The sequence below is a fragment of the Cinclus cinclus genome, chromosome 1 (assembly GCF_963662255.1).
Source record: "Cinclus cinclus chromosome 1, bCinCin1.1, whole genome shotgun sequence".
Classification (NCBI taxonomy): domain Eukaryota; kingdom Metazoa; phylum Chordata; class Aves; order Passeriformes; family Cinclidae; genus Cinclus; species Cinclus cinclus.
In genome coordinates, this window is record NC_085046.1 from 49,418,674 (window position 1) to 49,490,762 (window position 72,089).

A 72,089-nucleotide genomic window follows, 5' to 3' on the forward strand; every position below is an offset into this window, starting at 1 on the left:
TGCCGGCAGGATAATGTGACTTTTCACACCGGTTCTCTGTGTGCGCTGCCCTGCAGACTGGGCTGGATAAAGCCTCTCCCCAACCCCAGCCGGCTGGACATCTCCCCCACCCAACTTCCCCTCCCCTTCACATTAGCCAAGCCAAGGATTCCTCTCTCCCTCCCTCTTTCTTTTTCCACCCCTCCCGCCTTCAGTGCAAACCCAAGACGAAGGATCCTGCCGAAGGAGACTGCTCCTTGAAATTATCACTGCAGACCTCGCTACGAAAGTGCACAGGAGGAGAAAGAAAAAGCCTCTGCAGCCAACCTCCTGCAGCTGAGGGCTTTGCAAGCAGGGCAATGGCTCCAGGCTCTCAGAGATTCTATCTCACCTTTCTTCAGGGCGTAGGATTTGTCTTCTTCATACTTCAGATCATCTCTGTTCAGGCTGATGGTGAGTCTCCCATTCAGTTTTGGCTGGGTTGCTATGGCTGGAATGAGAGCTGTATGTTGAAATGTGTTGTTGCAAAGAAACCTAAAAAAAAATCCCAAACCCAACTTTTTTTTTTTTTTTTTAATAAGAAGCTGAAATACATGCCCCAGTTTGCATTAGGAAACTTCTGATTCAGAGCTTTTTGAGACTTTACTAATATCCTGGGGTTAAGCAGAGAAAGAAAATAAGGTCCCAGAAGGCTAAGATTATTTTATTACAACTAAATGACAGGATAGTGAACTTTTCCAGAGGAAATAAGAATAATGAAACAGAGCCAGAACATGATTAAGGAGACTCAGCTATATTTTAGGAGACCTCTCTTTATAATTAAAAGTACCTTTTCTCCAAAGAACTTTCCCATCTCCCCACTTCAGATGTGTCACTTCATACAGGTACATGAGGAAGGGAATCCAAGAAGTGAAAGACTGATAATCTCTTCTGTTCAGTGCCACACATGCTGAAAATGACTGCTCACCTTTCTGCACATGAACTTCATCTGCACTTCATTGCTGAAGGATGTGATCAGGACATGGATTTGGCTGAAGCACCAGCTACCAGTTGCTCTGAAATGGGACTTTTTATTTGCTGGTGGTGATACTGAAACACTGCATCCCTTGAAAGTTTCCAGTAGCCTAATGCCCTTTTAATGATTCAGCTTGTGATAATGACAATTCAACTTGTCTGAACCAAAACATTACTTACTTTTGAAATCATTCTGCCTTTTCCTGGGACAGTAATGCTGAATGGCCACATTTTTCTGCTTTCACAGCTGCGATAGATTTATGCCCAATCTCAGGATTTCTTTTATTTCAATACCCTAATCCTTTACCATTGATGTTTGCTGCATTATTCCAGAGTACAAAACTTAAACATTATAGGGCAATAAAAATCTCTTCTTGTTTGTTCTCAGAGTATTTTTCCTGTTTAACTTGTATTTCTTTCAGTTGATGAAAAAGTATGGCAAAGGAAAGGGAGAAAATTAATCTTGCCTGGATGTTTCTACTGCTTTGAGTAGAATGTATAAATGTATACTATTTATACAACAGAACCCTGTCTTGTAAAGTTTAAGAGAGCTACATTTCATTAAGCATAAAGGAAAAGAAATGTGTCGGACAACTACACTATGTTGCAGCAGGCAAAACTGTGATTCTGTTTTTAGGATGTACATCTTCCCTAGCAAAACGCCTTTGAAATGAGAAGAGGGGGGGAAAGAATATCTATGAAAAAGGATTCTTCACAGAACTTAAGGACACAGGGCAGGAATAATAATTTCCCTTCTTAAGAATGCTTCACCTAAAGATCCCCTTGTTTTTTCAGGGGCGCATTCCAATTTTTATTATTTCCATAAAATTAACTAAACTAACTTACTGATTCCTAAACAAGCATCTTCTAGAACAGAAAGGAAAAAAAATGTCAGAGATCATTTTAAGGCAAAGGTTATGACAGCTTTTAATTGCCATTCAACAGTTTGTAAAATTTACTTCACATGTGGTAAAAACTTTTATAGAATGAAAGGGTGGAATATCTGAAGTACTTTACAGTTGTCAAACATTATTATAATATTGTGGTTTGCATTTATTTAAATTCTAAGTAGCATTGTGAAAGATATGTAAGTCTGCTATTAAGTTGGCCTTCAGTGGGTTCTCCTAATGTTAATATTTGAGCAAACAACTGTAATACTCTCCTATAAGCCATCTGGGCTAAAACAGAAGAAAACACTGTACATCAGCTTTATAAACTACCACTATGTATTTGAGAAGATCCAAGATTATGAAACAGGATTAATACTTTCTTTTATAGCAGGTTTTGGCCTGATCCAGTCAGAAACCACCTTTTCATTTTTTAAGGTGTGGGTGAAAATATATGCTAGTTTCTAATACATGTAGAAGTCACTTAAGTGCCAACAGACTATTCGGAGTGACACATACGTGTTTGTGTATTTGTTATTTTTAACTGAAGGTATCTGACTATGTTGCAAACTGCCAAAGGGGTTTTGAATATATCTTGTAAAAAACCTGTGAAATTCAGACTGGCCCCTGTTACAGTCAAATCTCTGAAATTGGTTGCAATATATTTCCCTAAGGAAGACTTTCACTTTATTATCTCACACAATAATAATGACAGAGAGTAAGCAATAAAACTGATGGCCATTGAGGTCTGGTGAAGGTGTAAAGCTTCAGAACTTAATTGATATCTTTTGACCATTATTTACCATGGTACATATTGCTGTAGCACAAATAGGCTGCAGAAATACCTAGGCAAATGCAGGAATAAAATACAGCTTTGTTTCACTTGGCAGCTTTTTTTCCCAATTGAAATATACTTGCTCAAAGCTGTTCAGGTCCAGGTCAGATGGACAGAAGGCTCCCCCAGGGGCTTGTTCATGCTCTCAGAAACCACGGTGTGCCACTTCCAGTGCAGTTACTGGAGAATAATATGTATTATTGTGACAGTTTTCAATTGTATCAGTGCAAATTCTGGGGGTTTTAATTGTTTTCCATTTGCACTGGAATAGGAGAATAAGGATGCAACTTCCTGAATCCTGCACAGGAGTTGCCTCCACTTTTTTTGCCTCCCTCCTTTGTCTTTTCACAGCTCCTAAAATATCCATACATATGAGCCATAGTTTTCTGCAGAGTACTTGCTCTGAGACAGAGCATGTCAGGACAGGATGATGGCAACTCATCTGCCATACTGTGACCTTCCTGAAATGAAAAATGTGCTAATTTCAAAGCTTTCCTAACTCTGCCAAAATGAAGCTGGTCTCTTGGCTAAATTTGGATTGCATGAAGCCCTATGGGTCAAGCCAGTCATCAGTAGTGAGCATAGCGCATAGTGACCACGGAGGTTGCAGGTAAAATGATCCAGAGTCCAGGAAGCTGGGCATAAATAGAATCTGAGACATGCCTCTAACTAGAAACTGATGATGTCCAAAGTAGGAAAACCCTGCTTCTAGAGTATTTAATTTGGTTTGTTTTGCATCCTTTTTTTAAAGTAAAGGAAAAAATGTGTTTTTTCTCTTCTGCTTTCTCTAGACGCTCACATTTCAGTAGCAGGTGTCTACATATTTCATTCTCTTGCTTGCAAAATAATGCACATTCTTACATGAACAATTCCAACTCTTTGATCCTAAAGTGTTCAGTAAAATCAAAATTTAGGCTCAAGTTGAGTTTAGTAAGGGGGTACTCAAAAGTGAAATCTTGATTTTGCAATTTTTCTGATTACATAATATTTTTTGAGTTGAGTAAGACATCACTCACTGTTGTTTCTCACAGAAATAAACTCCACATTCATGAACACTAAGTAGAACTGGTAATTAGCCAAATCTCTGTCTGCAATTTTAGAGTTACAGGATCCTCCACCTTTTTCACTTACAATCAAGTTACATTGTTAGACACATCCATAGAAATTAAAATTAAATTTCTCTCGAAGTATAGAAGTGAACTTCTCTTCCTCTGCTCTTACCTCAATTTGAAATTCTTAGCATTCGGGTGAAAATGTATTGGACTCCACATTTGCACATCTTCCACCAAATTTGTTTTGTTGAAATGGGTTAGGTTTTATTTTTTGAAATAAGAAATGTCATGTCATGAGGTCAGCACACTGGGCATGCCTTTTAAAATGCTTTCATTTTACATTATTTTTGAGGGATGTTCTTACTTTAAAGTATATTTGACTATGCAGTTTTATGTTCCTTCTTCAAGCATAATGCAAGTCCTGCTGAAGACATGGAGAAATTTGAACTCATTTCAGTGAGTTTTGAACTGTGCCTATGGACCTCAAATGGACTTGTATCTGTTACTGAAAAAGAATAAATAAGCCAAACTCTTTTCTTGATAGCCAATAGAATTCTGGTAAACCCACTGATCTTCCATAAAATATGAAGAAACAGCTTTTGGACTGGTTTTACTTTTAAGAACTCCTTTTCTTGTGCTGAGTATCTGATTGTATAGTAATGCTTTCAGGACTCTTAAGTCTCAAAAACATTATGAGGATCAGTTGTTAGGAGCTGTGTTTAGCAAAATTTGAAGCTGGAAATAAGGTGGAGTAAGAGTAATGAACCATTGGGACAGTTTACTATAAAGTGTGCTGTAAATTCTCCATTACTTGAAGGCATTGAATCATGACTGGATGCATGTTGAAAAGATATGCATTAGTTGAACCATTAATTTTTGGACTTGATGGTGGAATTATTAGGGGAAATCTACAGTCTAGTTAGTCAGGAATTAAACAAGGTGATAAAATTGATTCCTAGAAGCCCTGAGATCTACGTGTCTGTGGGTATGTTTTCAATCAGAAAACAGTGGGGTACTCTTTAGTAAAAACAATATTAATCTATTGCAAAAAAATAACTAAAACATTATCAATATATCTAAATATAATCAATATTCTGTAATAATAGTGATAAGATAAAGGTAGAGGCTAGCAATCTAATATAGGCTAGGTATTAAAGAGGGAATCTCTCTTTTCAAGCATGAATTTTTCATGTGATCTGTGAGTCCCACTGACAAATAGTGGTTGAAAAAATGATGTTTTATTATTTATGCCTCATCATTGAAGTTAAAAGCTTTATCACTTTTTTCAAATGGGAATGTAAAAGAACCTTACTGTGGCAAGGATCTTTTTCATTCTGAACCTGCTAAACTCAACCTGTTCAGTAAGCGTCCTGAGAAATACTACTTTGCATGGATTTTTAGCTTGATCTTTAAAAATCAAGGGATCAAAGGGACTTTCTTTGTTCAGAAAAGCTTCAGTAAAGTATATAGAGTTTTACTAACAAATTTCCACCCTCCCGTGGAGGTGGAGGCATTATGGGAAACAAATGTTACTGCGCAGAAATGACGTGACAGAGTTGAAAGGGAGCTCACACAGGGTGGCTACTCAAAGGTATCACAACCAAAGACACATTACATTCTTCATGTAGACCTGATTCTTTGTCCTGTGTTTTATGGAAATACAGAATAGTCTCATATTTAAAACAGAATGACAATGCAACACTTGATAGTCTCTCAGAGATAAGACTCATTTCAACCACCCCAATATAAAAGAAATGACTGCTATGTCATCAAGTATGCAAAACAATCCTTTTTAAGAAACATTTCATTACAAGTAGGACCAATAAAAATATTACAAATAATTAGCCGGGACCCTTAGACTCCCTTAGACTGAAAATTATACCACTTTTGAGGTTAAAAGTGAGAAAAATTCAATGCATCAATATCTTGAGTATGTTGAGTATCTTAAGTAGCCATGACACTGTAAGGTGCAGAATTCAGTGTTGCAATCTTTTGTTTAAGGGGATTTCCTGTATTCATGTGCTTTTGTGTGTTTCCTGTTACCGTGTTAGCATATTTCCTGTATCTTTTTCCTGTCAATGCCCCTCAGTAATGTGACACATCTCAGGATATTGAGGATCCAGCTATTCCATTAGTGAAGCATCTGATAAGTGAACCTTACTTGCTATTATATTTTCTAAGTAAGAAATTAGACAAAATCAGAGGGCACATCTTGAAAACTGGGCAGACACCCACAGAGCTTCTACAACTTTGAAGAAAATTCACAGGTTGGTCTGGTAAACGGGTTGGCCTTCTTTACCCACTTCTAACCAAATTCTGGCTAACCAGAACTTCCTATAAAACAGTTCACTGTAACTTCCCAACCAGTCTTTCCTAGCTCACCTTATAATACATTTGTTTATATTATTTGATCATCCCAGATACCTTTTCAAAGGACAAGACTGTTTTGACAGCATCTTCATAGGTTCTAGTAGAAAGTTTGTGTATCTTAACTACTAGCAAACAACATAACAGTAGTCAAGGGAAGCTGTCTCCTCCTGTGTCTTGGATAGGCTAAACTCCTTTAAAAATGTAACTCTTGCTTACTGGCAAAACCACTAAATCATTAAATAATTGTATCTAGATGGAACTCAAAGCTTGATGCTTTTCCTTTCTTTAAGGCGTCTAACTGAAATACTAATGGCTAGAAAATAAGGGTTAGGCCATGTCAAAATAACATTAATGATTTAAGTCAGATGTAATGTCTTCTATGAGGCACCTCAATCCTGACAGTCAAATGGTGAAATGTAGTATGTGGACAGGCTTTTAGCTGGGACAAAGCCTTGTAAAGATTACACTTAATCCCTCTTTTCCTTTAGGAGTGAAAGTTGTTTTGCAACTTAAGAATGGCTGTTCAAAACCACCATCTCTCTGTTTATACTGTCTCTCTTCCCAGACTATGCATACTTCACTGTGTCTGTTGAGGCTTTGGAAACAGGAGCTACATTAGTGTGATGTGCATTATTAGGGACATTTGAAGAATCCTGATGTTTGTGTACTCAGGGATGTAGAAGCTTGCTGTTTTCACTACTTTGTGTAAAACCCCCCATTCTAGTTACAGTTAATGGTATTAATTACAGTGGAGAATCCAAAGATTGCACAATCAAGTGGCTATCACACTGACTGGTGTTTCTGGTTGTATTCCTTAGTCAGCTACTGTTAACTGCCTTAGGAAAATCACTCTGGGCACTCTGAATTTCTGTTCCTTCTTATAGCTGCTTGCCCCATGTATTTAAATTGGCATTTTCCTGAGTCAAGATGACTTCTTGTTGTGCACATGTAGAACTCCAACCAAATCAGGAGTCTTTGTTGGGACTCATCTGCCTTTGCTAGCTAATGTAAACACAAATTACATGTTTACTTGAGGGAAACTACATTTTTTGATGTAAGGACTGTGATTCTGCCAGTGAGTTTAGCTGTGCACAGATGAGAACAAAAAGCTGTCAGGGGCAGACCTACCTTTTGTAAGTTCCCTGTTTTTAATATTAGAACCATATTTACCAATTTGCTGAAACGGTATGTGGTGACAGTGGCACTTTGTACAGAATAAGGCTGAATCAGTCTGAAGGATTCCCAATACTGGTCAATACCTCCTATGAGTGTGAAGCTGGCTATGTAGTGAACACTTGGTATGTGCTGGAAGTTATGCATTCACATAACCACTACCACTAATCCACTCTGGAAATAAGACATAAATAAGTGTTTTTGCGCATTTACTGAATGAGAAGTGCTTAAAAAATTTCTTCATGCAACTGTAAGCAATCTCAGTCTACCTTTGAAATCTAGAAGGTATTCAGATGGATATTATAATCAGAAAAAAAGTATTTATGGCAACTTAAATATCAGCTGCAAACTGTCTCATTGTTTATTTCTTTTTCTGGAGCACCCAGCTAGTATATTTATTCCATAATTCAGTAACTTCTCAAGCTTCATTGCCAAAACCCCAACTGACCTGTTCCAAGCTGCCAAAACCTCTAACTTTCACCCTTGCAGCTTTTCTGGTATTAGATAAATTACAGTAAAATAAACTGAATTGAAAATAAAAATAACACCAAAAAAAAAAAGTTATGCTAAATATGTTCTGGTGCTCATTCCAAAAAAGAAATAAAAAGCCTTCCATTAATAAAAAAATTCTGTCTTTCCAAAAAGACATTATAATGAAGCAGTCTGCATGTAGACACAAGATGTCATAGAATGACATAATTTTGATTTTAGAGAGTAAGTATAAAACTATTTCTGACGAGGAAGATAGGGCTGCAATACTGGCTTTTAGGCATGTTCTTACTTTATAGCTGTAGTTGTTGTAGAGTAACTGTAAAATATTTAGCAATGGATTCTGGTGTTAGTAGCCTACAGGAGGTGTTCTTTCTGACTTTGACTTTATATGTGCATTTGAGAGAGTATCACATTTTCTCTCTCCAGATCTTAAGCACAGACATACAAAGGCAAGGCAAGTTTCTCCTCTGAGTTAGGAATGACTAGTGGCATAGCCATTCTTGCTTTTCTGGTGGTGGACAAAATCAAAAGAAAAGCTAACACAAAGATATTTACAGTCTTAATTAAATTAGGCTTTAAAAAAAAAAGGTGGGCCATTAAAATAAACTTAGTAAACCATGAAGGCCTTATTTAGTGCTAATTTGCAATATTTCTGTTGAATATGTATTGAATACAACTCCATGGTGGATGACATGTCATTTCTTGGTGTTGCAGGGAAAGTGTTTGCACTTGAGTCCAAGAACAACTCTCAGGGTCTGTATTTAGCCGAAGCTGAGAAAGCTTGTGTTGACCTGAGTGCTCGCTTAGCAACTGCAGAAGAACTGAAAAGGGCTGTTCTGGACTGTTCTTTTGCTGGCTGCACCACAGGATGGCTCGCCAGAGGCTCTGCTGGGTAAGGACAATGGCATAACACTTTCTGGGAAGTATGAATGATGGCTGTCAAGAAAGCTTTTCCAGCTTGACTAAGATTTGCTGAAAAACACTGGCCACAATTCAAGAACCATGACATATAGTTAAATTTGCTACTCTGCCCCAAGAATTAGTTTTTTGCAGCTAATATTGCAGGTACACAAGCATTCATCACTCTCACATTGCAATTCCACGTATTTGATGCAATTTCCTCTTATTCTTTCCTGCTGAATTGCATGTTCCCCTGGCCTATAGTGGGGTGCTGAGACCTAAAGAGTTTTGCAGGCTGAGAACCAAGTGCTGGAGTTAGTGTCAGTGCTCCCCATTGACTCTGTTAGTCTACAGTCTTTCAGAAGCACAGAGAACTAAAGTTCTCACAGGAATCACATGTCTAAGGTATTGATGCATGGCAGAGCAGACAACAGGCATGTTCAAAAGGGCACAGATGCACTTAGATATGATAACCCACATGTGGGAGAGAGTTTATTGAGAAAGCTCACCAGGGAACTGATACTGTCCCTTAATGTGTCTGAGGCAGCTCAGGTGACTCCATGTAGCACTAGGCTGAGCTTTTCCTTGTATGAAGCATTGTTGCCTCTGTAGAGAATCATATAAAGCAGGACGTAAATGGAGACATTGAGGGAATGTCTGATGTCAGTGAAGCTGGGACCATACAGGAATTGCCGAGAAGGAGTATATCAAAACTATTTTTAATGTTCAATGGTAATAAAGTTTTATTTTATGAAAAAAAATGTTTCCAAACCATACCATATTATTAGATTTTGTGACAGTTACCAGTTTTTAAAGTAAGCATTGGTGTTCCTGTATTTCTATTAATAAAACTTCCAAAGGACAGAAAATTACTACTTTTAATGAAACACTATATTTTAAAAATTTCAAAGAAAAGCAACTATTTTCTCAGAATATATTTTTTCCCAGGTGAAAAGAATTGTTTGAAAATTTATTTGTATGTAATTTTGGTCATAAAAAAATAAATCCAGAATTGCCTCAAGATAAAAGACAGAGATCTAAACCCTAGAAATAATTTTCCCAAGACAGTTGTTGAGATGTCTTACAGGCTGTTGTACCAGGAAAACTATATAGCTGTAAGAAGTCCATGGCAAAGTCATTGTACAGGGTCTTTTATGCAACCTCTGTGTTCTGGAAGTAAGGAATGATGATGGGTAGGAGAAGAAATCATTGTTTTTTTAATCTAAGCAATACCTCTAATTAGTCCAGTGAGATCCTCAATTAATTGCTGTGGGCACTGGAGGACTGTGGGCACTGACTATTAACAGATTATCTGTGGACTGAATATCTTCAATATTAAAACTGTGTACAGTAATAAATACACATCATAAGCATGGGAAGGCAATGAAGACTTTTCATCCCTTCCAACTTGCTGTACTCCATTCCTCCAGTAAACCTTCTCTTAGTATGAAGGTCTCTAAGCTATTTATCACAAAGAACCTTGTGGGGGCACATCAGCACACTATTGCTGTGCAGTCAGTCACCTATCTGACTTTCACTGGAAAGCTTCACCAGAGAGAAAGGTTCTTCAGACCTGGAATTCTATACTCTAGGGCTATTTTACTCATGGCTGGGCAAGCACCAGAAAGTATATTACTTGGTTTATTGACCTGGATATTTTTTATTCTGGGGGAAAATAGGAATTGTATACTGCCTAAAAAGGCTAATCTGTTTTAACTGTAAGTTAATGCAGCTCTGGAGAAAGAACTGAGCAGTCAAGCACAAAGTGTGCAAATGGGACAAAGTTGTTTAGGCTGAACAAGTTCAGCTTCAATATAGAGAGTTACAGAGAAATTTAGATGAAAGGGTAAAATTATGCCAAAAGGAGTTCAATGATAATATATGCAGGAGGAATATGAAATCTACTTGAAAATAACTTTACGGGGTTCTGATTTACCTCAGGAAAGATATGAGGACATCGCTATCAACAGCACAAAGAAAAGCTTTGTCAGACTGCAGCTGTAGTAAAAACAAACAAAAAAACATTCAAGCAAACAAAGAAGTTGCTAGAGTGTTTATGGAAGAGGATGAAGAATATGAAAAAAATATATGTGTAGGTCAGTGTAATAGCCTCCTTTGGAATACTGTATGTATTGTTACTGTATCTTGAGAAAGGTACTAAAAGTGTCTCACAAAAGGGCTCAAGAATTACTAAAGTAATGGAAAATCTATTAACAAGGGTCTCAAATGATTTTATTAAATTAATTATTTATTTTTTAAAAACTACTGATTCAATACTTTGGGCATTTACTTGGTAACAGGAAACAAGACAGCAGGGATATAGGATAGCTGGTGTACAGAAAAACCTCTCCACATCTGCTAATATAGCCCAAAGAAGGGAAATCAGGCTTCACAGCATGCCCACAAGTTATGCAAGTATGGAAGATAATTTCCAAAATAAAAGACTCTCTGCAGGGCACACCTTGTGTATTTATCTTGATGATAAATATCATCATTGAATGATTGGTGACCTCCCCACATTTGCAAGGTCTAGAACTGTCCAGGACTTCATAAGTTGGATCTAAAACCTTGGAATCTTCCAAGCAGCTGACTGGCATCCAATGCAGATCACAGAGTTCTAGTCAAATAGTCTCCCATATCCTCTTGGACTGTTTATATCAGAAAGGAGATTAATAGAAAGGAGCATGATAAAAGAAGTTCCTAATTTCAGGAAGAATGAGGGTGAGTTTATTTATTTGGTGCCTGGAAGGTATCCCAATCATTCCCTTGAGGAAAAATAGATTAGACATTTGCAGTAGAAGTAAACACAAACAAATTATGTGATTGAAGTCACTACAGTGTTGCAGATTTTCTGACATGCTTCAGCATTCCTTTCATCATGTAGATTTAAAACTGAATGGGAGCTCTAGCAGGCATGTAAGGACTTATTCACCACTAGATCCATTCTCCAGGTTTTGCACAAGTCTGTGATTTGTTCACTTCTGATGACTATTTATGGTTTTAATGAGTAATTACAGTCCCACTCCTGGTAAATATATCCATCACTGTTGATTATTTTGTCCTTATTATTATTTTTACAGCCAAATCAAAACCTGTGGGAGTTTTTCCTGTTATGGCAGCGGCACATCACTGAGTCAGTCTGAGCATGTTTATATTGCCTGCCCTCTGGACTATGCCTCTTCTATTGGCAAAAAGGAGCATTTGGATTAGAGAGCCAGCCCAGTTTGGGTGATTGTCAAATTTCTGACTACTCTCATGTAAATGCAGATCATCCATATTTAAATATGCCCACTTCTGTCCCTGCAAACTGGGCTAGTCCAAGCAACAGGTCTTGACAAATATGATTAATTTCAACTGATGCAGAATGGAAATTGCTTAAACAAATAGAGCCATGCCAGCAAATCCAAAGACACAATAAACTGTGTGGTTTTGTGGTTTAAGCATCCTGAGACAGAACTTCTTTCACAGGAGTAAGGGGATGTTCTTGTCTTGACCTTGCAGTTGTTCAGTCCAACCCAATTCAGGGTTTAGGGCTCTTTACGCAGACAAGTCCTGGCAGTCCAGGGGCTTGGGAACTTTTTGAGAAGAGCCACGAACAAGTAGGGAGGGATAACTTCTCCCAGCAAGCCAGAAGAAAGCCATTTACAAGTCAGTCCTGACATGCGTAACCTATAAAGCATTATATACATGGTTGAATTTCAGGAGATGAAATGTCATTAGGCAAGTCTTATTTGTCAGATGAGCCCTAATAGCTATTTATACTTAAAATGACACTCTTATGACTTACTTGCATGTTAGACAAGTGAGTCAGTAAAACCATCAAGTGATCTGCCAGAATATAAATGAAAAAAAGGTGGCAGAGTTCTCTGAAAGGCTCTCACTGCTATTGAATTCAGATGTCATGCTGGAAAGTTTTGTGTCGAGTCTTCCAGCACTGGGCAGCATGTCCTGTAGGGTCTTGACTTCTTTTCTGAGGTTTTTGAAGTTTGGGAAGTGAACATGACACAGTTGGTCTTAATATCAATCCAGTCCACAGCATATTAGATAACAGCTATATATTTTAAAAATTGTTAAACATCCTCAACACCCGGTACTAATATCCCCATAGCAAATTTACTCATTTCCAGTGCTTATGTAGGATGGAAAAGCTGAATCTGTCATATTCTCTATCCTGTTCCTTATTTGCTTACAAAGAAATGGAGCCATATATGTCTTCTAGAACAGATTTGAAGCTCTGCAAGGAATTTTTCCTCTATGACAGACCTCCTGCAGGGCTGTCAACCTGCTCCTTTGTGTGAAAATGCCCTGGGCTGGTTCATACCCAGTCCCTGGAGGTTTTATTCCTTATTATGTTTTTATATTTTTCCTTATAAAATTATTATTTATTATTTATTAGAGTGAGCAAGCAGAGTCAGCTAGAATAAATTCTGCTGTGAGAGTCAGAAGACAGGGTTTCTTTTCTTGGCTGACCACAGACTAGATGTTTGTTACTAGGAAAATTACTTTGTCTCTATTTTTTTCTTCCTTTTGTTAGTTCTTTAGGTTTTGCACTATTGATTTTGAATGCTTCTACAGTGTCAGACACAACAGGGCCCTCACTGCAGATGACACCAGTGGGAAATATAATAATAAGGCTCAAATATGGCATTTCACAAGACTACTTATTTCTTTTTCTGCCCACTGTGTGGGACTTGCCCAGTAGCTGACAGTATGGTAATAAAAGCACATCTTCTGGGAAAAAAGAAAGCAATATCCAAGGAATGAAATAAAGGGTCAGTTGCTAACCCTTGCTAGTCCTCTCATCTGTATTTGTGAAGTCTTGGGTTTGTGGGTCCCTTCAAATTCACCCAGGTGTGCATGCTAAAACAGGCCCACTTGCTCTTTCCAGAGAAGCAGTCCCCATGATATGTCACTTCGGCAAGCTCTTAGTTTTATTTCTAGGATGTGCTCTGCTGACTGATGATAATGCCCATAAATTTGCTCCCAGACACGTATTTGAGGCAGGTTAAGTAATTCCCTTCAAGAGAAAAATCCAGACATAACTGACAGGACACAGTCCAATTCAAAATGCTGAAGTTGCTTATGAAATTGTCTGAGGAGGTCTTGGACTACAGTGCCCTCATGTCACAAACTCTAGTTCCACAGCTCATACCTTGTGTCATGCTTTCCTAGAAGATGACTTTGTCTTTTTGCTGCTTCTTGTCAGTCATTTCAGAAAGTCTCATGCAAGGTAAAGACAAAACATTTGTGTTTCAGGAATAGTGATTTCTACATAAAGTTCAGTCAAGAAACTTGAATTTAGGAAATGGGCATGGCCAGTTTACTCCAAGGGATGATACCACTGAGCAATGTAGACATGACCTCCTTTCCATCAGCTTTGGGAAGAGAGAAGCAAACCTTTTCTTACTAGAACTTAGGACAACAGCATGAACAAAGTATGACAGCTATGTTTCCTGTAAAAGAGACAGCCCAATAATTGAATAACTTCATAGAAAATTTACTTTTTGAGGAAAAGCATGGCATAAAAGAAAATGCATATTTTTTATGCATTTTCTAGGACAAGTACCCAAACCACTATCTGCTGAACTATAGAATCACAGTCCTCAGAGTTGCCATTTACTAAGTGAGATATGACACTCACTTTTATGTTGTATTATTACTGGAAGGCTTTTTTAATGAACTCTGAGGGATTTAGCAAAATTTTAGCAAGCTTTGGCACAAAAGGCATGGGTTTGCTAATGAAATTAATTAATGCCAGAAGGTTAGAAATCATTCCAAAGACCAAGGAAAATCACAATATTTAGCAGGAAGGCAAGCGTGACTTTAGAGATGAAGTAACAGAATCAGGGTGCAATGTAATGGTATTTTATGAAGACTAATAGGAATTTCTGGCTTAAACCAGCAAGAAAGGCAGAGCAGGAGAAAGAGCTGGGTGTAGTCACAGAACACAGGATGATAGTGGGCCTGTTGTAAAGTGAAATAACTCGCTTAAAATTTGTGAGAAAAACAAATGCTATCATCCTAAAAGACATACAGCAGCAATTCCAGAGGAGAGAGGGCAGTACTCAAAGGCTTTAATGAGGCACCAGTGTAACACCATCTGCAATAGTGTAATGTAATTCTTTGCATCCAAGTTCAGAAGGTCTGGGCTCAGACTAGGATTAGTCTAAAAAAACACCTCTCTCATGAAAAGGGTGATTAAAGGTGATAATTTGTTTATCTGAACAAACAAAGACAGAAATACGATATACTTACTCTTTGCAAATGCATGAAAGTGGCTAATACCAGGATTTCAACTTGCCAGATAGTTCTAATGAGGTTGATTTTCTACTTTTCCAAAAAAGTTTACATATTTTGCCTTTTTTTTACAATCACTCTAATGGTTTTTTGTATCTGAAAGCCTTTCCTCTGATAATGAGGATGCTTTGTAAATTAATACCATTCAGAAAATATTTTTGTATTTTTGTAAGCCCTTTGGTCAGTAACCAAATCAGCAACCTCTGTTACGAAAGCCATGAATTAAACTGGAGCAGGTGAAGTGAAATTGGGTAAAACCATCTTTCTAGTGATGCTTGACATGTCATTGAGCATACAATTAGTCCAGTCCAGGAAGTAGCACGATTCTGCTTTACATGCACTAAGAATGCTCAAATTATATATTATACCTAGTGATATTAGAGTAAAATGTCTATATAAAATCTTTCATACTAGGCTACAGTATGAAAGCCTGCATGAATGGGCCATATTTATTTAATGAACAGAGGCCTTACTATTTCAGTACTCATACGTACCATTTTAAGCACAAAAGACTGCATTTTGGTGTATATATTTAAGAATCTAAAGGATATTGGTTCTGCCTTGGTAAGACCTCCTTTTGACATTTCCAGTGGCAGTATTGCTGTTGGAATGTCTTCACGTCACACTTAGCAGTTGCTTTCTTTGGGTCACATCCAGCCAAAATTAGCCTCTATAGTTCCCAGTCAATGGACTTTCCAAAGCCCACCTGTGCTTCCCTCCAAGTACTTTCAGGGAAATTTTCTTCCCTTTGGTAATCATGAACATGTCATTTATATTTTATTCCTCATCAGAGCCAGCTTTGTAATTTGCAGTTTCCCAAAATACAGAGGGGAAAGACTAAGAATAAAAATCCCTTAGTTTGGCTCCCAGACAACTGTTGTTTTTTTTCTCTTACCTAGTTACTGAAACACAAACAGTAAAGCTGACCCATAAAAAAAAATCAGCACAACATGTTAAAGGTTTATCTTGACTAAGAAAACGATTAAGTCTTTAACTTTCTAATTAGGGGAAGGTTTCTTATAGTGTGCTATGAACCAGACTTTCACAGTACCTCAACAAATACATAGTTCCTGATGTTCTTCTGAGCCAAATATATTGCAAGCTCATACTACTACAAATCAGTGTCAGAAGACCATTCTGACTCAGTTCAGTGAATTTATTGACTAAGACTACAAAACCTAAGATCAACTGGTGGATAAAGCAGCAATTACAAGAAATGTCCCACCTACTGTTTTCTGTGCCAATGGAAAACACTTTATCATATAAACTCAGCTGTCAAATCCATGTGTTTTAACTTTAATTTTACTGAAAAAAATTTAAATATTACAAAATTGCCTTGTAATTTTATATAAAGAAAGAAAAGCAAAATTATCAGTGGATACTACTATAAGCAAAACTTATTGTTTATATAAAAATACCAAGTCTTTATTAAAAATACCTTTATTATACATACATACAATTTATGACATTAACTATAATTACAACAGTTCAAGTATATAATTATCATATATTTATTAATACATATTATATTATGGCATATTGTAAAATAAATATTATTCATGCCAGCTTTTCTGCTATTTCCATCTTTGAACTGAGGAATTAAAAGAAGAGCAAAATATACCAATTACCGAGTTGTTACATAATACATTAGAAAAAAAAATTAAGTAGCACAAGAGTAAGCATAAGGCTCCTGGGAAATTTGGCTCATATCTTATTGTGCTACATATTCAGTTTTTTTCTTGTATGTGCACATAATATCTGCAACATCTCAGTCATGGCACAGGAAGACAATGATCAAATTGGCCAAGCTCAGATCTTTTTTTTCCAAGGTGGATGCAGAGGAAGGACTGTTAATTGTTCTTAGTTGGATGAATCATGTAACATGAGTTAAGATGAGGTTCAACACAGTGCAGAATCCCTGGTCTCTTGTTTTCCCTCTTGGGAGGAGAAGAGGCATCATGAAGCAATTTGTCCTTCCAAGCTAAATAGCAGTAGACTGAGAAGATTCTCAGTAGTTTGTCAAGGAAACAAAGGAGACACCTTTAGGCACCTTCCATTTTTTTATCAGAGAGTAGGGGCTGTTGTCAACACCACCAACCACATTTTTATGTTACTGGATAATATGTGGTACTTCCATGGTCAATGGTGATAGTGTTTCTGATTGATTTTTTTGTTGAGATTGTGAGTTCATGGCCATGTAAGAGTAATTTTCAGGGATACATGAATGTTTCAGGCAGATGTGGATCACAGACATTTGTTTGGGGTGATATGCTGTTTGAACTCAGTATGTTTATTCTGAGCACGTCTGCCTTCATGAGAAATCTCCACAGAATGAAAATGAAATCAAATCTATTTCTTTATTAAAACGCACAAAATCAAGCATTACACTGCTGTGAGCATCAGATGATGTTATGTGCTGAGTAATGAGCTTAAGTTCAATTAATGCATGAAAGTATCCATAAATAGAATTAAGCATACGTGATCACATTCTTCTGAATGGATGTGGAGGTGGATGTATACCTTAAAACGTTTGTGACATTCTCTCAGTCATGATGCATGCCCCAGGACAATAATTCAAAGCAGTCAAGAAAAAACAGGCAGCAACACCTCTCAGCTGGGTTCTGGCAGCAGGGTTCTGGAAAGAGTAGGACAGCTGTAAAATTTGTTTGTCTTGTACTTCAGCATGGCTGTGCTGCTGCTGAAGAAATTTCAAGACACAATGAATTCTGAATTGGTAGTCATTTTTCAGTCATAAAATTGTAACAAAATTTGAAAGCATCACATTCTACCTTTTAGAACTGCGACAAAAGCATACCTGTGTATTTAAGTTCTATTTATAGATTAAAAGCTAGCATTTTAGGATTTAGGGGAACCCTTAAGAACTGAGAAAATAGACTATTAATGTGTATTTTTAGTTGTACCTGAAATCCTACTGACTGAAAAGAGACTATTTCTATGTCAAGGGCATGGCATATCTGATCCACCCGCTACTGAGAAATGCAGAGCACTCTTGAAGCTCTAGTCATCAGAAGCAATAAAAGATTACTGAAGGTACTTAAAGAAGCTACTTAACAAATTACTGAAGGTGTTTAAAGCTTGTAGGACTAAGCTTGAGGCAGGAAATCACTGTCAGAGAAGAAGGAATGAAAGAGATCAAATGGATTTTTTTTTCAGACGGTTTTTTCGAATCATAAAATCTCTAAGATATGAGAAGACATCTGAGATAATCAAGTCCAATCATTGACCCAGCACTGTGTCTTGTGTACAAGGCAAGGTTTCTTTCATTTCAGAAGGATTGCATTAGGATGCTTGCAGTTTTAATCAGATAAATTTTAATAAGCCAAAAATCCAAAGTAAAGTCCTAAGTAGCAGATACATGTAAATACACATAAAATATCTTATTTAAAGCCTTTCTTTATGTATAATGTTGAAACTATATGCAAGGTACAACTTTGTGAGTTTGGACCCATTGGATAGCAGCTGAGAAAGGTTCTTAAAATTAATTAGCTAATTGATGAAATCTATCAATTATGAATGTGTAATTACTGTACAATATTTGAAAAAAAAGTGAGAAAAACTAGCACTTTAAATACACAATATTACTCATGAGTGATATTACTCAAGCAATGTTTTGGTGATTACTTCATTGCACTGAGGATGTGTCACCCACAGATAACTTTGTAGCCTGATGTAGAACTGATAAAGAAATTACAGTGTTTTGGGCAGAAGCAAAAATCATAAATACAGAAATTGGAATTAGAAATCAGAAAATTCAAGATAAGAATATCAAAAGTGGCTTCCAAGTCTCAGGAATTTTAGTCTTTGATAGAACACAGAAATGAGTGTGGCCTAATTTTCAGAGACCAGAATTTTATGACGGTAGTAATCTTCAAAACAAATCTGTTTTCTTTTGTTGGTTTCTTTTATTTTCTTTTTTTATTTTTTTTTTTGAGAGAGAAAGAGCCTGAAGCCTAAAGTACAAAATTACAGATGAAAAGCACACTTTTTGCAGTCATATTATTATCTGTCTACTCAGTGTTGCAAGACATAATGGATCCAGATATCTAAACAAATGAGTGATTGCTGGAAAGATTAAGGTTGATGAGTTAGTTTTTGAAGGGAGGCATAAGTATCTCATTCTCTTAAAGCTTGTAAGACCCACTGGAACAATATGCAACTATTATATACATACAGAAAATTTCTAATTGAAGTCCTGATTCTCCCAGTCATCTGAACTCATTTTGGCAGGTCAAGTTATTTTTGTCTAAATGCTTAATTACTGACTTAGAAGTCTCAGACTTTAAATTGGTTAAATTCTGAGAGAACTGGATTTAAAACTTGTAAGGACAATATTGTCCTTAAACAGGGACTTTTTTGAAGGGATTTTTTCCCACTCAAAAAAATCAAGTGGAGCTTTCTTTACAAAGGAAGCATACTTGGTTTGAAATCGTAAAGGAGTGTTCAGCAGGGAATGACATCATGTTGTTTTCCAGAGAAGCGTGGCAGGAGCATATGGCTCATTATGTGTTGCTTTTGTTTGTTTATATTAAAAGAATATTAAAGTTGCCTATTTACCTACTTGAAAGCCAACACATACCTGAATGAAAACTGTCTGTACAACCATAATTCAGCCTATTTCTGTAAATCAATTGTTATATAGCATTTCAGTGCATGATAAAATACTGGGTTTCTACTGGATCTTTTCTACCCTCAGTGAATGGGAATTTTATTTACTTTATTTTATTTTTTAATATTGTTTTATCTCATTTAATTCCTCAAATTTAGTGAAGGACTGATGGCACATTAGTTCAATCATTGCACATTACCAAAAAAAATTATAAATTTCCTCCACTGGAAGGATTCATTCTGTGGAAAGGGTTTTTATCTTCCTTTCACTGGAATAGCTGACTGTGCAACATTTCTTCAAGCTTGCAGTCCACAAAAATATAAACCCAAACCATTAATATCCTGCTGCAAAAATTTGGGCTGGAATGATTTTCCCAGTCTTTGCAACCTTCAATGTAACAGTAAAACCAGTGTTTTCTACAACGAACATTCGCTAGTTTTAAGTAGCTAGTACAACTGAGAGAAGAGACAATCAGTAAACTCTTACTTCATCATCAGCATCTACAAGGTTTTAAAACCCGATACAGATCTAATACCTTTCTTTAAGCCTATCAGGGGCAACAGGATTGATTAAGTGTTGCTGAGTACCAAACCTGAAGAAATGGAGTTTACTCAAAAGTGTAAACTTTTGCTATTGAAATTGCTATTAAAAAAAAATTAAAAGCTGTTTTTCTTCCAAGAACCCAAGCTGAATTTTCTGAGTTTGCTTGTGTTAGCTTTTGAATAATTAAATATGCAACCTGTATGGTTCTTTAAAGTAAATGCTAATGATTTATAAAATTTCAGATCAAATATTGAGTTTCTTATTCATTTCAATCCAGGCACCACACATAGGAATATGTACTGCTGAAATGTGAGAGCAAAATATGGTCTTAAATATGCTGGGTATACATCTGATATTTAGAATTATTGCAGAATATAATAAGATAAACATCCTTTATTGTTCCCTATGCCTTGAACTGATCTACAGCAAACATTTTTCTAATTCCTTCTATTTCTTCCTTGGCTTTTTTTCATAGATCTTCCCACACTACTACTTCACATGCCAATGCTGAAACAGTTAAGCTGAGACTAAACCCTGACTACTCTGATAAAAAAAATCTCCAAATTTCACCTGCATGTAGAACACCAGAAGATTTCTGATTTTTTTCTTTTTCTTTTTTATTTTAGGACAATTATATGCAGAAAGACGGGCAGCAAACTGCAGAGTGTGAAAGCCATTGATGTTAAAATTGAAACCGATCCCTTTGTGAATGACCAATACGATGCTTTTTGTATAAAGGACGAAGGTCAGCACTGATGTATTTTTGAAATAATGCAGAGTCATCACTGTCTTGCAACATTAAATGTTTTGCCTTCAATTTTTCTACTGCAGAGAGAGAAATGGAATGTTAAGGGATAAGTCTTTGTAGTAACTGCCCACTACAAGAGCCAACTACTGCAAAGACATTGGTTGCAGCAAATAAATTATATTATCTTTTGTCTTTGCTGCAGTTTAGTGAGTTCAAACAGGACTACTGATCTGGCAGAACCCATTTTGGTGCTTACAGAACATATTTTATGAAAAATAATATATCTGGCACCAATCTAATGGAGATGGCTGAAGCATGTCCCTCACTCAGCACTGTAGTTTAATGTAACTCAGGAAGCTGGCTTCGATCTGCAATATACCACCCTGTTGTATGTCTATCAGTATACAACATTTGTATGCAAGTAACTTCATTACCTCCATTTTAGTTTACTTTTGCTATGTTCTGGGTGGTTTTTTAACTACTGTAGACCAGGCTGCTAGGGACACTGATGATTCTGAAAACCAAATTATTTCCAATGTAAATTGGTGCTTTAATTTTTCAGTATTTAGGTTTCAGAACCCACAAACAAAGATGAATTCTGAAGGCAAAAATTAAATTGATACTAATTTATTTAGGCAGGATTGTGTAAAGAAATTTGGGAACCCCCAAAACAGATTGTTGATGCCTGAAGTGAATTTTTGCATCTGATTTCCAAGAAAAGCAAGGGTAAGCTGATGGCATTTATCAAGAAACAGTAAGTTCACAACACAGGGTTGGGCAGTCTGATAAACTGTCAGTGGCAGCAGTGTGGATGAAAATATGGTTGAAGTGAAATGTGGCAGAGGTGATGCATATTTGATGTATACCAAATTATTCTTTTTAGAAAGAATGATATTAGCAGAGTTTGACCATCCTCTCAAGTAACCCTTGTGATATCAACTCCAGGCTCCGTGCTGCTGTGAGCACTGCCAACTCTATCACCCAGTTGCTACTGTGGTCACACAAGCACCTTTGTGCTTTCTCCATGCTGCTCCTCACACATAGGACCAGCTCCCTGTAAACATCTGCAAAACTCTCTCATTGTCTTCCTTGAAATGTCTTTTGTCATCATCCCCCTCCCCTTGAGAAAAACCTTACAGTGGGTTGGGACAGCTGTGAGACGCTGAAATCATTGCTCTGGCCACTATTGTTCCATTGTGCCCATGTGTTCCCCTGTCTGTCCCCACCTGCTCCATCTGAGCTTACTCGTAAATGCTGGATCTCGGAAAAGGAGCTGTGTTTACCTTTTGCGTTTGGTTACTGTTCATGGTAAAGAAGCAGGCAAGAATGCAACTGTACACTGATATGCTGGAAAGGAGTACTACATGGGACTCAGAAACAGCATACTTTAAACTCTGGGGAAATTCAGATAGTTTACAAAGAATGTACAAGTTATGAAGAATTTGTTTTGTAGAAGGCAGGGAATTTTCTTATGACAGAATGGGATGATCATCCACCCCAATGCACTGATCAAGAAGTCCTTACACCCAGAAACATTTCTGGATGACACTAAGGTTCCCTCTTCTTTAAATATATTTTAAAATTGGCATGCAGAGCTGATGTTTGATCAAAAAGATCTAAGTGAAATTGTGTGGCAGAGCCTGTCTTGCAGTTAGTATGAAAAGAGCAAAGTCTGGAAAGGAAACAGCCGTAACATTACAACAGTAACACACAAGCCAGCAAAGAGCTGTTGACTGATGAAAGAACATCCTCAGGGATGCCACTTCCAGTTTTAGCAAATATCCAGCAAGAAGCAGCAAGAGCAAACCCTGCACCGCAACCTCAGGGACAGCATATCTGTTCTGATCTTATGTACATGTGGCTAATAACTACACACCTAAGTTTGGATTAATGAGTTTTTTCTTACTTGAAACCTCATGATTTTTTTTTAGTCTTAGAAAAGTGGATATCACTTTTAATCTATGCATTTGCAATTATAATATAGTAATACATTAGATTTAAGTACAAAATCAAGTTGTTTTGCCCTGCTGAAAGTGATAAATCACAAGTTTCTTACAATGAGACCTATATTAATTTCTTCAAGCCCTTTTATTTTTTTTTTTCCATCCAACTAATAATGAGCAGACAGCAGTTTTCCTTCTTCGTCAGACTTGGCTGAGAAGAGTCAAAGTCTGATAGGTTGAAAACAGAGGGAACAGTCACACCAACCTCTGTATCTGAAACTAAGCTGACATTAATAACTCTTTGCAGCACTACATTCAGATCTTAGGACTGTGCAGAATGCATCTCAAAACACCATGAAAGTTCTAGTACAAACCTTTACAAATTCACTTCTTATCCCTTGATTTATAACTAATCTTTACTCAACACTTACCATGCAAATGAGTGGAATCAAATTCCTTAAGCACACATCTCAGCATGTCCCTACACCGAGGCAATAGTCAGATTCTAGCAAGAGCTTTGAGTGCGCTTACAGCATCAGGCTTTTAAAAACAGAAGTCCTCAAAGAGAGAGACAGTTTTTTGGTTTCTTTATATTTTTGTTTTGTTTCTGAAATTGATTTTGATCTGTACACAGAGAAGAATCACAGCAATTGTTGAGACTAAAGGTTATCTTTTACAGGGAATTGATTCTAAGGGTTCTGTTTGACAAGGAAAGATGTAGCTGTAATGTTTTATGAATGCTCCGAGTATAACTGCAGTTTTCACAGTACAGAGAAATATGTCTTCCCAGCTTCTCATAAACACATGTTTTATGCAGTCATTAGAATCAGCAAGACAACTCTGTACCAGCTCAGGATCTGCTGAGATCAGAAAATTTCCCTCTTAGGCCCTGAGTGCCAAAAAATATCTAAAAATATATTAGATTCTGCCTATTCTGAAAATGCAGTATCACAAATAAGTTAGATCCGGCACACAGAACTTGTATCTCTTTCGGACTTCATAATACCTCAAAGTATAAAGTAGGTAAGGCAAGAAAACCAGAAAGCTGGAATTTTTCCTGCCTTATTTTTTGTAATAACATGTAGCATTCAGTTCCATATATAAATATATGTATAATCCTCTTGGTTTTATTTCTTATTTTTTTTTATTGCAGCAAAGGAAATATCTCTTTGTTAATAACCCCTAAGTTTTACTGGTTCTTTCATTCAGTGACCAACTGACATTTACAGGCAACAAATAAGATCTGTTCCACAAGGCTTTGATTTGGTACCACCACAGGAAAACTAAACAGGCAGCAACTTGTAGTAGAGTACAGGCATAAATGCAAATCAAATTTTTTTAAACATGACTGCTGGCTCCAGATATCCATCAAAGCTTGACGGCTTATGTACATATTTCAGTTTTCCTTTTTCAGCAGTAAGAAAAAAATAAATTAGTGTATTCTTTACAGTAAATATATTAAGTGTCATTTACAAGACCAATCAAACTGCAGTTTCCTTTGTGTAATAGTTGAACTATTTATTTGTATTTGTCATGCTTTGCTGTACATATAATTTTTTTAGTGCTATATCTTTATTTTTCATGGTTTTGCACCTAGCTGACAGTTAATTCCCACTTCTCTGGTTATGTCACTTAACTAATGAAGTCCTTCAAGCCCTGTCTGATGTAAGAGGTGTTGGCATCCTAGCACTGATAGCTTACAAACAACACTTACATTGGCTATAATTGAGTTTTGATTTTTTTGTACTCATTTATCCAAACAGAAAAATTCCATATACTTTAGGGTCTCTGCAATGAAGAAGAAAAATAAACATCCTTACTCATCTCATTCACAGGTCTAACCATTAAGAGTTGCATTTTCTAATTTCTTAATGACAAGATGACATCCTAAAAATTCCAGTGACCTCTCTGGAAAAAGCTCCACTAAATTTGATGGTTGTAACAGGAGATGTTTTATGTCAAAGTGGATGTCTCATGTCAGCTTTCAGGGCATGGTGCGCAGTTAAAGCAGCAATTGTAAATAATCAGATTTCAGTAAATTTCTGGTTCTGCCAGGAGATGTGGAAGCTGAAGTCTGCATTTTTTCATGTAGATTTTTTTTTTTTTGCACTGATCTTAGTCTATCCTTTCTTCAGAGAATATTTTATAAAGAAAAAATATTTAAATAATAATAAAAATATTATTATTTATATGAATATATTATTATTATTATTATTATTAATAATAATAATAATAATAAAAAATATTTACATACTAATAGAATGCTCACAGTTCAAATAAAGAAGATGCTTCTGGTGTAATCTGGACTGAGGAGGAGAACTGCTGTGTTCTTAAAATGACCTGTGCCAACTCTGTCAGAAATCACCTGTCACAAACACCTTTCCACATACGTTCTGGGGTTAAAGTTATTATTCTGAGGAGGTATTTTTCCTAAATCTAATAATGACTGAATCTGCTAACTTAATTAGTAGGAGAGCTCTTTAATCCCATATAAAAAACAGTTACTGAGTCTCTACAAGGTCTGTAACCAGAGCTGTCGCTAGCCCTAACATATCTGTGCTCAACATCCATATCTTTGCTATGCTACATATTCCTATTCATTTACCATATGTTGACTCTGTTCTGATTTCTGCATGTGTATATTGAGGTCTTTCTTGACTGCAGTGGCAATTTTCACTCCAGGAGACAGTCTGTGCCAAATTACTGCTGACATGAGGATATCCCGTGAACTTTAACTGATTTCCTTATATGTATTCCGTGCTGTCTTGCTCTGAAGCCCAATCCACACTCTGTTACTGGAGGTCAGTTATCAGTGTATGAAGGTCTGTCATGAGTTTGACTTCGGTATCAACACGTAGAAAATTCTGGAAGGGTCATGATGTCTAGAAACCAATTCTAAGTGTTCAGGTTTAAGATATGATCTTGGACATAAATAGACAGAGCACAGGGCCTGCTTGGTGCTCTGCTAGATGGTCCTCAAGTATCAAGCAATCCAGTTGTTTTACTGGCAGCATGAGCTGGGCTAATTTTTTAGCCAGTAACAGGAAAATACACTGGTTTATAGGAGGATAGATGAGAGAAAAAGCAGTGCTCCAGATGGATGGAGGAGCCCAGCCCTCATCTGCCAACAGCACCACTGCAGGCAACCCCTGTGGTCATCTTAACAAAGAGCACTACTGTCCTCTACATGACAAGCTGCTGCCAACACACCCACTGTCATGCTTCATGGCCCAGATCTGCCTCCTTTCTTCCAGCAAGAAAATGGCCTGAATGCCTGCACTGAGCACGGACTGTTGTTCCAAAGAAGTCCATGCTCTTCCCGCTCCTGGTACTAAGGCTACAGACCAAAACATGAAGCCTGTCCCCGGAAGTGGCTCAGTTTGATGAGTTGATATGTCAGTATCACTTCTGTATGTATGCCAGAAGGAACAGGTTTGGCAAAAGACTGAGCAGAAATTGTCATAGAAATTGAGACTGCAGCAGGACAAGGAGCCATAAGATGCTGTAACCTGGAAAATTCCTCTACATTTTATGCAGGAGAGGACAGCAGCAAAATGGATGTAGGAACTTGAGTCTGACTTTGCAGTGTATAAGCTTTCACTTAAGTTTGTCCATGCTGTCACTCAGTATGTTCTGCAGCAAAGGCATGACCTTACAAAGTCTCACATAAGAGAGTCAAAAGTTCCCCATAGAGTGTCAGTCCATGAACATCTTTAAAATCTCTGCTTTTTTTTCTATTCATGCATCAGCCACATCTCTCTTCAGGGTCTTATAATTCTGTCAAATTTCACTGTAAAATCCCTTCAGCTTTCAGCTTTCTTCTTTCCTGGAAGGTTATAATGTGCTTTTTGAATCTGTTTGCCATAATTAACTAATGTGTTGATTTTCTGCTTCCTCTGGCAACAGGATAAAGAAGCAAGACTTTGTAGATAAGAATACTCTCTGATGTATAATTGTCCCATCCAGCCTTGGATCAATACTTCCCTCAGAACAGATATACAGTTCCCATTTGTATGGATGGAAGTAGCTACATAAATAAAATACAACAAATGCAAGGGTCTGTAGCCTTCCTATAAGGCAATAAAATAATTTTTTATACCTTTCATCCACATCAATCTCTATTCATCCAACCGGGTCACAGAAAAGGCATTAGCTGCTAACTGCTCCTAATTTCCTTGGATGTCAAACCTCCGTAAGATTCTATATAAACTGAGTTTTGTGTAGCCTCAAAAGCTTGGTTTTTTTTTTCAGTCAGTGTGTGTGTGCATAACTCCCACTAACTTCTGAAGGTGTTAGACAGTATATGTGTGTGTGTGTGTGTGTGTGTGTGTGTACACAGTACAGAGAATAGGCTTCAAAGTTCGACTTCAGCACCATGTCTCTTATATTAGTGGCAAATATTTTTCAGCATACCCAGTTGAGAAGTGGTTAGTCAGGTCTATCAGACAATTTCCAAAAGCCTGATCCAAAGGAACTTCCACTGAGTGTGGATGTTTATCATAGGATTTTCATTTCACTACAAGGTAAACGACTCCCAAAATAAATACATCATATTTCTAAACAAGCATGTATTTACCTATGCCTGTGTCAGAAGTGAGTAGATGGGAAAAGCTGCAGCGTGAGACTCACAACTGTTTTGCAGAATGTCCCTTGGCAAAAGCAGGAAAAGTTGAGATTTTGCAGAGGGGAGATTGAGAAAGCTTTTCTGTCAAGCTTATTGCCCATTGAAAACTCCAGACATGAACTGGTGTCAGTGCAACTGCTGCTTGCAAGATCTTGTGGTGATGATGTCCTAAAAGTAGACTGTAGAAAAATAGCAATGGTGCTCTTTGGAGATGTTTCACCTTCTTCATGTCTAGGAACATAGTCTTGGAGTCTTTTCAGCTTCCAAAAAAAAGGGTATTTTCAAGGAACATCATCTTTGCTTTACCAGCTAAGAAATCAGATTTTTGTACCAAAGTATACTATTTCAACAGGAGAGATCAATACTAGAACATAGACCAAGCCCTGTGTTTCCTTTATTCAGTATAATTACCAGAACTCATGAACCTTTTAATTTTGGTTGTTCTGTATTTGGACAAAAGCTTGTATCTGGATCTTCAGTTACTTTGGCAAGAGGAACAGTTGTTTTTTTCCAACACAGTCAATGAGGGTTCTAGAACGACTGGAAAAAATTCCCAGATTTGAGAAAGAATACAGAAGTGATAATTTGTACCAACACTGCAATCTTTGCCCATTGGGTTTCTTGGTAAAATCCATGGTCTTGCACTATACTTTTTTTGTTTGTTTTGTTTTTCTGTAACCAAGAGGTACCTGTTCCAAAAAGGACTGTAAAAAACATGGAGGAAAAGGGAACACGGCAAACCCCTTGTGAAGAGCTCCTTTCAGAGAGGAAGGTCTTTGAGGAAAGAGAATCCACAATGATTGAAAGTTCTCTAGAAGATCTTGATCTACTTTTTTAGCAATGGCCAAGATCATTCAAACCTGAAAAGGAGAGTTAAAATTCAGTTTACACTGGTAGTGGCAGCTGTCAGCCTGCCCTCCCTGGGCACTTCTTTAGTGCAACAAAAACTAGTTTTGATCTTGTTCACAGTAATTTTTCTTCCTGGCTTCTAATGCTGTCAGCAAAAATACTGTCAAACATCTTTTTGAGTCTTATACCCTGATATAAATTTAGCTCTTCAGATTCTCACAGACAGCAGAGCTGTGTTACCCCTGGGTATTCTTAAGCTGATGAGCCAAAGTCACTATATATTTTAGGGTGTCTCTAGCCTAAGAAGGAAGATTTGAATATCTGGGAAGACACCTGATTTGAGAATGACTAGATGATTAGAGATAGTCTGAAAACTGACTGGTGTTCACCTGGACCTTTTCTTTCTGTGAGTGTGGGCTGGGCCATTGCTCAGGCCTCTTTTGGTTTCCTACATTGTAGAAGAGATCAAAGTACCAGTCTTAATTCCACAGGCATATCTGTGGTTAAGAAAAATGACTGTGTCCAAGTTGTTGCTTTCCAGTCCCAGTCTGCTCAAGCTTTTGTTATCTTTTGTAGAACCAGGCAGGGAAGACAGCCGTGATTTGGCTTCCTACCTTGTTCAAAACAAAGCCCTTCTAGATGCATGACCATCAGATGCCAATAACATCAGGGTTGTGGCTTCACAATTATAGCCCAATTTATATCTTCCCAGTTACAGCTGGAAAAAAATGCGAAAGGACATAAGAGCATGAAACAGATAAGATGTAGAATTTCTGTGGACATGTATAAGTTTATCCTCAGGAAAACTCAACACTGCTGTTTGTACTACATTAAAAGACTATTGTGAAGTCTTTACAATGTCATCTCTTTTTTCCTTTCAGACAAACCCTGTGGGGACCCACCATCCTTCCCCCACACCATCCTGCATGGCCACACTGGCTTTGAAATGGGGGACGAGCTGCTGTACATCTGTGCCCAGGGATATGTCATGAGCAACAAAGACACGGCGTTCACCCTGCTCTGCGACAGCTGCGGGGAGTGGTACGGGCAGGTCCAGGCCTGTGTCAAAGGTGAGCTCATCCAGTACATGGAGCATCCCACCAGGAGGGCACAATCTCCCAGCAGCCAAACCACATGGATCCAGGATTGTGGGGTGTGCCCTGTGCACCTGCAGTCCCAGTGAAGGTCTCCGTGAATGTCTTAGCTGGACCAACGGGACTTTCATGATCCCACAGGTAGACATTTCCAAGAAATCTCAGGAGAAGATAACTTTCTCTTAAATATACAACTATATGAACATAAGATTTCTCTCTGGATAGAAGGATCCATTCAAAATAAAAAAATCTTTTAAGCTCTTCATTTTGTCCCCTGGCTTTTTGTAAGAAGTCAGTGGTTGATGAGAGCTTTTACTAGGTCTTTCCTTTAGCTTCAACATCCTTGAGCTTGTGTCCGTACATGTATGATAAACGCTGCTTCCTTTTGTTAGCTTGGGAATACTGAAGACCTATGTAAGTTAGGTGAGCTGCCTGTGCCACTCAAATAAACTGTGACAAAAAAAGTGCATGATTTTTAAATTTGCCACAGTAAAAAAACAAACAGTTTTTATCTTGTACCATACCTCCAGGACTTTTGTCTACAAACCCAACAGTAGTTGCCCAGATATTTACTCCATTAAAAAGAATGAAAGTGGATTTTCTTACCAAATGACTTGACACAAGAAAATATTTTTCTTAAAAAACCCAAACCACAAAATCCCCAAGCAAATTGTAAAATGACATTTCCTTAATTTAAACCCTCAATAAAATCCACCTTTATGTGTTAGTTAACTACAGCAGTCTTTTAACTTTCCCCTTGTTTAAACATAGGCTAAACAGTATCATGAGTTCAGGTGTGGATGTAACCTGAATTCTGCTTTCTCATGTTTTCTTGATCAATGCATAAACTCACCATTTTTCCAGTATTTAAGAATGGTTATCAGAAAATTTTAGTATTTTTTTTTGAGAAGGCTATCACATCTTTAAAGTAATGTTTCTGGCAAAACAGATAAATTTTAAACAAAGGAATGGGCAGCGGTTGGGTAGCTGAGCTATATATATGCACTGACGTTAGTATATCCGTTTTAGAACCTATATATTCCTTAATGTCTGGAGGCTTGCAATGAGATATTTTTACTCATGAATACACCATCAGATAATCATGAGAAAAGGTCAAACTTGTTCTTAGTAGAAGTAGGTCATATCTGTGCACCAGGGAACCAGATTCTCAAACCGATCCAACTGGAATAGATACACAAAAAAATAAACAATGAAAGCACCAGCATTTTTCTGATCTGTTTCAGCTTCTAAAACTGTTTTTACAAACAGTAATTCAGATGATTATACAAAACAGTGCAGGCATCAAGGAGGGACGTGGCGGGGAAAAGGAGAAAAGAGTACCTACATTTGATCATAGAATAAAGAATCGTAGAACAGTTTGGGTTGGAAAGAACTTTTAAGGTTATCTAGTCCAACCCCTCTACAATAAGCAGGGACATCTTTAAGTAACCCTGTGGGTTTGAATCTCCTATAATCTGCACCAAATTGATAATTCTATTTCTTTTACTGAGGTTAGTGGAAATGCAATCTTTATCACACATAGACATAAAGCTGTATTACACTAAAGTAAGGAAGGGAAAGAATCAGACCATTTAAGTTGTGTGTGTTTCACTGTTTTCTCTGGATAAATAGTCTACTTCCCCTGTTTTGCTCAAGGCTTTCACATAGCCACAGGGGAGAGAAAAAATATTTTTTAAAAAAATAGGAAAGCGTGGTTGTAAAATCACAAACATCAACACTGAAACTTGGGACCAGATGTGATAATGTGGACTATGATTTTTAAAATTATTTACATGTAGACTTCATACTGGGGGTCTTTCTCTGACTAATGTTTTTCAAATGCTTTAAGGACATGGGATAGAAAATAATTGTTCAAGTAATAATTATATATTTAATCCTCTTGAACATAATTCTAAAGAAGACTTTACAGGATGATTAAAATGTATGATACAAGGTTTCATTATTTTTAAAAATATAAGAATCCAGTGAAAAATGAAAACAAAATAAGGAGTTTAATTAAAAGGAGCCTGATTTAGAGTTGACTGATATTTTGGCATCTCAGAAGAGAGAAGAACAATTATGAAATACTCTAGAAGTCAGCACATAGACTGATTTTTAAGTGCTTTGAGGCAAGAGAGCACCTTCCCTATCATGAAGATTAATGATGGGATTTAATGGAGAATTTATATTCCTGTTGGCAGACTGGACCACTTCTGTCCTAACAGGCTGACATCAATGGAAAGATGTTCGTGAAGCCACTTCAATGAACATTTAAGTGTTATGTTTAGAGCCTAGTAAGATGATACAGTGCCTTAGCTCTGCATCTGTGCTGGGTGAGCAACTGGGAAATGTGAAGTGGTCCTGATGCTCTTACTCCAACAAAACAGGACCAGGAGACAAAACTCTGGTCAGAGCATTAAGAGTGATAAGGCCTGTTCCTACATCTTGCTGTGTCTCTGAAACTAGGGACAAATCACTACACTGCTCTCTGCTGCTTACTCCACCTCATCTGAGGCAGAGCAATGACATTTATCCAATTTCATAAAGCTTGCTGGGATTTGTGGATATTACACCTTGACTACCACTGTACTACTTGGTAACTACCCCATTATAATACCCAGCTGTCCAGGCAGAATGTCAGACTAAACAGCAATAATGGTGTGCTTTTCTTGTTTGCGGAAAAACATCACACTGGCCTCACATTCCCACATGCAGAGCAAATATGGAGTCACAGAACTATCATCATAGCAGTGCCTAAATTAACCACTTAAATGTTCTTTGAAGTCTCTTTGTGATCATCTTTCCTGTCTGTTTTGGTCCAGTGAGAAGAGATACAGTCCATTCTGGTACCTGGGATATAAGTCAGCAGATTTGCAAATAAAAATTTTAAAAATACATATATAACCAAATAGACGCGTAATGCAAAATGCTTGGCAAAACCTGGCTATGGCCATAACTGAACGTAATAATTTTGGACTTACATTCAGTGGATTTCAGATGCAGTGAAGTATGATGGAAATTTAAGTGGATTTTGGATACAGTAAAGTATGATGGGAATTAGGAAAGCAGTACATTACAAATGGCTGTAATGTACATTGTGCACACCAAGTAATAGATAGTAATTTTTAAATAAGATGCTTTTTAAGAAAATAAGTGACTCTGTTTCCTGTAATTCCTTGTCATGAAAAGGCACTGTGTTCTAGCTGAACACACAGGGATATTTAGCCAAACAAAGCAATCTTAAAGAGAGAACAGGGACATACATGGATTTTGCCTTTTTTTATTATTATTTCTGTGGAGAGAATGCATTTGCATCACAAAATATATCCTGAAGAATACTGTGGTAAGGTCTGAAAGCAGATGCATATGTGCCATGCTGTGGCTGTCCTGCAAGCACAGAGACAAAACTGACAATTGCTAAATGATATTTGTTTTTTTTCCCCAAAATAAACCATGAGCTCAATATCAGAAGCATTAATACTAACACTTCAGTGGTGGGGGTCAGGGCTGGACTGCATAAGGCTGCATTCTCTAGGGCTTGCTTCCTCAAAGAGAGGGCAGACGGGATGGCTGGGAAATCATGTTCCATCTCTGCCCTAAAACTGGCTCAGAAGGATGTCATATATCTATCCTTTTTTGGTTTGGGGTTTTTCCTGCTATATGCTTGTGGTAGGAGAGTCCATAACTTCTACACATCTAAAGAATCTCTCCAATGACAACACTTGGATACAAACTAGTGTGTTCCAAGGTAGCCCAACTCTTCTATGCTGAGGACCATCCTTCTGATGTCAGTGTAAGGACTTGGCTGACTTTGACCACTTAATCTGCAGCTACCCATCTTCTTGCCTGGCTCAAGAATTCTCATTACTTCAAACATGGCTTTCTGAGTTTTCAAGAATTATGTTGGTTCACATTCATGTGGTCTGTAAGCACGACTAACTAGCACAATTTCTTTTTGGTTGTTTTTATCTTTTTGATGTGGGGAATCAAACAAAATGTCTCTAGCTTTTGATGTTATTTGAGAATGCTTTTTTATTTTTTGTTCATTCTGTGAGTGCAAATGAAGAGTTGTGACCGACAAATACAATTAGTGACAAATATAATCAGGAACAAATATGTCCATGGCCTATCAAAAACAACTGTCACGGCAAACTTCGGTTCCCTTTTCAGGCCTGCCACTAAGGGGTTGTATTAGATTAATGTAAAGTATTGATCTGGCATGAATTAATTCTGACAAATTGAATAAGTTTTAAAAATTTTGATGGGTGATTTATTTATATTAGCAGGCCTTCTGCTTGGATAAGAATTATCCTTCTTTTTGTAGCTATTGCAAAACACAAAAGACACAATTTCTGTCTAGCACATTGTGGTTGACTTGAGAGAAGTTTGTGTGCCTGATCAAAACTAAATGGATAATTCTTTGAGATGCTGTAGTTCAGAAATGTGACTTATCTTAGGCAAATCAGTCTACATGCTCTTTTTCTTCCCATCCTTAAAGGCAGATGCTGTTTTGTTAATGTTTGCTATAGCTACTCTGAGATTCTTAGGCTAGAGAAGTTTTTATACAGTACAAATATTTATAATGATGTTCTATATAGAATCAGGTTTCAATTTCATGTACTCTAGAAATACACCCATAAAACATGTAGTGCACTTTATGGTCGTCCAAAATAGCAACACTCAAAACAGAACTTGGATGCCAATATGCTATCTAGAAGAAAAATTAAACTGATCTTAGAGTGTGGAAGACCAGGTTCTTTGTTTTTGCCTGTCTTTATGTCTGGTCACTGTTTTAAGATTAGAATCAAAAACTGAAGGCAATGAAAGCTCTACAGGACAGGATGCTTCCCAAAAGGATGAATTAAGAATTAAACAGATTTTAACTTTTAACTGAGCTTCACATCTTTGGTAGTTTGTAATTTCAGCATCTCTTGCTGTAAAGTGTTCATTTCAGACTCAGTAATCCTTCAGACAGTGAATTAAAACTCACTGATCCCTTCTGCCAGAAGAGGGTATGGTCAAGATGAAACAGTGACCAAATACAGAAAGATTTTGTTGAAAAAATTAATTTCAGGGCTGGCTCTTCTTAAAACCAGACATGCCTAGGTAGAAAGAAAGATGCAATCACTTTTAGATCAATTGCTAGCAGATTTAAAAATGTGTATAAACAATGGTTACAATATTTTGGATAAGAGATGGAGCTGAATCTAGTTTTGCTGCTGCTCTTCAAAGCCAACACTAAAATTCAGTGCACTGGTGCACTTGGGAAAGTGCTGAGAGGTGAGCATAAAGAAGTGCAATTGTGCAATCTATTCCCAGGAAATCAAGCTCAGGGTGGGCTTAAAAGATTGTCATGGTAACACAGAGTCACTAAATACCAAGTCCAAGTCCCATTTGTAGGTCTGAGGCCCATAAGAAAGAATAGAGTATTATTACTGTGTAAGTCAATCAAGGATCATATAAATCAAAGCTCCAGAGTAAGGGGGTCTGTATTTCCTTTGATGGTTAGAGAGCTCAATAGTTGCTTTCATTCTGGCATCCCATAAGTTAACATTAGCTATGTTGATAGTCTTTGCTATAAACTCTACAAATACAGGTGATTGAGTATGAAAATATGTTAGAACAGCTTTACAACTTGGGCCACAATCTGATTGTGAGAGGGAACAAGACTCCCTTATGTGGTGACAAGCAGTGCATAATGAACTCCAATCTCAGGATCTCTTTAAACTACAATGAGCTTTTTCTTCCCCCAGCTCTGCATTAAGAAAACAGTAATTCATTTCTCTACAGGCAGGATCATGCCCAAAGGCAGCATGTTTGATGGAGACTCGACTGATGGTTCAACAAACCTTTAGTATGTTCTGATAGATGGGGACTTGCACTTTCTTGGAAGCACATGCTCTTTTCCTGATGTGGCTCCATAGGACATTTTCCTAGAGGGCTGAAACTACATGGCAGGAGAAACACTGAAGGGAAAGAACTTCAAAAATCTCTAAAAAGCATGTTACTACAGCTGTTAAGCATTCACCAATGACCCACTCACACACATAAGGTACTGGTCAATGAGACAAATACTAGCTGACCATTCATACTGCTAACTAAAAAAAAGGTGTGGAGGAAACAACACAAGCATGTGGGTGTAATTTTCGTTTGCAGATGTGTATGCCTGCTCACCACAACATAAAAATTACTGTTTCAACCTCAGCTGGATTACTGTAGTGTAGAAAGTAAACGAGTGGCAAAAATAGAGGTTACAAGAGGCGAAGACAGACTGCTGTGATGATTCAATTAAAAAAAAGAAAACAATTACCATAATAGTTGATAAATGGTGACTTCTCACATATGATATTCCAGTTCATACACATGCCACAGACACCTATAGGCTGTCCTCAGACACACTGAAATTTAGTAAAGCAGATGTGACAGATACCAGATTCTAGCAGGAGTCTGGATGATTAGAGGATGAAATAGTTTGAGGCAACATTTCCATGCAAAGAGAGTGCCAGCCAGGTAGAAAAACTCTAAAGTGAAAGCAAGAGAAGAGACAAAGTGAGACTAATGTTTGACTGTTAGTAGAAATGCTGCCTTGTGATCGATAGTGCCGTGCAGAGCTCTGAGAGTATGTTGCCTTGGTAAGTGCCTTGGTATTCAGAGTTATCCTCCATTCATTTGCAAAAGACTGAAATAGTATTGGAAAAGATTGTAGGATTTAATAGAAAAGTGAGAGTCCTACCAGGAAGCTCTCCACTCTAACAGTTGTATTCCCCTGACTGTTAAATAATCCTTAAATGAGACAGAAGTATTTCCTGCTTTGGAGAGGATGGGGGGGATCTAGAAGATTATACAAGCAGATGAGGACACCGGGACCAGGAGGTAGAGAGGTCTGTTGTTGACACTTCCTTTGAGATGAGAGGACCTGCTAAGAACATCTAGCTCTTCAGCATGATAGCTTTCACAAAGGTATTAACTCTGCAGGCTATTTGGGTCACACGTTTGGGTTTCCTTTGCAAAACTGCTTTGGTTTCTGGTAGACCCAGATGCTATTCCGAGGAAAATACCTTTGCCAATGCTCATTCTGTTTTGGCACCTGGCTTAAGCTGTTGTGGCAAAAAGTGAGCTGACATGAGTTGTATCATCTCTAAGTGGTTTTGGTCAGACTGGTTTGAAAATATTTCTAAACTTTCTTAAGAGTAGACCAAATATGGTTCTCCCAGAAGTCTGGGAAGCAGACTCCAAGGAGAAAGTCACTCAGGCAGAAATTGAGGTAGGCCCCAGATGAAAATGTAATTCAAAATTGGTTGACTGTAAAAAGGCAAAAAAAGATAAGGCTTTATGTTAATGCAGTGATCTGTAATACAGGTTATCCTATTAATTTCTTGTTTCCCATGTCATGCCAGGTCTATTGCTTCATTGTCTTCATAAAAAACTAAACACCTTCTTAAAAAGAAAAATTCTCACCGTGATTCAGTTTATTTTCCATATCCCAAGGCACTACTTTTTATGACTTTTAATGCCAGCATAAATCTCAGAAATCACATCAACTTCTTATGGAGTAAAATGTATGTGAACTGGAAATCAACCACCTTATCTAGTTTGGAATTTTTTTTTTATACAGCTAAGGCTTTAGAATAGTGGGAGAAATATAAATTGCAACGTACTATTCCAATCAAATTCAAACTTTTAGCTTTCTGCTTTGAGTTAAGTCTATTTTGTTATGAGTGGTAGGTCTGTTTAGTATTTCTGAATCAAACTCAAGTTTTGCAATGAACCTGCCCCTCTGTTGCACTCAGGTTTTTTTACCAGTTTTGTTCTGTTTTTTTTTTTTTCTTTTCTCCATGACAACATTTAATTCCTTAAAATTGGAAGTCTGAGAATTGATCACCAACAGACAGGATTATCATGTTAACTAGGTGTTAGGCTTTAAGTGTTTAAGACAGTTTTCCTGCCTTGTGGGGTGCCTCTTGTTTTCTTCAGACAAAAACAAGTAGAACTCAGTGTCAGCCTTAGTGGTGGAGTCTGCCTCAGTCAGCTCTGAAGAGCTCTTATGGAAGAAGAAATACTGTTGTGGCCCCAGGTGTTGTATCACTGTAACTCCAAGGGGATTGAAGAAAAACAGTATACTGATAAAAACATGCCTTGATATCTTAAGCCTAAGGTACTGAACATAATTCTTTAAAATCATCTGGCTCACAAGGGATGAAGTTGCTGTAAAACTTTTAGTTTTGTCTGGGGTATTTTTTTATTACTAATTATTAATTTATTAATATCTGCTAAATCTTTCTGCCCACACACATTTCTTGCTTGAATAAGATGAAATTTTTTCCTCAAATCTTGCAAGGAATCATACTAGGGAGAGAAAAGGTTTGAGAAAACAATAAGCAAAGGAAGTCTTCCAACTGCTGACAGTGAGTTATTTATATGCATTTTTAAATCTGGAAAGGTAAGATTATAGCAGTTAGTAATGACAACTATTGTGATTTTTAAAATTGAGTATCAGCTCAAGGATCATGCCCTTTTCAAATAAACACTTACACAGAATGAGAAATACTGCCTAGAAGACACTTCTCATTGCACCTTTCTTCTTGGACTCTTGTAATAAATTAGCTCAGTGCTTTTTGAGAGAATTAAATGTTGGCTTATGAGAATTTTTTATAATTTTTTCTAGATGAAACTGATGCACACATTGACTACGAAGATAACTTTCCTGATGACAGATCAATGCCTATTGCTGAGAATGATCATGGCAAAGGCAAAGAGGAAATCGAGCAGGAACAAATACAGCTTTCCTTCAGTAAAAGTTCAGAGGAAGGAAGAACTGAAAGCACCAGAGGGGTTGCTCAGCACACAGACATCTCTGAAACAGGAAGCAGGGCACCAACTGAGTCCCCTGTGTCACTCTTAAGCCAAAAAAACTTGTTTTGGTTTCCATCAGAAACTTTCAGCCAGCCTGAATCAGAGAAAAAGACAGATGATTCCACTAAAGCACAGTTTTCTGAAGGTGATAACCACATTGGAGCGAAGACAGTCTATGATGAACCTGGTGTCAAAATGTTTTATGATAGTGAGGATTTCCCCATTGGACCCATTCTCACACCTAATGATACAAAGAGAGTGATGGACGCAGTTGCCATCACTGATGAGTCGTGGTTAGATGGATATCCAGTAACACAAGAGGTGATAGAGGATGATGAAGAGGGTGATAAAGTTGATGGTTCCATGGGAACAGAAGATGACATCATCCTCACAACTGACCAACCAAATCATGTGGAAGTAAGAAAATTGGGAAATGGCAGTCCAGCTCCAGAGGAAGGTCTAACACAGATTGTGGGAGCAACAACAGGGGTAGATGATGAAGGGGCTAAAGAGACACTGGTACCACTTACATCAGTGAGTGGTCTGGAGAACTTTAGTGTGAGCAGGGGTTATGATGATGCCACGTGGGAGCATCTGGCTACATCTCTGGAGACTGTGACTCAGGACCCCACTACAACGATGCTGTTTGATGTAACCAGCTTTAAAACATCCATGTCAGAAATCTCTGTGACCATCAGTCCCTCCAATCACACTCCATACATAGAACCAAGAGACACAACCACCCACCCAGAACAAGTAGCAACCACTGCACCAGCTCCAGACATCCTTACTGACACAGCATCCCAGGAATTAGCTGAGCAAGAAAATCTTACCCAGGGCCTTGGAGAAAAGCCTCTCCCCACTTCTGAGCCATGTGAGGGAGAGAATTGTCCCAAACCCAATAAAGGTGCTATCATAGCAGTAATAGTGATTCTTCTCTGTTTGTTACTGGTTGCAGCTGTTCTGGCAGTGTGGTTTTTCAAAAAACAGCAGCAGAAAAATTCTGTCTATAAACTAAATGGAAGGTGTCAGCCCAGACATCATTGTTACCACCACTACCACCACCAGCACATCGAAATGCAGAAAGTTTAACCAGGTGCCTTTTGGCAGAGATCAGAAGAAAAAACATATTGATGCTAGAAGAATCACATGACTCATGGATGCTAAAATCCAGCAGTGCAGAAATCAGAAGGAAAAAAAGAATGCTAGAAGAACATAGAAGACAGAAAACATTTCATCCTGTTGAAATTGCACCTAGCATATTCGACTTTTCGGAGCTAAATAATCTGTAAATTTTTATCACAAGGGTCTTTTGGAGACACCAGCAGGACACAGTGTGCTCATAGTACATCTTAAATTTGTTCTGCTTTTACATTTTGCTCCTATTAATAATAAATTAATTAATTAATTTCTGTGTTACCTGGTTATAATGTAATGGTAGGGCTGGTCAAGCCTCTTTGGTCTGTTCTCAGTGGAAGAGGAAAAAAAAGGAGGGAAAAATGGAAGAAGGATGTTTTTGGAGCAACTACACACTTCATGTTTGTTCCTTTTTCAGAACCTGCCCAAGCTTGTCAGGATAAACCACCATAACAAATTATTACCGGATGTGTCTTAAAAACTATTTGCTACCAGACTTTAATGGAAAGTATTGCAATGATTACTAAGGTGATTTTCTTCAATGTTGTGAATTTAACAAGCCACAAATATTGGATCATTATGCTGCTTTTCTGGAAGGTGTTCTTTTAGCCTTAGTGAAGAAATGCCATTCTTATAACTAATCTTCCTGCAGAAATGATGATATTTCCCTGGAACTCAGAGAATACTGTAAGTGCCATTCTTCCTTGAGTATGAGCAGGAGAGGATTCAACACCTTTGAATCCAGGTGTAATGATGAATAGCCTCTCGTTAGAGAGTCAAACACTGAAAAAGCACTGTCCATGGAAACCCTACATAAAGTCAGCTGCTTTCTGAACACAGTGTTGACTGACCAAGATACTGAACTTTAATTCACAGCGGCAACTGAAGCCATATGTAAGACTTTAGCCATGTGAAATCTGTGGAAGGACTAATTTTTGACCATTCTGCTCTTACATTGGCTGGAGGGGTGGACACTGGCTCTGGGAGATGGGCAGCCCCTTTGCATGCTGCTTATTGTGGTTTTAAAGAAAAAGCAGACCTGGGAAAGAAATAAAGTGCATCAGTTGATAAAACACACTGAGCTTCTAGACTGGGTGTTGGTGTAAAAGCACTGAGACTTTTCCAAAAGCACATTCCATCTTCAACAGTTCTGAAAATAAACAGGAAGAGAGGGGAAAGTGTTTTCTAGAATTCCTTAGCATAGTTTGCATGAGTTTAGTATGAGGTCTTCCCTACATTTCTGAATGAGCAAGAGGAAGTCTGGCAACTGTGAATAATCTGCAGGTCAGAAATAAATTCATCTGCCATTCAGCCTTAGTCAAAGAGTAATAAAAGGTGTCTGGGTGGAGTTCATACCACATTCTGGCTTCAGTCGCAGTGGTAATCACGGCTAACTCCATGGAAGGTAGGCTTTATGAAATGGAGTGCAGAATTTGGCCCATTTTACATGCAGCCATCAATCTCAGGGCTGGCAAACAAAACAAAGCATTTTTAGACAATTGCTACGGGTTATATTGGAGAGTTTGACCTCAGAGGGGTAAGAGCTGAATCTTGTTGCCTGGCATGAGCTGCAGTAAATAAAAATGACAGAAACTGTACAGATTTGTAAATGTCTCTGACAGATGCATGATTTTATGCTTTTAATGCATTCTATATTATGAAATAACTTAGAATTTCTGTTGTAAACTATTTTTGTTAAAGCAGTTAAAAAAGAAAAAAACAGCAATGGATTTCCCACCAAGCAACTTTATAGAGATTGTTAACTCAACTAAAACTTATCATCTGTAATCCCATGGAAATATGCTGAAAAATAAACACAGGAACGTCCATTAAAAATATTGCTTAACTGAAAGGTATAAGTAGGTGTTACAGTTCTGTGTAGCATCATTCAAAATGAAAAGTCAATTCTATTTGTCCCAGGAACTGAACATGTAAAAATGAGACTCAAAATATAATGATGAACACAAATTGTACAAGGATCTCATTTGAGACTTAGAAACACTTGTTATTCATGAACCAGAAGAAAGTATACATTAACATAATGCTTTGGAGGTATTTGAATAAAACTGAAGTTATAAAAAACACCAGAAAAGGAAGTGTGTGTCTGTGTCTGTGTGTGTGTGGGTGTGTGTGTGGGTGTGTGTGTGTGTTCTTGTGCAAATCATCCAGTTTGCCCACAAGTTTATGGAGAAAAGATAGGCCCTTTACTTTCATAACTCTTGTAGAAGACAATTTGTTATTAAAAATATTAGCTAAAAAGTGTTTAGCTTGGACTGCCAGCCCAGTTCTGCTTCAGAACATCTACCTTCGTTTGCAGCATCATCTGTTTGTATTCACAGTTCTCACTTTACCAGAATGATTCAGGAAGTTTGAGAAAACTAATAAACAGATGGGGATAAATAATTCAATAATACATTTGACTTAGACTTCTTTCTGTGTGTGAAACTTGGCTAATCACTGATAATGGGAATGGCAAACAATATATACATTGTATGACGAATACAAAATCTTAACGTGATAAGGTCAAAATAGGGCAGGAGGTGAATTACTTAGGAATCAAAGCTGAAGCTGGCAGCTGCATGTTGAAATTAGGAGAGGAGAAAAAAGGGGAGGAATATCAGAAGTGTTTTTGTGATGGTGAGATCCAGACATCAATCTGTTACTCTGTGATAAAAGTCATGTATCTTTCTCCTCTAGGAAACCAAATATTACAACAGGCTGGTCAGAATTTGCCAAATGGGATCAAGAGTGAGACATGATCTCCCTTTCCTCTCTTTTCCTTTGTTAACTTATTAACTGGCCCCCATTTCACACAGACCTTGTGCTACGATGTCTGGACAGAGACAGTAAAAATTTGCTTCAGCAGGCTGAAAAGTGACACTGTAGGCTGTGACATCACAGCTACTGCCAGTGTTTGGAGGTTCAAACCCATGCAACCAAAAGGAGGTTGCTCCCCCTTGTACAGAAACACTGAGCTCATGCATTTTAGGTGTTTGCTAAGTTCTCAGGCTGAAATCCCCTCGATTTCTGTGCTTGCCCTAGAGAATTATGGTTATTTTGTTGTACTGCCTTATTGCTTACCATACCTCAAAAGCTATTATGCTGGAGATTTGTCACCATGTGCATTGGACTCAGCATAAATTGATTTTTTTCTTCAATGACTTACCTTTTTTTAATACCCAATAATTTGTAATGCAAAGATAAAACTTAGCATGTTTCTGTGAAAGACAGAATATGTAGCTATGAATGACCACTTAAAAATTACCCTTAATAAGAAATTATTATACCATCATAAGACTTGTCAAACTACAGGGTTTCCAGCAGCTCAGGAGAATACTTAAGTGTTTAATCCTTTTTCAGATAAATGATAGTGAGAATAGAGCAAAGGCAGAAAGCCCCTTTTTTATTTTCCTTTAAAGTTAATAGTCATATAAAATTACTTATCTGACTCCCATATTTCCACTTGAAAGTAAGTTCCATTACTTTACAATAGAATTAACCAAGAAAAAAAATTTGTTACTTCATGATGCTGAAAAGACCTACCCATGAGATATATTAATGGGAAGAAAAAGTTAAAAATAAACAAAGAAAACTTAGAAAGCTTTTCTACAGGAAAGGTTAGCATTTATAAACTTCAAAATTTGAACTCTCTACAGAATTTAATTCCCATATAACATCAGTACTTTAAGGAGAGAGAAGAGGGGAAGGAGGAGAAATGTATGCCTAAACCACTGAATATTTCCTTGCCAAAAATAAATAAATAAAATGTATCTATTTACTTTAATATTTTCTCCTAGGTACTGAAGAGGACTCAAGATACAAACCCCTGATTTGCTGGGTGTGCAACCCAACTTACTTTGGCTATTTCTTACTTAACTCCTTTTTTGTATAGAGCTGAAACTCTCCACACTAGATCATTCAAGTCTTGAGTCACCAGGAAAAAGAAGTCGCTGTTTCAAGCATGGCAGATGACCAAAAGTTCAGACAGCTGCAATGAAGGATTAGTTGTGGGTTTTTCTCACTGCTTTGCTACAAACTGCATCACAGCTCTATGTTCAAACTTTATTAAATGGCAATGTTTTCTCTGGCACTGACTACTCCTCCCCACAGTTTAAGTATTGAATTTTTAAAACTGAAGTAGCTTTGGTTTACAGCTCACATTAGAACTTAAAAACATATTTCCATAGTAGTTGGCATATGCAGGCAACTGTTTATTCTCAGTACCAGCCATAATAAACATTTGTACTTTTATAATCCAACAAATCTTTGTCTAATCACAACTCCATTTTCAGAGCTGTGAAATTTGCATGCTATTTAAACGATTTTTCATGAAGACTCTCTTGAAATGGAAAGATTTTCTAAGTGTGACTCCATTATCAATACAGATCAATAATTCACCATAAAAGATGTGAACATAAATGGTGGGTATTGATGGCAATGGTCTACTGAGAAAGAACTTTGTAAAGCATGACATGCTATCAGATTTTCAGGGGGATAGTTTGTTCAGAAAGTATGGAAAAATGACACCTCATCGGTTGGATGGGCTCTTCAGGTGAATTAAGAACAAGTATTCCAAAGCAGTAAAGCTCTGGAAAACTGAGCAACTTGAACTTGCTTTTGGCTCATGCCTTGTCAACAGAAGTAATGTAGGTCTGCTTGCAGGATTGCTACAGCAAATGAAAGGGCCCATCAGGACATTTGTATTCCCATTGAATTTGCCAGAACTGATAATTCTAAAAGTATTTGTTTTTCATAGTCAATTTTATTGGCAATTGGAATTGCCAAGGCACAGAAATATGGAGCCTGAAATGTTCTTTTATGGGAGCAAAACTAAGCTCTGAGGAGAAAAATCACTCCTATCCTTCTTCTTTTTTTAATGGATGCTGCCATGAGTGAGGATGAATTTGCAAGGAGCCAGTAATAAAAAGAATTGCCATAGTAAGAGTAGGCATTAATTTGAAAAGGATTAGACTATCAGCAGAGTCTGTGAAATGCACTGATTTTCAACCTGTGCATGTCCTCCGTTACCCAAGCTTTAATTCTTACATAAAAAAGACTGTCCTGACAGCCAGTGGTCAGGTGTTTAGGTGTTTTTCACCTAAACAAATATCCACCTCAATGTGACACTGTTTCTGACTCAGTTTAATCTTCAGCTTCCAAGCAGTTCCCCATAATCTAGGACTCCATTCAACAAGAAAACAAGCTCAGAACTCACATGGATGCAGCCCCCTGTGCTACAAATCTGACAGAAGATGGACTTCACCCACCATTTGCCTCTAAGTGGTGATGGAATAACATGCAGATCGAATTATTGCAGACTTGATTGTGAACACTGACAGAGCAGAGGCCAACAGCAGCTACTAGAATAGCCAGCTTTATTAGAAATGTGGGTATTTATTAGAAAGTGTAGCTGTACAGATCTACAATAGGCAATACAACCATCAAGGCGTACAGAGACACATACCAATGCTGCATTCAAACCTGTCACATGAACACAGTGTGTTCAACAAGATGATGCTCCCATGTGCTTCAGCATCATACTGTAAACCTTGCCAAAAGTGGAGACAAATCTAAATATCCCATCAGGTTAGGCAGAAGCTGCTAACATCTGAGGCAGACAACTCACCACTGCAGGAATTTGGGGTGGCAGAAGGGAGGCAGGAATATTTCCACTGCCTCCCAAGAAGAGCTGGCAGGATCAGAGAAGTGGAAAAAGAGACATTAAGCTATTACAGTCACATGTAAATGTTGGAATTTAACAATAGCAGCAGGAAAAGAAAAAACAGTTTAAAGAACCTGACAATACTGCAAAAAGCCACAAAAAATATTGAAGAACTGGAAGAGAAGCTATTTCTCATTAGAAAATAACAAGGGTTTGAGAACTACTTGTACTTATTAAGATGGAACTGGCTTGGAATATGTAGTGGAAATAAAGAAAGCCAGAAAAAAAAAGATCCAGACACTCGAACAAAATGAAAAAGGGATCATAATGCCATCTTATAAGGCCGCAAGAGTATCAGTTGTCTCAAGTTAAATTGAATGGTAAAGGACATCAGACTTACTCTAAGTAGGCTTAAGAAAAATAAATCATTGGCTGACATCTTAGTAAACCATGAAATCCCCACCTGAGAAGGCACAATGGGAGGGGAATTTAGCTGCAAGACCAAGAAGTGAGGAAATGAGTGAACATGAAAAGGGATTAGCTAAGGAAGCCTTGAAGACCAAATCATAAGCTTGCCAGAAAATTGATATCTGAGACTTGCAATAACCATTGAAAAACTGTTCAATGAAGAGGAAAAAGTCAGGGTACATAGGCACCAAATGTATTCCCACTGTAACTCATTGAAGTCAAATGAATCATAAAACAGGTAACTCTGGTGCTTAGTTTTTACTGGTGGAGTGAAAATATGGCAGTGTTCTACAATGTCCTTTGCTCTTTAAAAAACATAATAGGAATCTCAGACAGTTAGTGCTGGAAAGGACAACAGAGTTCTTTAACTGGAGAGAAATAATTCTGGGTGCAAAACAAAGAGGTACTGGAATTTATTTTCACTTACCTTGCAGTACCTACTGCAGTCTATGCTACTTGCTTCACCAACAGGGAACACCTGATTAGGAGCTTTATGCATGTGTTATTTCCACACAGGATGTACAGTCACAGAACACCTTGGGCTCAGGAACCTGAATTACAACCATCACTCTTGGAGCCTTTGAGGCTTTGCACTGCACTACCTACAAACAGCACACAGCAGCTGGGGCACCACAAAAACAAACAGCCAGGCAACAGCCAGAGCCTGGCAGAGCTCTGAAGTCAGTTTGGGAAATGGTGATAGCAAAAAAGTGAATTAAATATGCTGTAAAACAAAGGTAATGCAGATGGATATAGCCATCTCCAATCAGCTCCACACCCTTTAATGGTGAGATTTCTGGATTTGAATGCTAGAGTATCAAAGATGAAGCCATTGGCTATTACAGAATCACACAATATTACGAGCGGCAAGGGACCCACAGGAATCATGGAGTCCAACTCCTAGCCCTGCACAGGACACCCCAAGAGTTACACCATGAGCCTGAGAGCATTGTCCAAATGCTTGTGGAACTCTCAGGCTTAGTGCTGTGACAACTTCCTGGGGACCCTGTTCCAGTGCCCAACCACCCTCTGGGTAAAGAACCTTCTTCTTATATCCAACCTAAATCTTCCCTGACGCAGCTTCAGGCCATTCCCTCGGGTCCTGTCACTGGTCACTGTTAGGACAGATGAAAGTTTGACAAGAAAGTCTCACAGATATGTACGCTTAGCAGGAAGTTCTTTGAATGCAAAGAAGGAATAGAAATTAAAGCAAGTTTTGATATAGAAAGAATTGCTGAGCCAGTCTTACTGGATAACTAAGAAGGCAAAGGGTATGTTAGTTAGAAGGAGTGTTTATGGCTCAGAGCAAAGGATAAACCCACCTTAAATAGAAAATGTTTTTACCAAGCAAAAAGATTCCACAGGCAAACAAGACTGCCGATGTTGCAATTAGAAAAAAGGTCTCAGAATTTTCCACTGCAAGAAAACTGAAAAACAACTTCTAGCTTAAACTGTAACATGCTAACTTTTTGTGATTGGAGAATAGTAACATAAATATGGTAATGTTAATAGTTATGATAGGCTATAGGTAATAATAAAGGTATTGACTGATTGTTATGTATTAAGATGCTCAGCAAAGTATATAATGCATTGTAACCAGAACTAAAGGTGGCTTCAGACAAGCCTATAGCTGTGGCTGACAGCTGTAGGCTAGGTTTTTTACCCACAACCCATGAATTGCTGAATCATCTGGATACAATAAACAGCATCTTAAAGAGCCATCTGAAGTCCCCTATCTCTTGTTATGCCTCTCTTGTTACAGCTCTTACATGTCACCACAGAGCAGAGATCAACACCTGCCCCTCCCTTTCCCCCTCACAAGGAAGTTGTAGACTGCAATGAGGTATCCCCTCATCACTAGTTGAGCTCTTGAGGACAAAATCTGTAGTTGTCCATGCAGGACAGAAGGCAGAAGGACAGTTATCCATGCAGGACAGAAGGACAAAAGGGGACTCTAGAGCAGTAACCTCTCCTTTGAGCATACACATACCTTCAACAAGAGAAAACTAAGGATAAATTGGAGAAGCTACCCCAGTAGGATGCTACATGAATTTCATGGGGTGAAGCGATGGTTTACAGTCAACTACTTGTAAACAACTTTTAAAAGCAAATTTCAATTCTTACATAAAATTACAGTGAATGAAGTGCAAGTAAAATTGCAGTGAACAGAGTGGAAATTTGTTCTGCAAATATTGTGCAGGACAAAACCATGAGGTAATGTGATACACACAACCCTCTGTCAGCTCAAGGCACACAGCAAGCCAGATTCTGGTCTCCTTACCACAAGTTAAGCTGGGAAAATCTACTAAAGGTAAAAGGCTCTTGATAGATTTTCATTTTGAGATTAAAACAGTCTGCCCATCAACTTTAGTGGATTCGCTGTGATTTATATTAAAGCAGTTTAAAAAGTCAGTCTGATCTTCCAAACATCTTTCATACTCAAATTCAAACATTTCCTTGCTGTTATATACTGAAGGACACTGAAATCTCATCCTATGGATTCTCCTTCTTATTCCCTATAGACACTCAATAGCGTAGACTACTACAGCTTATATAAAACATAGCAGCAACAACTTGACAATGTAGGTCATGTTTTGCCTTTTTAAAAACTCAAAGCAGATTAAGAGTTTTCAACTGACTTCCATTCAACTGAATTACAGTTCCATCATAGGAGGTGAATGCTCATCTGGATGCTCATACGCAGTGAATGCTCATCTCCTCTTGATGCAAGCAGGATGAAACCACTTGCAAGACTTGATCCTTGAAAACAAAAGAGGAAAGCACAGGATGAAATCCTGTATCCTCTCTGAGTTCAAGGGGATTTTTGCTCTTCAGTAGACTTAGGCACTGAGGCTCTTTTTTGTTCTGTACCAATACTTCTGTATTGGACTCTGCTGCACAGTTAATCAAAAGGACAGGAATTCACATGTAAATATTTTTCATTGTTCCACTGCAAATCACCTCAGTTTCCACCTGTACTTACCTTCGGATGAAAACTACGCAGGTAGTCCCACCAGGCTGAAAAAACCCACACAAATTATTTTTTTTACAGAAGAGAATACCAAATACATCAATCACCAGTATTTAATACAAGACCGGCCCCACCTCAACAGGGACCATGAGCTGTTTCAACAGAAAGAGTAAGAACTAGTAGGAAGAAAAAAATATTTTTATTCTCAGTTTCACATCGTGGAATTTAATTTAGCTTTCAAGAAAGATCAACACTGCTTTCATAATTCTTTAAGCAATGTTTACAACATCATTAGTTGTGCTTTGTTAATCACCTTGTTTCAGCTATTTAAATGTACCATAATATCTTTCAGGTACACTGGGATTCATTATCATTTTATTCCCCATCACATAAAAAGACATATATAAATAATACAATTCATAGCTCAGAAAGAGGAACTGTTACATCTTCCATAGCTCATAATCTGAAAAGTTTTTGAGGATTTAGCCATACTGCTACAACTTAGTAGAACAGCTCTGAAGTGAGGAACCTTAGTGCTGTGCCAGAAAACAGAAATAGTCTGTTTTGTTGTGTTTGTGTAAGGGAAAGAAAACTCAAGAGGGAAACTCATGTGCACCAGTTCTGCACAGTGAAAAGCCATGCTCACAGAAGAGTCAGTGCAGCACGGAAGTGACCTATCAGGAGTGGATCCTGGGACAAAAGGCACAGCTTAAAGAAGCACATTTGAGGTATATCTAACTGGAACTACAGGCGATCAAAAACAATAGTAAGGAGCAATGATGAGTCTTCACTTTTGTAAAATACTTTGTGGTAGTTTCACTCATCAGGATTCCTTCTTTTCCTCCACTTCTAACAGCTCATCAAGGAATTCCACAACTTCACCCTAGAAATTATTAAATTTAACAGAAAAAAATTAACCCCCCAGAATTGGTGGGAAATTTTTGCTATTTTAATCAAAAAATAAACTGTAATAATAGGTGTCTGAATATTTTTAACACCCTCCATGCAGACACTAGTACAACAAACCTATAAAATGCAGGTAAATGGCCCATACAGACATAGCACAAGACTTACAGTGACACGGACCTTAAAAGGAGAAAATGTTATACACTTCACAGTAAATCCTCTTGTACTTTTACAGGTACTTAAATAGACAATGAAATCCTCAAACATAGAGAGGAATAAATGTTTAAAGCACCTGTTAAAAAAGGAAGTTGTTAGAATACCATTAAAACATTAAAAAATTTTAGAAAGCTTCAAAATTCAAAGCCAAAGCATTTTGTAGAACCATAACTTTAACTTTGTATGTCTGCTCTAACTGTTTATGTCCCCTGCCACACCCTTCAACACACACCTTCTCCATTTTCAACCACAGATCTTTACAAGCCATGCTTCAATGGAGCAAAAATGTGAAGAACCAGAGATACTAGAATGTTTGCCATATTGGAAACAAATATACTGGATTTAGATTCAGACCAGAAAATTTACAAGCTCTACTCTGCTGACACAGGGCACCAACACAACGTAGCAAACCAGCTTTATTCAAACTACTTCTAATGTAGCTGTACGTCTTAAATCTTAGTAAAATGTCTTCCTGCAGTCAACCCGAAGTACTTTGGGATGATACAGCCCCACTGGGGCTGTATCTGTTTTGTCAACTAAACTATAGTAACTGAGCTAAAACCTTCTGTGGTCACTTTCAGCCCAAGGTAACACCTTCAGTGGTGAAAAGCAGGTGATCAACAGCAAATGTCCAGCAGCATCTCAAAACTACTCAAAACTGACTGTAGCAGCCCGTCTACTTGCATCCGCAGAAACACCAGTATTTTCTGGTTTGCCTTCCATGCGCAGTTAATAGACACTGCCTGAGAGGGGTGACCCTGTGGGAATACCTGTGCCTATCCTCACTTTTTGATGCAACTTAAAGTAGAAAGATGGAGATGCTCAAATACCACATTCCCAACCTTTTACTCTAGTAACTACAGTGTTCTGATAAACTCTTCATTTAACTTTGTTTTCTTTAAACCTTTCTGTCCTTTCTTTCTTGACATAAACCTATGGTCTAAGATGGTCTTAAGATGTCATTTATGTTTTTTTGAAAACAAATTGTCATTTTCTGCTAGAAAACTTGATCAGTTCCCATTCACTCTCATATTTAAATTAATGAGAACTTGTACCATTTATGTTGAAAGCAAGCCGTCCTTGTTTGAAGGCTCAGTTTCCTTCTTTCTTTCACTACCCATTCTAAGTCTCTGTGAACTGCATTAAGCTACTAAGTCCATTAAATTGATGTTTACAATCCCAATTTTTACCACATTTATGTCTAAATAGGTATTCCTTGGAAAGACAACATCTTCTAGAATCATTCTGAGACTCAAAATGTTACCATTTTCTATTCTGATGAGAATAGGGAATTAAAACTGTCAATGAAAACAATAAGATGAAATAGAGAAATTTTGTCTATTTTGAATATAATAATGGTATTATGGATATTGTGATTAAAAAGTTTTAACATCACACTTTTAAGAAGTATGATTAGCCAGGAGAGAAATAATGAACCTAAGCAAACAAAAATAAAAGCAGGAAGAAAGCTGGCTGAAATAACTGCTGTTCTTGCTCCTTGCTTCACAGTTCCATCTCAAAAGACCAGAGATTTTGCAGCTATTAAGTGATTTTTGGAAAGTGCTGAAGGATGACAATTTGTTGTGCTTTGAATTTGTTGAAAAGATTGAAGTATCCAAATTCATATTACTGTCACACTCATAAACAAGATAGAATTTTTCAGAAGACACATAACATATAGACAAAATTCAATTTTTATTTCTGGTATGTTGTCAAATCCAGAAACATGTAAGAAATTAAATACGACATTTAAATGCAACAGTATTAGGAAAAAAAAAAAACAAACAAAACAGAAATCTGAAATCTCTAGTGTCTGAAACTGATCTCTAAATGAAAGCATTGCAGAAGCTGCTGTGGTCTGGTTAGATGTACTTAGGAATAAGAGAGGCTGAAATATGGCAAAAAAAAATATAGAAACAGTTGCTGAAACAATATACATAAAATATGCTGATATAACTGAATAAAACTGAATAATTGCCTGGATGTTGGTTATTTTGGAAAAGGCAAAACCTCCAGATTAACGACAAACAAAACCCTAGTTAAAATATTTTTGCCTGGGCCTTCACCATCAAAATGTAAAACATTTGCAAGTTGTTGGCAGCCCAATGAAAAGGTGATAACGCTGCCTCAGAGGAGGGGATCACATTGTCACACTGGCAGCTGTGACCAGTCCGATCACTGTTCTTGTCCCATTAGCACTCACTTCACACTGCACCAGACATTTAGCATGGCTGAACTCAGTACATATTCTACAGGTAGTCATTCTGCAGAAAAAAGCCTTCTGTCTGTTGATATCTAGTAACGTTGCACTGATCTATGCCTGCAGACCTGGGGTCTGAAATGAGTCTTTGATACGATTTACTCCCTCAGTGAGACAGAGTCCCTCCTGTCACCTGCTGTGCTCTTTGGCTCCTTCCTACCTTTACAGAAAAAACATCCAATTTTCCATGCAAAGTCAGCTGCAAACCCATAATTCTTTCCGCTGCCAGCTACTCGAGGGCATAGCGGCCACCAGCTCCAATGCAGGTCACATAAATACACTGCTCCAGCCCAGTGCTGATGGAAATTGTGGTGAGCAATCCATGGCCCAAAGGGCAATGCAGCCGTCTGGCTGCTAGGTAGGAAATCAGGATATGAAGTCTGGCTATGCTCGGTAGGAGTAAGGGTTTGCAGCCAGAGCAACTGTGAGTGATAGTTAGGCAGCCAACAAGTGGAAAGTACAAACACGTGGGCTGCTTGAACAGCTGCAGGGAACCATTTCCTCCATGCCTGGCCCTTTGTCCACAGTCAAGTCCTCCAGGTTTGCCAGGTACAGGTTGAGCAGCCCTATAGCACCCCACAACCTCCCTCCCTGCGCTGCCAACCTCCTCCCTTTCCCAGTCCAGGGATGGCCAGTGGAAAGTGGGACTGACAGACCAAGCATGTACGGGAAAAGATGGACCAGGTATAGCCTGATACATGGGAGGTGTGATATCAAGCAGAAAAAGGGGAATGCTCCCAGACTGGTGTGAGTGGTAGGAGGAATCAGAGAAGCTGATCTGTACAACTGGAACCTCTAATTATCTGCTAGATATGGAAAGTGAGCACTCTCGGTGTAAATTAACAACTGAACAGAGGCACAGACAGACAGAACAAGTTTTGTGCCACAGTAATTAATTTAAGAAGGTTTTCCAGAGGGTAAAGAGGGTATGTGAGTAGGTGGAATTTATTTTTTATTGTAACAAAAAATAATTTTAAAGCAGAGTTCTTGGTCAATTCTGAATAAGCTAACCCAGGCTAGTGAGATTGGGGCACAAACAAAAGAGAAGCTAGAGCATTGGGGGGAAAAAAAAAGACCTAAAAGAAGAGAAGAACGTCAAACTCCTCACTTAGTACCTCAGTGTACTGAGTGTCCAAGATCATGATATACATCGGGCCAGGCCCTTCCTTATGCAACATAAATGTTGCATTCACATTCACAAAACACAACTTTTTCTGAGAAACATCTCTACTTTGGAGAGTCTTAGCCAGCTATAAAAATAAAACATCAAAAAGGAAGATCTATGAATACCTGGCTCTGTTATAGCACACTTGAGGCTGATGGTCCAGCACCAACTTTTCTTTCAACCCATAATTTAAAAATAGCAGCAAGCAGCAGTTGCATTGCCTACTGACAGACCCAGACACTTTGCCACTGCTTGCAGTGATTGCCTTCTGCAACTGCAAGCATGAATCATTCATGGGTCCTTGCCTCCATCTATAATCTGTTCTGTGCTTTCTCAGTGTGGACTAGAAAAGTTATGGGAAACCATTAGCTTTCTTGCAATAACCCATACTTTCCAATACAGATCTGCTGATGCCTCTCCTATAGGGATACCTATTGCAGTGGGATATCTGTTCTTCAGCAAAGCAACAGACCCTTTCTTCAGGGAAGCAACAGAGAAGATAATAAAAGATAGTGTTCTTGAATGAATTAAGATCCACAGAAAATTATTATTATTATTATTATAGACATGCTTTTATGTGTGATTACCAGTCAATGAATAGGAAAGAGCTTTTATTCTAACTCATCCAACAAACAGCCTTAAGAGACAACAGAGCATGAAGAATTGGCTGGATCTTTGTTTCCTTATAAACTATGACCTGAAAGGAAAATATTTAACTCACCAAATGTCCCTTGGTTGTCCTTCCGAGCAAAAATTCAAATTTTGCTAAAGTTCAAAGACCTCAATAATTGGAAACTTGTTCAACAGTGAGAGCAACAGATTTCATTCCTTCATGTACTGGGTGTAGGTGATTGGGCTGTGAGAAGGGAAGGCTCTAGGTAGGGAGCTAGCTGCCCTATAATCAATTATGGTCCTGTAACTGCCCTAATAATAAGTAATGGGAGTAGTCATAAGGACTAGGTTATGAAAACCAGCAGATTTTGTCCAAGAACAAATAGTTACCTTACAAGAATGAAGAAAAGGTTTGATACAGATGACTGTGGAGAACATTTGCTCCATGGATCTAACAGAGCCTGCACATACACACGGCCCACTGGCCAGCAACGTTTTGGAGGGGGAAAAGAATTATTTCAGGGTAACAGTAAGGCATGTGTCAATGAGTGCCTTAGCCTGAAAGGTTTATTCAGTCTTTGACCAAGAGAAAGTTTCTTGGTCTAACCTTCAGTTAAAACCTGAGAGCTCGCTGTAACCATCTCAAAGCCTTGCCAGAACTTCCATAAGATATACAGTCCAGGCTGGACATTCCTCACATTCTAACTGGGGAAAAAATAAGAAAATCCCTCAATTATTTGTGCAGAAAAATTAATTGGCCCTTATTTTTTTTTATTTTTCAGATACTTAGTCCACAGTGTGATCAACTGCCACATGCTTTTAGGGCTTTTTTTTTCAATATTAAGAGAGCTTAGTTGTTTTTTACATTAATATTAACTACATTCTCAAATATTTTTCCATTTCACTTTAATGATATATTCTGAATCTTTAACTGTTCTTTTCCCATATATTATGGGAGATTACAGCACACTGCAATTACAGCAGTATTTTACAGTAAACCATAACATATTATGGTTTTAACATATTTATATTATATATTATAATATATCTTTTAATATGATATAATATAATAAATATACAATATATAAAAATATATAATAATATAAATAATAATTTATATAATAATATAAATATATATTATATAAAAATAATCTATATTTTAATATAATATAATTTTAATATAATATTTATATATAATATATATTTTAACATATTTATAATGCCTATAAAATATCAGTCAACCCAATTTCAGAGGGACTTCAACACTGCCCCAGTTGCACTGAAATCAGAAGCTTTCCAGTGGCCTTGTTTCTGAGCTCTACTTAGGCTCTCTTGACTGCTTTATGCTGCAAACAGAAACTTAAAGAGACTCTGGGCAGCAGAAGTTCCTCCTAATGCCAATACCTGCAGCTTGGGGGGGATCCTGACATTTAAGCCCAACCATGCTGGCAGCTTCCCATGAGAAGTGGCTGAAATGGGAGGAGGAACACCTTTGACCAAAAAACACATCCAGTGGTGTAGAAGCAAGAGGAGAAAGCAGAAAGACCCAGCCATACAGGAAGAATCTCCACTATAAAGTGATGATGGAAAACATCCCCTCATCATCACTGTCCTGGTTTACAATACAACATACATATTCTATTACCATCTGAGAAGGGTGATCATCCTTATCTCTGTGGGAAGTATCTTCTGTTAATGGGCCATTGAGTCCTACTGTATAACTGATAAGATTACATCATCCCATTGGGAGATGCTCCAGCCAGGAGGACGAGCCAAGCCTTTCCTACCTAGATAAAAACTGAGGTTTAGAACGCCAAAGGCAGCCTTTTTCCACTGGATTCCAGAGGAAGAACCAGGTTTTTATCCACATCATCGCTGGACCCTTTGGAAAAAAACTGCACCAGCACCCTGACTGACAGGGTATCAGGTTGTATTCTGACTCTGTCAGTGGTTTTATTTTTATTATTGCATGTATTTTTTTTTTTTTCCCTCTTCCCTATTAAAAATTGTATTACTGACTTGAAGTCTCACTGGTTTTGCTGTTCAAACCAGTACAATCATTTTTCTTTAAAGAAGTGTATGCTGAACAGGAACCACAACACTGCCCATTAGCTGGCAACTCTCTGAAACAGCTGCCACCAGCTCTTCTCAGGACAGCAGTGCTGTTGGAGCTGTGCTGGTCTGAGGTCACAGGCAGGGCAGGGTTTACAGGTCTCCACTTACAACTTGCTATTACAAGCACACTTTTATAAATCATTTGAATATATGCAAGGAATGAGTTAATAAAGCTCCAAGTAAGTTGTTAGCAATTCCCAAACAGAAAAATAGGCTGAATTCAGATTGCTACTTGCTATCAGTACTCCACTGGGGTGGGGCTCTTGTGTTTCGATGCTATTCCATATGTCCTCTTTCCACCAGAAACATTAGTTCAGTACTTATTCTTCTTTATATTACATGGATGTGATGAAACACAAAGTGTTTTAATTTCAGCCACTATGCAAATGGAACACACACTATATACAAACAGCAAGAAAGGTATCAAAAAAAAGTGGGTCAAAGCTGCCAACAGCTTTTCACCTGCTGATTAAGTTCTGAAACAAAAATCACACTGTAGGCTCATCCTACAAAATACTTGTGGTTCTTATGTAATTTAGAACAGCTAAGTAGCTATCCCCTCAAAAAAAATCCATAAGAACACTGATTTTATGAGCAAAAACCACGTCTCATACAATTAGCGTGGTGCTGGAGTTACATCTACACTACCTGAGTGTCTGGCTCTTAACAGCATTTCAGTTTGCCACTTAAATCTGTGCAGTACCAGGAGCTCTATTCCATGCCTTGATGCATTACACACACATCTGAACAGAAATCAAGAAGCTTGTCTGTCCATGGCCAACTAAGATGACAACACTAATGTTCTTTTAACTTCCCTGCAGAAAACTGCAAGGATATTTAGGAATAATTACTTCTTCTTAAAAATAATTTGTAGCTAGCTGGCACTAATATTCTGTCACCTCTACTGTGTTAAATGTTTGAATCAAGAGGTTTTAATTTCCTTGTAGAAAAACATTAACAGAGTAACAGAAGCAGGACAGTATTTCTTGTAGTAACATATCCAAAAATCATTACTGCTGTTCCAGCCCCTGCAGTTACTGCTATGTATTCCTGAGAAGGCAAATGTTTCCACTTGCTTTGCTAATGGAATTTAGAAAAACACATGGATGATCTGGGATACAGGAGCACTGAGAAGTCTGGATAAAATTAGATTCTCCACTTGAAAATAATGACACACAGGAAGAAATCTTCTTGCCACATCAATTTTTTTGCTTCCATCAAGTAAAAAAGATTTTTTTTTCCTGCAGATTATCTTGTGAGCTATCTTACTGGCCCACAAGCAACTTCACAAACAGCAAACATGGACCACAGAAACTCACAGAAGGTATGGCCTATGGCCCAAGAAGTACATGGTTTAATAAACAGAGTGCACTTAGAAGAGAGCTTGCCTCCATCCTTAACTATTTTTAATAAATTCTCTACTGTAATGCCTTATTCGGGTATTAATCAGTTTTCAACATTCCTATGGAACAAACTTTTCTACCTGTGCCAGGAGAAATATTAAACAAAATAAAAACTCCACTTATACTACCAGGTCCTGCTCCTAGAGCAGAAACTGCAAGGTAGTGTTTTACCTTTGTGCTATTCCTGCTCTGTCTGCACTCCCTAGAAGTCTCCTGCAGCCAAAGACAAGTTCTGGTAGCCAGCAATTTATGAGTTCACTACCAAAAGCCAGAGGCATGGACAGCCTCCATCCCTCACAGGTTTTTGGGCCCTAGCAAGCGAGGGCACAGAATTTGTTCAGTTTTTCCCCTGAGAAGAAGAATGTTAACTTTCCTAATACAAAGAGAGTGTGAGGTAGGAATACCTGTGGCATAAGCAGGCCCAGTACTTTTTGGTTGTTTAATCCAAACATATAATCCAGTGCAATGTGACTTCCTTGTCAGCCCAAAAATTTAACTGGATTTTACACTGCACCACCCTCCTGCAGATTGCAAGGTCATTTGTAATTGCCCTGGTGAAAGGGGCTGCAGGAATGAATGCCACCAAAAGAATGCTTGTTTATTCTACACACAGTGCTGGAGGCTGAAGATTGTTCTATAACCCCTTCTTCTAAAACATATGGGGAAAACCCTCAAAATGGACTTCTTCACCCCATCCTTAATTACTCATCCCTGTGTTTTGATAAAGCAGATAGGAAAGAAGGAAAAAAGTACAAACTAAGTTGATGCCTAACAAAGGAAAACATTGTGGACAAAGCACAAATCATCAAGGGAATATAAAAAGTGCTCAAGTATTTCACACCTTGATGAAAATCCATACATGAGACTAGTCCTTATCTAAGCTTAACCTTAAAGCAAGCTTATTAGACTGTCTTTCAGGGGGTTTTATCACAATGGAAAGTCTTCCTGAAGTCTGGTAGCCTTGCAATGGAATTTTATGTAGAGTTGTTTTCAGATCACAAGAATACTGAAGGCAGCACAGACATTACTTCTCTGCTGTAAAATATTCTCTCTCCCTACATGTTGGATAACAAAAATTGCAAAGGTGTTTTCATTTTTTAACATAAACCATCTTCATCTTTCCTAACCAAGAAAGACCTCGGCAGCGCTCATTACAGGTACCCTTGCCTCATATCATAACTAAGTACAGCTCTTTCTTTGTCAATGCCAGCAACATTTCATCATTTGAAGTTTTTTTAAAAATTCTAAATTAAAGCAAAAGGCAATCCAAAACCTCCCATGAATTATACTTTCATTTCAGTTCCGGAAGGAAATGCCCTTTCAACAATTAAACTTCTTTTCTTGCACCAAAATAAAAAATCCCTTTTACATGTTTTACAGGGTAAACAGTAGTCATTATATGCTTTTTGACCATGAATTCCAACCATTTACAAAGCATGACGGGGTGACCAAAATGGCACTGAGCAGAAAAAAATGCAGGTAACAAGACTTCCTTTGGACAAAAATTACAATTTAGGTGGTTACTTCTGGACAAAATCACAAGGACCTTTAAATCTAATTTAAACAACATTTTAAAAAAATCGCAACCCCAATCCCCAAAGAACACCAAACCCAGAAAAACGTTTGGGTTAAATATATATACACACCATTTCTCTGCCCCCTGGTGTTATACTCGAAAACTGTTGTCTCAGTGCATTATATATGTACCTTTGTGTTAATTCTGTCCATATTTTTTTAATTGCACATTATGTTCTTTGGGTTTATTCTTACATTCCAATTACCAAACAAAAATTTATTATAAATCAGTCGTGGTTACAAGAAGATTTTTCCATATTAGTGAAATCCTTGAATTACAGCTATGTATCATCATCACTTTAAACATGATTGCTGCTTTTTTGAACATGATTTCATTTCTAGAAAACTCACCTCATCATCATCCACCAGATGTTCCTTTGCGAATTCATATATTTCCAGCTGGAGTGTAGTAATGTTGTGGTATCGAATTGCCTCCTTTTAAAAATCCCCAAAATTTGTGTTACTTTAGGGTAGCAAGACAGGGCAGTGTCATCACATTCCTCCTGAAACTACCCCAGTGAAGTCAGACACAGACCTAGTAAAGGTAGATCCCAGGCAGGGTTCACAGAGTTTGAGAAAGGAAACAACAGAACAGCAAACAGCGTATTTCAAACTCTTCTGTGGCTCTTCCTAAGCACAGGCTCCCCCACTGCAAGAACAAAGCACTCTATTCTTTCTCATGTTTCAAAGCATTGGCGTGTCTGAGAATAAGGAATGAGACTGCCAGGACTGAGCAGCAGCCTGTGCCTGCATTCCAGCAGGCTTTGGACAGGAGAAAGCCTCTGTCTCCCTGCGCTGGCATATGGCAGCAGGCAGTTCTCGAAAAGAAACACACTAAGCTGTTTTGCATGATAATGACTCACCACACCAGCCTGAGCCTGGGCTAGGGAAATTCTGCAAGCTCACCTGTCCCTCCTCACTTCCTGGCTATGTGCCCAGACAGCACAGCGTAGCTCAGTCTCATACTCTCATATTTGTGAGAACCAACTGTCATCCACTTTGATTAATCTATTTAACTCTTTTTTTGGGGAAGAAAACAGGAGAGTCCCTCTTGCAAAAGAACCTCTAAGGGTTAGTTCCAGAGCCAAATGTTGCTGTCACCCCATTACCACTTCTTGAAAATAAACCAGAGGCAGTATGGTATTCAAGGCAAGTGATTAGGACAGCAAGAAACTTCTGTTGATAGCTATATAGATCAAACTACAAGAAAATACAGCTGTGTGCATTTAAGATTTTGCATTTTAAAATCCAATTATCTGTAGTCCCCAGCTCCAGAAGTTATCAATGAAACATTCAGAGTGCATGTGTATGGTCCTTGTTCTGCCCTCTCCGCACAGGTATGCCCAATCTGTCTGCAGTTTGCAGTTTCCTACTGTTGCTACCCTTCACTTCCACCATCATGAAACATTGTTTCCATATGGTTATAAAGCACCACTCTGTTCCCAAAAGCAGTGGCAAAGGAACAGTCCTCTTCCCCTGTGAGCTCAGACTTGCTGCTGCTGCCTGAAAGAAACAAATGCATTTTTGCTGCCTTTTGTCTCAGTCGGCCCTGAAGGGCAGGCCTGGGTTCCCACTGTGCCAATAAAGTGTGTGCTCTAAGAAGTACAACTAGAAGGCACTAAATTAAATTTGTGCAACATGTATTGCTAATGACTAACTGGTTGTACAGCCCATATGACTGATGCCTAAGCAGTCACTAAGTGCCACAATTTAGCTGCATGACTTAAATCCTGGTAACAAGAAACATTGGAAAATCCAATTTGATGTCACAGTCCAGGCTGTAAAATTTCCTTGGACACGGAAATTTAAGAACAGCATGGAAACCCATTTTTAAAATAGTTTTCCAAAGCCAGATGACAATTGTGGCTGGATGGACTGGTATCTTCTTTGCAGCAAGCGTTTTAATTTAGATAATTAGATGCAATACAATCCTGAACCTTTTTCCATCCTCATCTACCCAGCTGTGTTCTAAATGGAGTAAGTGGAAAGTCAGTTTATCTGCAGTAACTATATTCAGACACATTCCAATGTCCACAGAACCTGAAATAGCAAGCGAGTGGGCAACTATGTGTTGGCAAATAATGATTCACAAAAGCCTGAATGTCACTTAGAGATTTCATCATCAGAGATTTCAGGGGCCAGCTGCTTTATTTATAGAGGTACATAAAGATATAAATATGCCTAAGTGTCAGAGAAGTGCCAGCATGAGTTTACTTCGCATCATATATGTTATTGTAGTATATTTCATCAGAAAGGGAAGAGTTATAATGGCATCCACTGTTTATATGGCACACTACACTTCTGTGTACAACTTTCTATATGATTTAAAAAAAAACCCAGGAACTCCAGAAAACAGCAGATATAGCACATTTTCCCACTAAGTTTCAGAGAAATATTTGAATATGTCTAGAAGGCATTTTAGGTAATTCACCTACCGATCTGGGCTGAAAATCCTCCTCTTTAAGTCCCCATTTGTCTTTGTGGTACTGGTAATAGACCATGTTCTGTTTCATTACTTCATCTTTCTCATCAAACAGAAGGTAACTAGCAGCACAAGAAGCTGCATTCTTCATGTCATTCACTAATGAATAAACACACACCAAAAAAATCCAGGTAAGGTAAATGAACAAATTCCTACTATCATCTAAGCTCTGGAAAACTCAAATGGAAACACAGCCCACACTCCACCTCCTCACCAGCTGCATAGAATCAAAAAAAAAATTGCTCCCCAGAAACTATAAGCAATTTTTGTACTCTAAAACTTGATTCAAAAATCAAGTCATCATCAGCCTCTGATGGTTTTCTATGAAAATCCTAATCAAATGTTCCTCCCACATACCCCAGTATCACCACACAGCTTGGTGATACGCACTGGGACATTTCTGTAAAAAACAAACAAAAATATATTAAACCCCTCCCTACTTCTCTGTACTAGGATTGATAAAGAGGGAAGAGTAAAGGTGTAAAGTGTGTAGTCAAAGAACACAAGCAAGAGTCATTAATGGCTTGATGCTACATGGCTGATGTGTTTTCCCTTTGATACTGGAGCCTGCAGGAACAGCTGTAAGGGCTACATGTGTTCTTTATAGCGCAAGCAGCTCCTAAAGAAACCACAACTTTCACTGATCAATTTACGTATCAAATATGTCATCACTGAGCACTGAAAACTACAATTTCTGTTAAGTCGTCTCCTCTTTCTTCAAAACCCATTTAGTCCAATTCTAACAGGATGATAAGAATTCACTAGAAAAAAGCAAATATTATTAAATACTCTGTAGGTTTTTCTATGGAAGAAATTCTGTCCCATGTCTGTTAACTACAGAAATAACAGGGAACAAAAGACACCAGGAAACTTAGATTTTCTGTCCCAGAACAGTTTAAAATGCAGAATCTGGAGGCCACTACTTACATTCTAAAGCATAAAATCAGAGGGAAAATATTATTAATGGAATCTGTCCCACATCATCCAACATAATCATTATTTAAGCACAATAAATCACTACTTACATTTATAATATGCAAACTGCAAGTAATGGTACATGGTGGCCACAAATTTTTCAACAACAAAGCCTCCTATAATGGGTGTCAGATTGCTTTCACACTGCACTTTGCATGCAAGGACTTCAATATAATGATCTGTAAGGAAGAAAATGGCAAGAGAGGATATGGATAGCACAGAGTGAATTGTTATAATCCCTCCCATTAGTCACCCATTAAAATTTGGCCTTATAATACACTCCTGGGTCATGGGCATCTGGATCTTGCTGCTTGGAAGTACTGAGAATCTACAACTACATCTGAAGTAGGACTCAAGTGTTGTTACTAGGTCCTTCAGTAGAAAATCTGTGCGGCTGATTTTTAAGGCACGAGAGCTGGAATGCTAGAGAACTGAGCACTTAGGTTTTACTGACACCTACAGGCAGCATGTGGTGGTGGGTTTTAAAGAGTATTACACAGCACTGCATTATTTCCTAGCTGTAAACTTAACAGCGCTTTCTTTTATTTTCTAAATTTTGCAAACCTTTGCAGTTTCATTACATTATTGTACAAATAAGGTCCCCATGGTGATGAGTACAACTGTGTCACAAATACAGCAGGTAATTGCAAAATAAACTTCCAGAGATGGCTGTGTTATGGGCCCAGAGACTGGATGTTTTGAGAGAGAAGAAAGAAGAAAACATGCTATTCACCACAGAAGAACTTTCATCCAGGAACATGTAAGTTCATAAGCTTACCCAGTCTAAAAATTGCTATATATAATGCAATATAGGACCATAGGTAATCTTATATTCAAGAAAATAAGTTTCAAGAAAACCTTCCAGCAAAAAAATTCAAGCGTTTTACAGATAAATCACATTCATCAACTGCATGGAAAAATTATTTGGGTCTTATTTTCCCTGTTAGCCACATTTGACAGGTGAATGAAAGTTAGTTAAGCCTGCGCAGCAAATTTCTGACCAAGACAAAAGAACACTTTTCATCCCTGACAACTCCTAACATGAGGTTAACTAAAAATAACCATTGAAACTAACAAAAAACAACTGGCCAAATGAAATTACTAGACACATCTTTTATAAGACCAGCATATATAAACATATACATCTGCTTCCTGCAGACCCTTGGAGGCAGAATATCTCTCCCTGGAACATGAGCACAGATCAGCCTAGGCAGTGCAAATAAATTTGAATGTTCTTATCTGAAGAGCGAAATACTTGAAATGCATGAACATTGCCATAGTGACATCATGCAGTAATTCCTACCTTTCTTTCCCATCACTGCTGCTGGGAATTGTCCTTCCTTTCCAAGAAGGAAGAGGGAGTGTGACAGTAAATGTCAATCACAGTTGAGCATAGACACTACTCTTTACATTGGCTTGGGGATTGTCCTGACATCAGAGCTCTGATCCACTGGGGAAGAAAGTCTGTGTTCCTTGCTTTACCGCCTGTGATTTGCACTTCACTCCATATTTGCTATTCTACACACTTGCCTGTTTTGCCCAAGAGCAAGTCAGGCTTGACAAACAGCCTGCAATAGCTATTTCATGTCAGCTGCACTGGTGGATAGCAGCTGCACACATGAGAAACTGATAAACACACATGATAAACATATGTCACAAAAGCTTCCCCTCACCAAGACATTATGGCTTTGTGACAAAAAGTTGGAATATTTTGCCTTAGGCCAACTTAGAACATTAAAAAATGCAAGAGGATTTCTAAGTTTTTTGAGAAATCATGCAGGTGTTGTCCACAAGAACTATTGTCAACAATTCTGAGTTGTCAGAGCACTGGAGAAATTACTTGTTTCTTTTGCTACCAAAGAGCATAGGAAATTCCCATTTCCTTTGCAAAGCAATGTTTTGGGTTTTTTTGTCTAAACACACAAAATATAGACATTACCTACTAGTAAAACTCTAATGTAGGAAAGATTAAAAACAGCCAACAGAACCTTGTCATTTATGAGAAAGGAGATACACATCACCAAACCACAAAGCTGATTTCAAAGGCAGGCTAATCACTGAGCCTCAAAGGTGGCCAAACTGATATTGAAATGATGGTCAAGAGACCTGGCTGGATAACCACTGCTATCCAGATAGAGCAGTTGTTATTTACACATCTATTTTACTCTGACACAGAGCTTCCATACTAATGTAAGATCTCTGTTCCAATTTTCTGATAGACCCCATTTATGTTACTGAAGAGAACAAAAAAAGGATACCCAAATTCAAGCAGTTTTGAATCTCATAAACACCTACTGGCCTAAACTGAGGAACAGGACTTAGGTAACCAATCCTATGAATAAACTGAAGTGCACTTGGGGGACATCTTTCCTTCATGTTTCCTAACCACTCACCTGCAATGGAAAGATAGAAGTCTTTAAAATCAGTGATCTCTCGTGAGCCCTCACAGGCTGCTATGCAGTCATTGTAGGCTTTGAAGAAATCAGGAAGAGCCAATTCCATGTCCGAGATGGACGTCCGCCAATTGTCGCCATTGTATGCTCTCACAGCCCTGACAAAGAGATTCTGAAAAATTGGCAGGAATGTATCAGCAGTAACTGACCTGTGAGATGTGCTGTGTAAACTCAAATACAGTAAATGATGTCTCCACATTTCAGGATGACTGTATGAGCTGCTTTCCAGATGCTGTGAGGACAACAAATATTGGAGACCAAAGGACCAAACAGGTATTTCCTAGAGAGCAGAGTATGTAATGCCATTTCCAATCAAAAGAAAAGCCTGCTGGAGAGAAGTAACAGTGTGAGTCTAAAGCACAGGCTGTGACAGATTTTCAATGGAATCTTAAAGCCAAATGTCTGAGCTATTTTCAGCTGTGCCACTACAGTACTCATGAATTTTGATAACTACACACCTGTTTAGCTTTAGCAGTGATCTGCATGCAGCAGCTTTCAGGTACACCAAGGTCTGATTTGCTGTGACTCATTTATGGAACAATGAAGTGCAGGAGAGGTGAGAATTACTGAACAAATCAAGAAGACAGAACAAAGATGACTGAGATGCCAAAAAGAGGGAGATTAAGAACTGAGAACACATAAGCAAATGAGATTCCTGAATCTCACCCAATAAGAGGCGTAATAGAACAGTTCCAAAAGAACAGACTCTCCTGAATAAGCTTACCTCATAAGGCTTTGTCTCCAAGTCTTTAATATGCTCCTCAGCATCAGGTATGCTCTTATAGTAGGCCATATTTCTTTGCATCATTTCATCATCTGGATGCTTCAGAAGAAATGTGTGAGCTGCTGCAATAGCTTTTGGAAGATTATTAGCCTAAACAGGGACAGGGAAAAGAAGGTGTCAAAAAATATTAATTGGGAAAAAAAAAACCAACAACAAAAAACAAAACAGTTCAAAACATTTCCAGTTTTCTCAATTAATTTTCCTGCATTCTCTATATTCACAAATTTGCTTCTACTGAGAGCATAGTTTCAGCAGATACAATGGTACAGTAAAACTGATATAATTCCTCTCAGTTTTAGTCCTAGCTGCATCACTATGAACCATTTTATTTTAACTTTAGAAGTCTATTATATTTGCAGATAGCATAGATGATTGTTGTAAATCAAAAATATTAGCTTTTTTTCCCTTGCCCTCCCCTGTTCATAGAGCTGACAAGGCAAAAGTCTATACCATGGCTCCTGAGAGGGATTAATCTCACAGCAAGTACTGATGCTCATCTATGGATACTGGTCAGGAGTCACCACTGTTTATGTGTTTATGTCACCTATTTGCCTAGCAGCACAGAGGACATTATTACAATTATGTCTTTTCCTGGTGGCATTACAAAGTTAGAGCATACATCAGAAACTTGGTCAAAAATTGTGGCCTAAAGCAATTTTCTGTGCCCATTCTTAAACTAACTTTAATTCCTGTTAAATACACTTTGTGAAGTGTACACTTCTCATTTATAACTGCATGCACCAAACACATATGTACTTCTGTGCGCATGCCATCTATGATTTTTTAAATATTTTATATATATATACATATATATACACACACACGAAAATTTTCATAAATTATGTAGTGTATCTGCACATATTTAGGAAGAGTGAGAGAGAAAGCAGAAGTCTGGGGTATCTGTGAAACATTAAAAGCTTTTTTCTAGGCCAAGATCCACATCAGCCTGTTCAGTGTATTGATGTACAGGCGACACAGAGTTCCACTTCACATGTGAAATAGCTTCTGGCAGTGCATATCTGAAACCACGAGCACGAATCACAGGCACGTGTGCACATGTACCCCTCTGCTCGCATCCATAAAAGGTGCCTTTTCATTTCAGAAAGGAACCTGAGACGGCTGCACAGAGGCAAGACTTCGACCCACCCACTGCTGCTGTGCCGCTAGGAGTGTCCCACCCAGAGCATTGGAACTCTGCCAGCTGCCCTTCCTGGCTGTCCCTAAACTACGTATTTCCAGCCAGCCCAGACTGTGCTAAACGCAAAGGGAAATCTCAGCTGCACTTTCGTCAAAAGCCTGGTTTCTTTTGTGCTGTAGCTATAACCTAGCTATAACCCTACTTCTTTGTTAGGCTGACAAGTCTCATTGTTACTTAGGTCCGTGATGATTCACTCTTGGTTTCAATTTTCACCACTAAGTAAAAATAAAAAAATAAAAATTAAAAAAAAAACCAAAACAAAACAAAACTATTTTGTAGAAATACACTCCTAAGTGAACTCAATGGCTCTGAGAAAGCTCCCTCCAGAGGAGCAAGCATCAGCGCAGGAACAGCTACTCCCAGAATCTTACAACGTGGCAAATTTCTCTGTGGACCCCACTTGAACACACATATTGTCACTCTAAAAAATTACATAAAGCATTTCCCTCCCACTTCTTCCTGTTTCGCAGAAACCACCAGCCAGGAAAAATTCCTTTGAATGCAGCAGTTTGTAGCTCTAGAAACCCCATTCAGAACTTCCCAAGAGAGAGATAAGGACTCAGAGCGGGACTACAAATCTGGTATGAAACACAACATAAACAGCAGACACTAAAGGCAAAACCACCAAACTATGCTGCTCCTACTTAATGCAAATGTGATTGAAAAAAAGAGTTTAAAGAAAGCGGTAGGGATTTACTGGCAGTAATTCAACAGTATTTGAAACGGTAAGAAATTATATTTTGTGTTATTCACAGATTGCAAACTTTGTACGTGCCACAAGGGGGGAATTAATAGTTAAGATATGAAGAGGAAACATTTGTGGTGATGTTATTTTGGTATCCATATATGGCTTTGAGAATTCGAGGAAAGAAAAGGCAGAGGCTTTAATGTGTCAAGTTAAGTTCTTTTGTATGGCCTTAGGGAAAGCATTAGATGCCTGTGGGATATCGTACATGTGGATATTGTTCTGGTTTTATGAGAACACATTTCCTTGTGTCTGCTTGGAAAAACTGCTTACAAAACAGCACTCCTAAAAACACGACACAGCAACAGTTTAAAAGATGGGTGTTTTCAAGAAGCAATCACAAAATAATATACAAGCATGCAACCCTATATAATGTATACTGCAATACATTGGGAGTGAATCCCTCAAAGAGAAAACAATCTAACCAAAGAGCTCAGCTTGTTCCCTCCCCACAGACAGACCCTGTTTATTTCAAATACAAATAATCGCAGTATCTGAGGGGATGGCAGGAGGGATGGACCTTGACAGAGAGAACAGAAGGTGAAGATGAGAAGGGAGAAAATAATCAATTAGATCCTGGACAGAAGAATGACAAGAAGCTAGGAAAACGGGACAAAATCTGTTAAGAGAGGAATGTGTTCCCAGTCTTTGCTGACACAAGAGCAAAAGGTGAATACAATTCCAGGGCTAGCATTGTAATGCCCCACTTCAGCAGCCAATTTTTGCTTCTCACAGCTGTAATGAAACTGGAGTTTTCCAGGCATGAGGCTATCTGCAAGTCACAGACTGGGGGCTGCTGCACTTGATAGAACTGGACCAAAAACGAGCAAGTGAAGAAGGTGGACACACTGAAGGAGAAGTAGTAAAGATCTTTTGCAATAGCAGAGCTGTGACACGAAGAGTCTGAAAAAGGTTCCAGAGAAGATTAGAAAATGAGGCAGATGGAAAGATGAGAGGGGCAGGAATAACATAGCTACTGGACACAAAGGCCATGTCCAGTGGCCAGATGTCTAAGAAGAACTGGAAAGGCTGATTTTAGGGGACATGCTGGATGAGTTGTAAAAATCGAGTGAAGGGCAAGATGGATGGTATGTGGGTAAGCAGGGGGAAAGACAAGGCACACACAAATCCCATAGTGGGTTACAGAAGTGGGAGGAAACAACTGAAAGGTTCTCAAGGAGAGCATTACAAAGTGTAGGGTTGGCAGCCTAGAAGGGAAAGGACTGACCACGAGGCAGGGAAGAAATGGAGGTGAGGTAGATGACAACTGGTATGGAGGAGGTGATGGGGAATGAGAGTGTGGCCTAGAGTAACCTGCTCCGAGGGCCGGGTGAGAAATCGGCATAACAAGAGGGTTTTCTAGCATTTGGGTGCACGATGCATTTGGGGTCTCTCGAGACTGTCCTGGGACACGCCGCGTGCAGGGACACATCATGCTATCCCCCTCCACTAGGACACTGACACGCGCGCTTGGCGTGGCTAGAGAGTGGCACCGCACCAGGCGAGACTTTGGGGAGGAGAGCCCGCGACAGACGCGGAGGGAGTGGAGGCAGGAAAGAGAGCTGGGAGGAGAAACGAGGAGGGATCGAGAAGCGGGGGGGGAGGGGGGGGGAGTGGGGTGGCGGAAGGAGACTCACCTTGAAATAGGCGAACTGCAGGTACTTGTAGGGCTCGCGGCGCTGGAACTCCTCGAGCAGGTCGCGGCCGGGCTGCGCCTGTCGGAAGGCGGGCAGCCCCTGCTTGCAGCGCCGTAGGCACTGCGCCCGCCGCAGCACCCCGGACAAGAGGCGCAGCTCGTCCAGCGCCGCTCCGACGGGCGCGGAGGACGCGGGGAGCGGCTGCCCGGCCGTGCTGCAGTTGCGGTGGCAGAACGCCTCGCTGTCGCGCAGCAGGCGGTACAGCCGCATACTGACCTCCAGGTAGCTGACGCTCTCGGACCAATTCTCGGTGCTGTACTGGTCCAGCCCGTACCGATAGGCCGACTCCAGCGGCATCAGCTCGTCCCGTGGAAAGCTGCGGAAGCTGTAACGCTCGTACTGCGCCCCCGCCGCCACCAGCAGCGCCGCCAGCGCCGCAACCCACATGGCTGCGCCTCCTCCACCGCACAGCACTACGCCGCCACCGCCGGCCGCCAGCAGGACCGGGAGACGCAGCCCGGGGCCGGGCGGAGGGAAAAGAAAAGTGGGTGGGCCGGGGCGAAGGCAGGGCAGAGGCGGTCCCGGGGAGGGAGCGCGGCCGCGCCGGGGCGGGGCGAGCGGTGCGCTGAGTCCTCCGGGCGCCTTTGGCGCCGCTGCCCGGCTGGAGTCGGAGGGAGCTGGTACCGGCGGCAGTCACATCTGCAAGGAAACTTTTTGTCAAGTGTGTTTTCTCGGTGTCCATAAGAATTGCTTTCTTTGCCATCCACAATTCAGGAGTTTTGTTTGGAAAATATGTGTTCCAAATCAATGTTTTGTTCACTCCAGTTTTTTTTGGTGCGTGTTTATCTACAAAACTTGTGACGTAGTTTCGCGCATTCATATTTTGATGAAGAGCAGTAAGTGCATTGTTGGAATACTCCTAGGATTCTGGGTATTATTTGCCTTGAAACTGGAATTTTAGACATGGTGTTAGAAGGCGTTGAAGAACTGTAAGTACTATTTCTGCCTCTAGTTGCTGTCAGGTGTTTGGTTTCCAGAGGAAAAATTATGTGGAAGATTTATAAGGAAAGAGGTTTTGCATTTTTTGGATGCTTGCCAGAAAATTATACTTCAAATGTGAGCTATCTATAGAGTGCCAACAGTGCATCCTCCACTGTTTATGAGCAGTGCTTTGGGGCATTTTCTGATGTCCAGCTACATTAATTAATTAATAATCATTAATAAGTGGGGAAAGCTGTGGCTGTAGATCCAAAGAATTTGAAAGTTCCTGATCTAATCAAGTAGTTCCTTAGAACTGTTCTTTCAGTCTGACACATAGAGATTATTTGCGTTATGACAATCTATAACCTCCCAGATTTCACAGAGTTGGACCAGCTGCTCTCTCTCAACTGCTCTTGGTGGACTCATGCACTGATCAGTGTTGCGGGGGTGGAGAACCCTCCAGCTTGGAAAAAAACTTGTGTATAGCCATTTATGGCTTCAAAACTAGACAAATAGCAAAGGCCCAGATCTTTGTCTATTCTTTTTGTTTTGAAACTGAGAAGTCACAGGTAATTAAAAACAAAGCAAAAAACCACACCCCATAAAATAAATTTAAAAAATAAATTAAAAAAAAGCCTGTGACAGTTCCAGTATTTACCTTTCCTTTACATGACATTTAACTCTGTGGTTTCTGGATCTACTAAGAATAGTTCTCTATCCCTTTGCTTTCTTAGGTTAAGTATCAATGCTTATGTAGGTGTGTGACCTAAATGACCAATCATGAAGAAAATTATTCCTTAGAAACACTTAATACTTGGACTTGTCTATGTTTCTTGGCAGAGGCAGCCAAAGGATGGAAGCTGGTGAACTGCTCAAGAATTCTTCATTGCAGTGGCTGCCTTTATAGCTTTACTGAACTGAGCCTGCCCTTCTGAGCCCAAAATTACCTGCAGGTGCTAGTCTTGGAAATGTTCTAAGTAGTTGTTATTATTTCACACTTCAGACTTGAACAGCTGAAAAACCTGGAATCCCAGACCCTCATTCCCATGGGAAAACGAACACCAAAAGCCAAAATCAAACCAAAATAAATCATCAAAGGTCACTGGTGTTTGGTTCCTTTCCACAGGAGAGCCAAGCACCAACCTCTCCTCTGTCCGACTTTCAACCTTGGCTTGTTGCCAGTCTTTTGTGTCAGCTCTGCCAGTCTGGACTCTACATTTTGTATTTGCATGTAATAGGAATGATTCTCCTATTTTTCGTGGCAGATGACTGTAAGTGCTCTGAAACCCATTTTTGAACCTTCTTGGGTAAAAAAGATGGATTTGGGAGCTTGCACACCATGGAAGGAACCTTCAGAAGGATGAAGAGTCTGACAGGTGTGTGCATGTGGATGTTGTTTATTTTGCCATCATTCCTGCTGAAATACCTGTTGTCCTGTTCCCATGGTCACTCCTGCTCTTACTCACTGACAATCTTGAGTTTTGCTTCCAGCTGATTCCCAGTGACTTGCCACTATGCTGCCAAAAACGTCAGGATGAATGAAACCCTCTAACACTTTTTGTACTATAAGGGAGTAGGCATTTGTTTATTCCAGGTGGGGGTGCTCAACATAGATGCATGCGACTTTCAAAACTTTTCACTTATTTATACATTTTTAGCAAAGAAGTTAATGTTCATTGGTTCTAAATTACATAAATCTTTGCATCAATTATTATTCTATCATCTATTGGTTATTGATTTATCACTTCTCATGCTAATTAGTCCACATCTTATAATTTTTTATTATCCTTTTCCCAGGTAGGAAGTCTCTAGTGCCTGTTGAATCATCTTTGTTAGTCTCTTCTTTATCTTCTGGTTACTTCAACTTGTCCTTGGAGGGCTATAAATTCTGGATTCCAGGTGTCCAGCCTTTAACTCTCCAGGGCTTTGTTCATTGAAGCTTATCAGGGTTAGTTTATCATAACTTAAATTTTTGAGGAACTAATAATCACACTAACAATCTAACATGTCTATACAAAAAACTTAGGTACATGCTGGCCGAAATGGAAAATTACACTGTGTTGA

At 38.5% G+C, this 72,089-nt stretch overlaps 2 protein-coding genes across 6 annotated transcripts; one reads left to right on the top strand and one right to left on the bottom strand.

The window, feature by feature from the left end:
• Positions 1–338: 338 nt before the first annotated feature.
• Positions 339–39,372, top strand: SUSD5 (sushi domain containing 5). Its single transcript, XM_062497600.1, has 5 exons — positions 339–432; positions 8,517–8,694; positions 20,796–20,914; positions 29,215–29,403; positions 38,093–39,372. Exons 1-5 carry the CDS (start codon positions 339–341, stop codon positions 39,370–39,372), a joined length of 1,860 nt encoding a protein of 619 aa, XP_062353584.1.
• Positions 39,373–48,695: 9,323 nt separating this feature from the next.
• CRTAP (cartilage associated protein) lies at positions 48,696–69,492 on the bottom strand. 5 transcript variants are annotated; one of them, XM_062497623.1, is made up of 7 exons: positions 69,045–69,492; positions 65,405–65,554; positions 64,621–64,792; positions 62,278–62,406; positions 61,206–61,351; positions 59,122–59,205; positions 48,696–49,401 (listed from the first exon to the last, which is right to left on the bottom strand). In XM_062497623.1, exons 1-7 carry the CDS (start codon positions 69,489–69,491, stop codon positions 49,342–49,344), a joined length of 1,188 nt encoding a protein of 395 aa, XP_062353607.1. In that variant the 5' UTR covers position 69,492; the 3' UTR covers positions 48,696–49,341. The 5 variants fall into 5 exon arrangements, with proteins under 5 accessions (XP_062353607.1, XP_062353634.1, XP_062353625.1 ...); XM_062497614.1 differs by lacking the exon at positions 48,696–49,401 and adding an exon at positions 49,884–49,976; XM_062497650.1 differs by lacking the exon at positions 65,405–65,554.
• Positions 69,493–72,089: the final 2,597 nt, after the last annotated feature.

Bases quoted from the DNA above. Each gene is read 5' to 3' on its own strand.
- SUSD5 (XM_062497600.1), top strand. From the start codon at position 339: ATGGCTCCAGGCTCTCAGAGATTCTATCTCACCTTTCTTCAGGGCGTA. The intron at 8,695-20,795 runs GTAAGGACAATG...TTTTTATTTTAG, and splicing joins CTCGCCAGAGGCTCTGCTGG to GACAATTATATGCAGAAAGA. The intron at 29,404-38,092 runs GTGAGCTCATCC...AATTTTTTCTAG, and splicing joins GGTCCAGGCCTGTGTCAAAG to ATGAAACTGATGCACACATT.
- CRTAP (XM_062497614.1), bottom strand. From the start codon at position 69,491: ATGTGGGTTGCGGCGCTGGCGGCGCTGCTGGTGGCGGCGGGGGCGCAG. The intron at 65,555-69,044 runs GTGAGTCTCCTT...GTCCCTGTTTAG, and splicing joins TGCAGTTCGCCTATTTCAAG to GCTAATAATCTTCCAAAAGC. The intron at 49,977-59,121 runs GTGAGTTTTCTA...ATCTAAATCCAG, and splicing joins ATCTGGTGGATGATGATGAG to TATATTTGTTTCCAATATGG.